The sequence below is a fragment of the Papilio xuthus genome, unplaced genomic scaffold (assembly GCF_000836235.2).
Source record: "Papilio xuthus unplaced genomic scaffold, Pxut_1.1 DF826776.1, whole genome shotgun sequence".
Classification (NCBI taxonomy): domain Eukaryota; kingdom Metazoa; phylum Arthropoda; class Insecta; order Lepidoptera; family Papilionidae; genus Papilio; species Papilio xuthus.
In genome coordinates, this window is record NW_013531873.1 from 1,349,302 (window position 1) to 1,419,102 (window position 69,801).

A 69,801-nucleotide genomic window follows, 5' to 3' on the forward strand; every position below is an offset into this window, starting at 1 on the left:
CACTCAAAAGAAAATGAAGGTTAGATTAAGTTGTAAAAACATTAAAATAATAATTAATGAATATCCCTTACCTTACAGATGTGGTAAACAGCTGATATGTGAGAGTTTTAATAATTTCAGTGAAAAAAATGTTACATAAGCTTTAGTCTCATGACAGATTCGATTCAGCCGTATTAGTTGAAAATCGAGTCTTAATCGATTTTGTAAGTTACAGCATAGCCGGTGCGACACGTACAATTGATACTTCACTTTATTTTGGACGCTGCTGGTTATTTTTGATGTAGCCCAAGTCCTACATTTATCGTAACCTGGTAAATCCTCGCCTTCTATTGAACACCATTAAAATCCAGTTGGTGGCACCTGTCAAGATGGTTGAGTTGAGAACATTGTGACTACGTTCGGAAATTGGCTATGGTATTCACATTCAGATTACATCAAAATAAAATTACATTTTGTAATATACTTTTAGTAAAAAAATAGCAATTTAGTTGTAATTAAATTATTTTGTTTTATACATAAGTAACAGTAAATTTGAATTTTTAATAGTAAAACACTCATTTCTTTACGTGATTCTAGGTAAAAAGTATAAATAATGGATACCAAGCTTTATTTTGTTCAAAAATGGGTATCACTGTATTTCTGGATGAACAAATTAACATAATGGAAATGGTTGTAGTTCTTCTTAAATTGTCTTTGAAGGAAGCAGATAGAAGTGGATTAAAGTTTTGACTGTTTTCAGACGACATCTCACCCTCTAGCTGTTTATACTCTGTGGCTGCTCGCTTCAAGAGAATTTGTCAACGGAATTATTGGCATGTATGAAATTCGCATTTCCGAAAACATTTACGTAAAAACATGATATCAGCTTTATCTAAAAAAAGAGACCACAACAAAAAGAGAACTCAGTTACCAAGAAAAAAAGTCGTCGACATTATTTAATAAGTAAATAGAGCCGAGAAAAAAGTCTACGCCGATGTTTACATAGAAAGAAACCCAAGTCGTGTTTATAATTTTATTGCGATAAAAAACAAGCCACAAAATTGCACAAATCAATCACAAATCACGCGCACATCAAATATATAAGAAAAAATTGCCACCTAGTTCCGTTACGACAATGTATAAAATGTTTGAATTCTCCTGAAACTGACAAAGACCAGACAGTCTAAAAAAAGCACAATCTGCTTCTTTGTTTTCTTCCTAATTTCTATTTTGGACAAAGCTTTCTTAGACTTTTCAAACTTCGATATAAGTGCAAATATTAACAACAATTCATATATAAATCAAAATAAATATAAGCAGTGCTATCATAAAAACTAAATTGCATTGTGCAAAAAATATATACACATTTTTGGTGAAAATAATACTTTGAAATACTTAACTTTAAATATACGCCTTAATTAAAACAGCTGGCGTTTTGATATCATTTTTAGTTTTTAAAGCGTATAATTTTTAAAAAGAAAATATATCAAGGTCAATAAACATCTCAAACAATTACAAATAATAAATTCTGCCAAATTTACAAATGTATTCGTTCAATGGAAAAAATATACTCGCGATTTTACTAATTAAAGTATGTGGAGATTTCATTGTAATTTACTTAACAATAATCGACGTTCCGAGGTGTAATGTAACATGTTACAAAACGAGATTTCATGCCGTAACATTACCGTAATAAGTACCCCGTAACACTTATTCAGGGTGTGTGTAACATTACACCTCGTAACGTCGGTCAGTATCTAGTTTTAGAATGTCAGAGAAAAATTTGTTTGAATTTTTCTATTTTGTCAAGAATTAAAACTAAAAATTTAAAACAATTGTAAATATTTTTTTTTATAAATAAACAATTTAAAACATTGTAAACAAAAAATATTAAATATAGCCTCATATATTAAAAACATTTTTAAAACTAAATCACTTGTGTAAATTGGTGAAAGTCGAAAATGTTCGTTTTTGTCGTTCAATAAGTCGTTTATACATATTTGTACTCATATTCGAAATTTATAAATATTTTTTTACGTGAATTGTTTAATAAATAAATATTTAAAACTTATTTTTGTTCGACTAAATTAAGGAATGTATACAAAAATTAACTTCGAATATTTTAACAACAACCTTACAACAGAAATCAAATCCCTGCCGACACTTAAGTTGCAAGCGTGAATAGCTGCAGCAATTTAAAAACTGGAAAATATCACCCGCCAAGTCAAATGTCAAAGTGAAGTTACAAAAAAATGAAACCATTTTAAAAGTCATAGATTATACTTTGTCAGACTAGACTCGATTTAAAAAAAAATAGGAAACTTCGACAAAACAAATAATTTTCTTTAAAATTATTGCACAAACTTGTACTGCATAACGAACACACCAAATCTTTTTTAAAAAACAATTCAAATACAATTTGAATTTAGAATCTTATTCGACCTCTTTAACGGCTCGCTTTTCGACACGCCTTTGGTCATCTACCTGAAAAAAATATACTATTATCTTACGAATATTATAAATGTGAATGTTTAGATGGATGTTTGTTAAAGGTATCTCCAGAACTGCTACGTGGATCTTGATGAAATTTGTTACATACATAGAAAATACTCTGAAAGAACGCATACGCTAATTAAGCTTTTTTCACAATTCCGCAAAAACTGAAAAGTGCTTCTCTAAGATATTACTAAAAACACCTGTAGAGAAAACATTTTTTTTTAGTTTAGTAGTGAATTTTCTATAAAGTGGTTACATAAAAACTATCACTGATATTTTAAAAGGTTTGGTTTTCTTATGCTTGTGTTACCAATAGGTATCAGGTCTACTCTGACAGGTCCACATGTCAAACCTGATTTGTTCGTAATACAAGTCATAGTATTACTAGTTCTGATTGTACACTACTGCCAATTTATTTACCGACTAGTAAGTTCTAATGGTACTACTAACTATAGTGGTAATACCAATTCTATTGGTAATACTTATTCTATTGGTAATACCAGTACTAGTGGTAATACTATTCATAGCGTCACCACTAGTAGTATACTTACATCGGGCTCTCCCAGCAGTGTACTAGCGAGGTACGGGGCGCGCAGCACACCGCGCCAATACAGCTTTTCGAGCGGCCGGTTGACAGACCAGCCGGCGCAGCGCACGCCGCGCGACCTCCAGTACTGCACCTCGCTACTGTAATGCATTTAATAAAAATATATAATATAAAATATCATATAATATACACATAGAGCACATAATAAATTATACATCTAGATATAAAAGTTGTCCCCAAGTTATTAATGTGTGTACTACAGTTATCATAGTTTGTAACATGTGTTAAATAGTTACTAAAGTGTATACAATAACATCGTGCACCTCCTTATAACGGATATAACTTAGTTACTATCACGTGTACAGTCACTATAGTTACTAACGAGTGTACAACAAAATCATGTACCTGGTCATAACAGTTATAGTTACTAACGCGTATGGAATACTTACTGACTGGTGTACAATAACTTCGTTCACGTGTCACATACATCAGATATACCATAGTTACTAAAATGTGTACTACAGTTACTAACGGGTGTACAATATCCTTGTGCAGTAACACCGCGCTGACACCGCACCAGCGCGCGCAAAGTCGCCAAGCGCGCGCGTGTACCCAATCCGCCAACCGCAGCGCACCCTGTACCAGCATGTTACCACCGAACCTGCCCCATAAACATTGTTATAATACAAGAATAATCAACCATAGACATTTTTTTTATTTTTATCTTCATACCTAGGATTGCTAGGTCCATTCTCAGCGTCATAGTCCTGCGCGCTAAAACAATAAGGACGGTAGCTCATCGCGCCTACAATCTTAGGATTTTTGTGCCTAATCTGTAAAAAGGAATAAAGTACTAAACATTATTTTTTTAAACATTAGATACAGGTCGTTTTACTAATATTATAAATGCGAATGTTTTGATGAATGGATGTTTGTTTGAAATTCTCTTCAGAACGTTGATTGGATCTCGATGAAATTAAGCATGCATATAGAACATAGTCTGGACGAACACATATTTTTTACTCCCCCGCAGACGGAGTCGCGGCCCACATGTAGTAAAATATAAAAAAATAGGAATTTCCCAAAAAACATACCCTATATAAAACAAAAGGATTGAAGCTTGTAACCACAGCACGTTGGTGCAATGTCGGCTGGTCAGAAAACGCCTTCACAATACCTTCCACCACCTAAAGATATTTAAAATGTAACATTTAAAGATAAAAAACGAGCAAACGGACAGCGAGGTTAGACAAACTGCATTCGCTACGATTCCATAACGAACTTCAATAATGTATAGAACGGACAATAACTTTGGATAAGTCACGTGTTTGTCGCGCCTCAGTTCCATACAATTTTGAAGTTGAAAAGCCAACCTTTGAATTGAAACGCACTTTGTCTAACCTCTCTGAATTCACCGTAATAGCGAAGCGAGTCCATAGACATCCGCAATTGCAGATACGTTGTCTACATCTAATCGACGATGGATGGGACACACAGAAAGAAAACCCTTTCTTATGAATTTTCTCTTTCGTAAAATCCAATGCCCCTTCCCATCCTTTTCTTACAAGAGTGGGAAGGGAAAGAGGCCTTAAATTAGGCCACAGACAGACTTATCACTGTACTTGGATGAATTCCCACTTGAGGTATGTGTTGTGTGGTCGCGTTATTGCAATGGACGAGGCACTGAATGGAACAGATGTTAATGTCTACCACTGTAATTAGCTGAAATAGCGAGGCGACCGCTGCCCACAGACATACGCAATAATTGTATATGCGTTGCCTACCTTTAATCGCCGGAGGAGAGGATACACAGAAAGAAAATATTTTCCCTTCCTATGCATCCTCTCATCCGGAAAGTCCACTTCCACTTCCTATCCTTTCCTTATAAAAAAAAGTGTGGGAAGGGAAAGAGGACTAAATGAGGCCTCCGGGACGCACACTCATCAGATTGTACTTGGAATTGCTTCCACTTGACGCCTGTCTTCTGTGAGATGGTGGTATTTCACCGGGAGAGCCGGGCTAATTCGTGCGAAGATGTTAAAGCGGGCTCTACCACTGTTAAAGCATATTCTATGTCTATTATTATACATATGTTATGACAGAACTGCAACATGTTCCGCCTCAGTTTTAATATACTGTTATCTCACTAATATTATAAATGTGAATGTTTAGATGGATGTCTGTTACAAGGTATCTCTAGAACTGCGGCATAGATGTAGAACATAGTCTGGAAGTACACATAAGTAAGTTTTTTTTTTATTTGAGCAGACGGAGTCATATACAGTCAGAGTCGAATAAATCACCTCTTTGTCTTCACCCTTGACATCAATTATGACTCTAACATCATTAGCCAGGAGGTATTTGAGTGCGTCATCCAACAAACATAGGTGCACCTCTTTAAACTGTTGCCTGAAAACAAAGTTATATAAATCTTTATTTCATGCCAATCCTGAAACTTCACTTTAGAGAATTTCTGGTAAAATATTTTATCTAGCATAAAATTAGTTACAATATTACTATAATTCATAAAATAACTGAAAAAGTGAAATTATGTAATGGCCGCAGAGTTGCATTCAGAGCCTAAGTTAAGTGACTACGCCATAGTTGATGCTGGGATTTTGAAGGTTGACTTCACACATATCTTTCAATTTTTTCAGAGAAACATATATCTGCATAGAACAGCTCTATGTTTTCCTTCATCATAAAAACGTCGGATAAAATGTACATATGTAAATAACAAATTGAGACAAATTGGTATGTACATGGCAGGATTTAAACCCAGGATCTGCAGATTACAGGTCAAGTGTTTAACCACTGCGCCATCCACACTCGGTGGGATAGAAGGAGGTATAATTATTTCCGTACCTGTTTGGATGATTAGCTCCAATATCAATATTCTTGATCTCATCCCAATCCATAACATGGACATTGTTTATCTCCGTACCGGTTAATCGACCCAATCCCTCATCATGCAGGAGCACCAAATGACCATCCCGAGACGACCTGACATCCAGCTCCACAAAGTTACAATCTCTATCTACGCACTGGAATAATATTAAAAATTGTATTTATTATGATGTCCTTTTCTTGGCTATAATACAGTAAAAAAAAACTTAACAGTAGTCTGTAGCAGTATTAGCTAATGCTCAAATGGAGACCACATAGAAACAGGCGAAAATGGAAGTATTTACGCGTTACGTCTGCCTAAAGCCAAATTTTAGTTCTTTTGCTTATCCAACTACTTTTTATAAAGAAAAGAAGGCAATTAGATTTTGTGCACATAATATAGTCAGAGTATTTATAAATTAATGGTTTAAAAAGAAAACTTACGTATTTAAAAGCCTGCATAGTGTTTTCTGGAGCATCTAAGCTCGCCCCTCTATGGGCGATACATTTTACCACTTTTTCTGGATGTAATTCACTTTCCTTACTCCACGGATCAGGTCCAAATATCTGTGCGACATTAGTAGGGTCTGCCTTTTTTAATCTTGTTATAAAATACGCCGTGATTCCAAGTATCCCAACATCAAGACCGATCGGTAGCACTGTGTGTAATACCAAAATAAATGTATAAATAAATGAAATAACATAATAAACACTGTGGTATATAAATTTTAGGACGACGATGAACATATTTCTATTCCTATTTACTACATTTAATGAAAATCTATGTTATGATTTTCAAAAATAAATAAATACAATCCAGGACCGGGAAGGTGGGGCTCAAACTGACAGTTGCGTTCCAATTTTCACTAAGTAACCTTAATTGATTTCCTAATTTCGTAAAACGATGACGACATCTTAACTAAACAATGAATACAGAGAATTACATTAAAAAAATAATATAATCTTACTCTTAATAAACATGTTTTATAAGGAATTGTTTTGAGAACAAATAAAATAAGAAATCTTTCAAAAAACCTATCGTTGATTATACTTCTTAATATTCAAGATGCTTATGCAATACTACAATACGAACGAAAAATTATTTACAAAGATAAATGAGAGAGCCATAATTATTTGTTGCAATAGAGTTTGTTGGTTAAAACTTTTTTACGTGTGTAGCGTTAGACGCTAAGCATAGCAACGAAGTCGCTTTTTAAAGTAACAATGATCGTTTTCAGGAGCAGAAAAAAATATAATAATTGAATGAATATAGGAAGTATCGTCGGATAAAATAAAACTCGATTATAGGCTCAATACATTAATTATTTTAAGATCTTTTAAAATGCAACCTAGATTTAAAATCAACCACAAACCACATAAGTATAACATCAACAATATATCGAATTATGAAAAGCGCCGTCTCAACAACTGTGAGAACGCTGGCTCCAACAAATAATGCCGTTGTCCCACCGAGTGAAGCTGTGAATTAAAAACGAAATACATCTTCAATCTGGCTGCATGTCCTCTAAGCTTTTGTCTTTACTGTAAAATTTATATAAAAAGCAACCCATTTTTTTACAAAGCCAGTGCTCTTTTAAAATCAAATTAAAATTTTCGCTCAGACATCGACGTTACAAAACAATCAACGAACCGAACAAATCTTCCAGACTAAAGATGACGTCTCTATGCAGCCTGAATCTGGGCGACATTAGATTATATCTCGCTATTGCCTTTGGATCCTCTTCTTCGGTCTCATTACTAATTCCATGACAAAAAATAAATAAAACCTTATTTTATGACACTAACAATGATTTCCACCAACATCACATTAAAATAGAAACCTCTTTGGACGAATACCAATACGTAATATCATACTTGGTCTTGGTGATACGAGTCCAATCAATCTTAGGAAAACCTCGTCAATTTCTCCTTGGCCTTTACACCTGCGTATTATCTATATTATTCAGTTACAATTAAGTGCATCCATATGCCTTTTTTTTATTTTTACAAAGCAAAAACGCCAATATGACGTCATCAGAGAAGGAAGAAAGGTTGTCTTTTTCAGTAATGCCTGGTTTACATTATGCCAGTACAGTAGGATAGTAGCGCACAAAACCAGCGCTGGCATACAACTGGCATAATGTTAACATTACCGGGCACTGTGCGGAAACAGACCATGTGAGGCCAGCGCTACTGTCCTATTGTACGGGCATAATGTAAACTAGGCATAATAATACCGCGTACGTGACGTCTAACCTACAAAATAAATTTTAAAAAAATCTTACCGAACAAGGACCTTTTTTGTGTGAGAATAGTAGTTGAGTTCGGAACATTGGGGTAGACAAGAGCACTTTGCAAGATTTTTGGGCAAATTGATGAGTATTTCGACGTTCCTGCCGATGCAAGCCATCCCGTGCGCATCGCACACGTCGCCATCTTGTTTTATCACAAAATGGTCGTTCAACGAAATTTATATTTTAAAAGTTTTAAATTTTAATAATAAAAAATAACACTATTGCTATATATTTTTTTACAGATGAAATTTAGCTTTGGTTAATAATTTAAATTCATAAAATATGTGCGACAGTTTGACAAAATGACGTTTGATTGTTTGGTATTTTTTTTTCAAGTGTCAACTTTTATTGGTTCAAAATTAAAGAAGGTTAAGGAACGAAATAGTTTAACTATCGTTGTAACACAACTATCAGCGGACTTTTACGTATGGATGTTTGTTTGAAGGTATCTCCAGAATGTCTTCATGTATCTGCATGAAATTTGGCAATGATGTAGAACATAGTCTAGAAGAGCATATAGGCTACTAATTAAGTTTTTTAATCCTGCGCGGACGGAGTTGCGACAGCTATTAAACTTAAAGTGAACATTTAATGGAGAGTTATATTCAGAATTAGCTTTCGATTCATAAATAGCTGTCCGATTCTCAGAGCTACTCAATATGCTCACAAAATTTCATGAGAATCGGTGAAGCCGTTTCGGAGGAGTATGGGAACGAAAATTGTGATACGAGAATTTTATATATAAGATTAAGCATCTATATCACCTCCTTTAATATGGAAATAAGGGCGACATCCGCAAAACATGATCGCCATACGATTGCGACAATGCATCTGACATAGACCAAAACTGTATGCCTGTAAAAGAAAACGTGAATTACTTATTTTAAAAAAAAGTTATAAATTTGCAATTTTACACAGCTACATTCCCTGAACTCTATAAATGGATTGGCTAAAAGACGTCGTATTTTGTGCCTATATGATTTTCACCATTTTGGCACTGATGGTAGCGATTTGTAGTGGCGAGAATTCGAACTAATAATCGGAACGAAACAAGAGCTGTCATTTCCAAGCAATGGGCTATCCATTTATCTTGATAAATGTTATATAAGAGATGGCACACTATAGATGCGGCGTATATTTTATTTTCGATTTAATTTTTTAAATTCTCACTTCATATTTAATCTCGTATACCTTTATAGAGTTGCTAAGCCATTCATCGGGGTAACGACATCGTCTCTGTTCAGGAGTTAAGGTCTTCACACGTGATGCAGCTTGAATTTCCACGACCTGACGATAATGGCATAATTTATAATTCCTTTTTTTAATACTCTATTTCAATACTACGTTGTTAAGTAGTCAGGAATCAAAGCTAACTAATTAATATAGATTAATACTGTTATTTCGTTTCGTAAATAACTTTAATGAGACATTATAATAAATTAATTAGAAGCGACTAAACTCATGTAAGATCAGGTGACGGCATCCACTAGTTTCGGATCCGTCGGGAGTCCATCTTCAGGACGAATCGTTACTTAGGATTCTTCGCGGTCGGGCCTGCCTCTCTCGTAGCCGCAATGCGAAACCGACGGGTTCGAACCGGTTATACGTTTTTTTTTTATAATAGAAGCGGGCAAACGAGCAGCGGGAACACCGAGGTGTTCAACGACGCCCATGGACATCAGCAATACCAGAGGAACCGCAGATGCGTTGCCCCGGCCTTTTAGGTGGTGATAAGCTCGCTTCTTGAAGAACCCTAAGTGATAGCGGTTTGGAAATACCGCCGAGGACAGACCGTTCCACAATGCTGCTGTGCGAGGCAAGAAGTTTCGCGCAAACCGCACGGTTGTGGATTGAGAGCCATCGAGATGGTGTGGATGGAACGTGAGTTAAGATGTTCTTAATTAATTTATAAATCGATTTTAAATCTATTTTGTGACTTTTAATACATTAAAATGATTATATTTTTTACTATTATCATGTACTTGTCTAAAAAGTAACAATATTTACTTTATAATCTATGTGTAACTCTTCATTTGGCATAACTTCTCCTGTCGGATTAGATATCGCTGTAGCTATATCGAAGGGCGAATGCACGAAGTACTGTAAATTCAAAAGTAATTATAATTTCTAATGATATTTAAAAAACGAACTCGCGACTCCGTTTACGTTGAATTAAAAACAAACTTAATAAGTACCTTATGTGTTCTTCCAGACTATGTTCTATATGTATGACAAATTTCATTAAAATCCGTTGAGCCGTTCCGGAGATACCTTCAAACAAACATCAAAAACATCCATCTATCTAAACAATCGCATTTATAATATTAGTAAGACGTAAGATTTGGTCAGGCTGGATCAATTTTGATTAGTCTTTGGCGTATAATTCGTTACATGTACCTTGAAACCTCCTTTTTAATCTGTTCTATCATCAGCAATGTGACTTCATAGTCGTAGACAAAAGCCAGTAATGTTACTAATATTATAAATGCGAATGTTTGTATGGATGTTTGTTAGAAGATATCTCCAGAACGGCTGCATGGATCACACTGAAATTTGACATAGATGTAGAACATTGTCTAGACGAACACATAGACATTTTTTTTATTTTTAATTCGGCGAGGACGGAGTTTCTTCAGTTAGCAACAATTTATAACTTACTCTTGCAACATTAGACGCTGTATTTATCATGAGGTAACACTGTCCACTATGGTAATGACATTTAAGTAATTCTTGCTGTATCCATTCATCTTCCTGTCGCAGAAATTGATATTCCGCGTACACAGAATTCAGTGTGTGACAGAGACCTTCTTCTGTCATGACCTGTATCCATTGGACCTAAGAATAAATACTGTTAGGTAGAAAATCCGATGCCGGTATATCGGCGCAACACTTGCCTTATTAAAACGTCAACGTTTATGTCCCCTCACTAATCATTCTGACACTTGACTTGGTAATGAAAACGCGCCATTCGCGACAAAGAATTCCAACTAGTAATGTCTAATATTATCCATTAAACGTTATCCAAAGTTTATCGATGAGAACTAAGTTACAAGTTGCTGATTAATCCGATCCAAAAGTGTAGCTTATTAGCTCACTATACATCCCCACTGAGGGTCTCGGAGTCTACCCTAAGTTATCTAGTTAATAGTCAATGCTTGCCCGGTTAATGACTTCACACATATCTTTGAATTTCTTCACAGATATGTGCATCATGATGTTTTCCTTCACCGTAACGTCAGATAAACGTACATATATAACGTACATAGATTTAACCAAGACTAACTCCTTAAGTAGCCATGCTATAAATAGTATTTATGGCTTAATATATTCCTAAATATTTATCAACGCAAAACAATAACCAAACAAGTACAAGGGAGCCGACACATAATATAATGACAATTGCAACACCTGGTCCTTACGCGGCACTCATCTGTGGTAAATAAACAATGCCCATTTATGGCATAGTCAGTATGTAAAAGATAAGAGAAATGGTGTTTAGACATTTAAAATGATTAATAGATTACACTGGTGTTCATATTGTTATGTTATTATACGCAGATTTAAAATATTTAAGCGTGTTAAGCGTCAATAGCCTAATGGTTAAGGGTACGGATTTCCGATCACGAGGTCGGGGGTTCGAATCCCGACATTTATTTATTTATTTATTTATTTTAATTGGTACACAAAACAGCTTAACACCATTTACATATTAAAATAAATGATTGACATTCGACTATTGTAAACCATATCCTAGCATAAGCATAGAGCTTAGTTGGAATGGTACAAGAAATATTAGTAAATTTACACAAAAAATCTGCTAATATTTAAAAAAAAAAATTTTTGCAAATTATGACCTGTGTATAAAGTGGTCTCAAACTTTTGGCCGACAGTGTAACTAGGACCTGTATATTACAAGTCAAACCCTGAGCGACTGATACGACGCTTCATTTTTTTTTAATGGCGACAGCTGTTATACCTTTTTGTTAATCTGTGATACGTTGACATCAAGTGTCACGTTGGGATATACCGCGCGCGCCAATTTCAATAAATCCACATCCTTCACGGTATCATCGCTTTGGTATTTCCAAAAGTTTTGTAAATTAGTTCTAAATGATACATCAGCCACTTGCTCGATAAAACCGTAATAGTATTGGAAGAGGTCTAAATTTGTATATTCAGTTATGTTCCAAATTCTGAAAAAAAATATTATTTTTTTATATTTTTTTTTTATATCATAAGGTGGCAAACGAGCGAGCGGCCACCCGTAATCGCTGAAATAGCGAAGTGACCGTTGCCCATAGACGTACGCAATTGCATATGCGTTGCCTACCTTTAATCGACGGAGGAGAGGATGCAGAAAGAAAATATCTTCCCTTTCCTTGCATCCTCTCATCCGGAAAGTCCACTTCCACTTCTTTCTTTAAAAAGAAAAGGATGGGAAGGAAAGAGGACTAAATTAGGCCTCCGGGACGCACACTCATCAGACGAAACGCGGAATTGCTTCCACTTCACGCGTGTCTTCTGTGTGGTCGTGGTATTTCACCGGGCGAGCCGGGCCGATTCGTGCGAAGATTTTAAAGCGGGCTCTACCACTGTTAAAATTTTTTGTTTGCATGAAAAAGACTTTCGTTGACTAAATTCGATCCTAACAGTAAACTTTATGATCACTTTCGCGGTTAGCGCGAATTCGTAGCACAGGAAAAAGAACATGCCGGTACACATCAGCTATCTTCCCGCCAAAGTTCTATCAAAATCGGTACAGCCGGAGATTACACGGAACAATCGCTGCCTTGCAAACAGTATATGTATGTCTGACAAAAATTAAAAAAAAATCTATTTCTGTGCAATTGCGGCTGTATATGGGCGGCGATCACCATTTCGATTCAATTTGAACGTCCGTTTCCTCGTTTGCCGCCTTATAATATAAAAAAAAACTATCCAACTGGCCTGACTTGTCAAATTTATCGTATTCGTATTCGTATTTTACCTCTCTATCTCATTTCGCGCGAGTTCTGGATTCACCCGCTCCTGGAAGCAGACAGTGATTGCGGGGAAAGTGGACCACCAGCCGCGGTAGTCGCGTTGCAGGGAAACCACGACTGGCTCCGAACTGTACCTTGAAAACTGATTTAAACCGCAATAGACCGCGCCGGCGAATGCGCTCAACGTTAGCACGAACCAGAGTAACCTGGAATAGTTAGTAATTTAAAACTCAATAATTGAATGAACAGAATTAGTTATTTAAAATCTAGTCAAAACTTATAGTCGCCAAGCCATCGTCAAGAAATAAATCTACATTAGGCTAGGTTGTATGTAAGCGCCGATTTCGAGCTCCACTGGCCTACTGAGTTGGCCTGGTCTAAACGGGGCATAAAGTAATGACCTACGATTGTATTAAAAAAAAGTAAACGATAAAAACATTTCACTAAAAACAAAAGAGTATTTACTAATCATCCAATTAAGAATAATACTGGCCACTAATCATTGTGAGAAAAAATAAATAAAAAAAATAAGCTTCAAAATATTAGGAAGACGTCAAAAATTTATTGTTAAAATTATGTGAATGTAATAAAAAAGATTATTGCTTTGAAAAAAATACCTTTCTAAAGGGTGTAAATTCCGTGTGACAGTATGCTTGAGGCCGTGTAAAGTCGTCTCCTTGCTGAATCTCGCGTAGACCGCATAGGCCGGCGCTATGGATGACTTAGTTGACTCGATATACGAGTTCATTAAAGTTCGCCAGCTCAATATTGTGGTAATCGTCTTTCTGTCCATCTGACATTTATTAAAAAAAATGATAAAACTAGATATTAGCGAATGTATATTAAATTATCATAAAAATTACTTTTAAACTGAAAATGTCTTTATTTGCATTTTCAAAGGTTTTGGAAGGGTAGTAATTTCAAAGAAAAAGATAAAATTGTTTCACACTTTATAAAAGTACCAGGTATATACTATTAGTATATAGTTACATTTAAAAAAAAAGACCCAGTTTATTTTATTCAAATGAACATAAATTTCACTTTTTAATTTATTTTTTAAATATAAAATGTTCTTAACCTAATGTAATCTATGAGATCATTTCCTATCGGTAGAATTTTTTTTTTTACATCAGTGTCGATTTGAAAAAGTACAGGTTCGTTCACCCGTAATATAAGGTAGGCGCCGAGCCCCTCAGTGGGGACGTATAGTGCGCTGATGATATATATATATACAGGTGCGTTACCTTTAACAAATATCTTTGTAACATTAAAAAGAAAATGCAACGGATATAATATTTGTTATGAAATGTTGTACTTTGGATGGATACATTTTTTAACGATAGAATTAATCGTATTTTAATAACAGATTGCTTTTAAATATAATGACAATACGATGAAAAAGTTATGCTTGTCATAAACATTTATCTTACTAATAAATGAGAATGTATGGATGGATGGATGTTTTATTAATTATCCAAACAGCTGCATAGATCTGTTTGAAAGGTTGGCCGTACTGATGTAGAACACAGTCTGGAAGAACACATAGGCTACTAATTAAGTTTTTTATTTAATCCCGTGTAGATGGAGTCGCAGGCGACAGTTAGTGGCCATTAAGGTTATTTAAAAGCATTTTACGTTTGATTATTATTGTTTCATTTAACTTTGGTCTAATGGAGAACAATTTAGGGAATAATGCATTTTATTGTAACGTCTAATGGCTTCTTAATTGGAGTTTAACACGTTGACCGCCACGTCAGCCATCGGTGGCTGACACTAGATTTTCTATTTATGATGTTTGACGCTCAGTGACATTTGAACTGTAATTAACTGATTTGTCGCAAAAAGAATAACGGCCACGAACACATTTCGAAGAAATTTTATCTGAGCGGGCTAAGCGGTAAGAAAAGCGAAATAGACTTTGCCGCGTAACGTGTTGAAAAGCCTATAGGTATGACGTTAAAAGTGTAAACTATTTTGTACTGCGATCGGAAACACAGGCCCTTTAATACCAGTATAAGCGGCGCTCTTGGCCTAAACGGTATTGTCTTAGAAATACGCGTGGCGCTCAACGTGTTTAGTATTTTTTTTTAACTCCACGCGGACGGAGTGGCGCGCGACAGCTAGCTAATGTTCTCGTATTTTTGATTCCTCAGATTGTCGCACTTCTTAGTATTGTGTACGTGATGTACCAGTACAGAAGATTAATCTTCAAATGTTATTACGACGGCTTTGATGATGATGATTACGGGGACTACAGACCACGGCTTTCAAGATCTCGCTCTAGGTTGACTTTTTTAATATAAGGCAAACGAGCAGGCGACCTATTCACCGCAATAGCGAACGCTTCCCATAGATATCTGTAATTGCCGATGCCTACCTTTGATCGGAGAAAGGGACGTACTGAAAGAGAATATTTCGCCTTCCTATGCATCCATCAAATCTTTATACGAAAAGGAAGGGAATGGAAAGTGGACTAAAACTAGGTCTCCAGCACTTATCAGATGAAACGTGGATTTACTTCCTTTTGACGCCTTCTTTTTGATTCTTTTTCTTTTAAATCATCCAAGACGGTTATAAATAGCAGCGGGAATACCAAGGTGTTGCCACCTTCTGTTATGAAAAAAAAAAGTTTTATATCAGTGACAAGTCATATTTGTGACAATCAAATAAGGAACTACGCTCCTAAATTTTCATATTATTTCGCAAATCAATTTATGGTTTTATATTTTTTTTATTTTCTTTTTTAGATCTTACTCAAGATCAAGGTCCAGGCCGAGGTCGACAAGTAGTTATAGAAACTATAAGTTGGATGATTCAAAAAATACCCGCCGCGGCAGAAAGTCTCAGAGACGCGGCCATAATTATAATGATTAATTCGTTTTGTTATTTCTCTTTAAATTAATAGTCTATAAATAATGTTTCGAATAAATAAAATCGATATCCATCAAATTTGTGTTTTAATAAAGGAGATGAATTTCTAACAATATAATGAAATTAGACTACCGTGATACTTTTTAAAAGGGCAAAGGGCCAGGGCTTCTTATAATAATTGAACACGCCCATTAACATTCACGTAGTGACCGTCGGTGGCTCAAGTCTTGGGTTCGAATCCCGCCAGGTACTAATGTGTATTTCGATTTCCGATTTACATATGTACATTTATCCGACGTTCTTATGGTTAAGGAAAACATCGTGATGCTGCACATATTTGAGAAATTCAAAGATATGTGTGAAGTCAACCAACCCGCACTTGGCCAGCGTGGTTGACTATGGCCTAATCACCCTTAACTTAGGGTAGGCTCTGAGCCCCTCGGTGGGGACGTATAGTGAGCTGATGGATTAATATTCACAATACATTAAAAAAAGCACAATGAAAGAATGACATGAATATTTTGGTATATTTAAAATGTTTAAAGGAAAAATTCAACGTCAAATCAAACGTCAACCGTCACGTCTTTGACATATGTCATGAATCTTAATCCTTCTAAATGAAGAAGTTGCCTCTTTTTGTTTCTTTTTATATGTTTACTTTCAGTATTTTAGTTAACTTCATTAGTTAGTATAACCACAATTAGTATTACCGTATTTTGAAAACAAATAATCAATATAATTCAAGTTCTATTAAGGTTTTTCAAATAATGGGCGACGAGTCTTCGTGTGATGTTATTTATGTTGCACCTGATGGATCTCAATCATTTGTAGAAAACCCTGGTATGTAAAATTTAGTAATATTAAAAAAAAAAGATACCGCATAACCTATAATTAAAGATAATTACTGTGATGATTGTAAGTTTTACGCATCTCGTCTGATAAATGCGTGCTTTAGACAAAATTTAGTCTTTTACCTCTTCCCATCCTTTGGCAAAGGTAGGGAATCATCTTTTTTGTCCATTTTAGGTTAACAATGCATCTGCAACTTTCTATCATTATTCAGATGTATATATATTCAGGGCAAGGGTTACTTCACTATTTTAGTGATCTCAAATAGCTGTTCACTTGTTTGTATTACAAACATAAAAGAAAGATTGTCTAATGGTTGCTTTTAAATCATTATATCAGTGGTAGAGCCCGCTTTAACATCTTTACATGAATTGGCCAGCTTGCTAGGTGCAATACCACAACCACACCAATGACATGCCTCAAGTGGAAGCAATTACAACTATAATCTGATGAGTGTGCATCCCGGAGGCCCAATTTTAGTCCTTTTTCCTTATAATAGAAAGGCTGGAAAATGGAAGTGGATTTTCCAGATGAGTTGGTGCATGGGTAGGGAAATATTATTTTTCTGTACATCATCTGTTATTCAAAGGTAGGCAATGAATTTGTAATTGTGTATGTCTATGGGCAATGGTCGCTTTATTATTTCACCTATTTCAGGCTTGCAGGTTTGCCGCCTTGTGATATAAAAAAAAATCTCTTTATTTTCAGACAGACCAATAATGAAACTATTTGAAAAACTTATAGGTAACGATACAAAACAAAATACAGTATTAACAAACGCGGAAATTGTAAATATATTAAGCAAGGAGTTTGACGTGGACGTGGAGAAAGTGAATTTATTTGAAATAGAGATATTTATAAACATAATAAAGAAATATCTGAAAGATTGGCCTGAATGGGATAAATTTGAAAAGGATATTATGATATTGGAATCGCAACAGAATAAGGAAGATATAGAAAATATTAAATTTAAAAATTATTTAACATTAAAAAACTATTTACATAGAAAATTGGATGTTGTTAAATTTTTATTACCACCATATCTAAATGAATTGCCACAGATGAAAAAAGTTAAAAATAACTCGGACAATAAAGATTCGGATGATGAGATAATTGTGATGGAAGTTTGCGCTACAAAAGCCCAATTAAATAATCTTATATTAAGACATCCTATACATAATAATTATATTTTCAATTTGGAAGAACCGCAGGATGATAATTCCCTTTTAATACCATTAAAAGCTATTTTACATTGGAATGGTATTAACGTAATAGCAAAATTAAAATGGTCATCGTCAGAAATGTTGTTACTCAAATATAAAAATATTCACAAAACGAAATACACTTTAGTTAATAAAAAATTACCGATTCAACCGAATAACATTGAAAATATAACAAAATGGCAAATAAAATGTAAAAATCATAATAAAATTAATATATTAATAAAAGATTTACTACAAAAGTTTTTTGATTATTCAATACAAGGTATTTCTACACCCCATAGTACTATATACCAAATTATATATGAAGATTTGAAAATATTAACGAAAGATATGCCATCATATTTAAACATGCCAGTTGAATTGAGAAAAAACTTATGTAAATATAATTATATAAGATATATGTATAAAGATGTGTCAGAATCGATAGCGGAAAATGGAGAAAATTACGATTTACAATTGCAAGAGACGGCAACACCAATGTGTTACTTGAATATAGATTTACATAAGACAAAAAATACAAAAGACTATGTTAAATTGGAATGTAATATATGCAAGATGGAATTCAAAGGGAAGGATATACAATATGTCATTGAACAACACTTTAGTGCGTACCATATTGTAGAACCAGATTGGCAGTGTCTTAACTGTAATACAAGAATGTCTGCTAGAGATCTTGCACTAATTAACTGGGAACACACATGTACGGTAAAACGTAATAATATATTGCAAAATGTATATAAATAAACTAGCTGTCACCCGCGACTCCGTCTGTGCGGGATTAAAAATAGATGTTGGGCGATTCTCAGAGCTACTCAATATGCTCACAATTCTCATGAGAATCGGTCAAGCCGTTTCGGAGGAGTATGGGAACGAAAATTGTGACACGAGAATTTTATATATAGGATAAAGAATTAAGAAAACAATTGATAGTTATAAAAGTGCATTGTAGGTACAGAGGTTAAGCACTTTCAAGTCCTGGGTTTGTATCCCAATGTGTTTTTACATGTGTACATTTATCTGATGTTACGGTGAAGGGAAACATTGTGATGCTGCATTTTAAGTAATTCAAAGATATGTGTGAAGTCATGCACTGGGTCAGTATTGACTATGGCTTAGTTAACTTAGGGTAGGCTTCGAACCCTTCAGTAGGGACGTATAATAAGCTGGTAAATTATGAAATTATCTGAATGAAGTGGTTATCGAGCGAGCGTCGGTGTCTCAGTGGTCAAGCACTTGACTTGCAATCTGCAGGTCCTGGGTTCGAATCCGGGCATGTACCAATGTGTATTTCGATTTCCGATTTACATATGTACATTTATCCGACGTTCTTACGGTGAAGGAAAACATCGTGATGCTGCACATATCTGAGAAGAAATTCAAAGATATGTGTGAAGTCAACCCGCACTTGGCCAGCGTGGTTGACCTTATCACCCTTAAATTAGGGTAGGCTCCGAGACCTTCGGTGGGGACGTATAGTGAGCTGATGATGATGATGACGTGGTTATATCTGTTATAGATCAACAAGGATATTTAATCTAGTGGACATAAGTTAAACTATACTGTCAAAGCTCACTTGCGCCCTCATGTCAATGTCAAAAAGTCTCACAGCGACCTTTTCGTACTGTTGTCATGTGTTTTAACGGATATTTTGGTCTCAGAAACTCACAGTGAATCTGTTGTCTATGTTTAGATGGATGGATGTTTGTTTGATTTCTGGAACGGCTTAACGGATTTTGATGAAATATGGCATAGATTTAGGACATGGCCTGACAGACCATATAGGTTACTGATAAAGTTTTATTTAATTCCGGAAGGAGTCGGAGGCGACAGCTAGTATTTAATGTACAAATGGTATTGACAAATATTTAGAAAAATAAGTATTGTTAACTGTATATTGTATTTTTTCTAAATTGTTTTAAAATTAATATGCAATAAGTGTGAAATGGAATATTTTGTGTGAAAACCTTGATGTTATGTTTATTTTTAAATAAAGAAAGTAACAATTATTTGAATATTTTTATAACACCTCTCCCTTCTTTTTCTCTTTTTTATTTAAGGAAAAACTAGCTAATAGCTATGTCTAGTGGTTATTACAAGTAACTTTGATTTAGGCAGTGTTCAGTCTGTAATGAGGCTGACATTTTAAAAATTTTCATTATATAAGTAGTCAAAAAAATACTATGTATTTAAACCTTGGCGAAAATATATAAAGAAAATCAAAAAGCTACGATTGCAACAATAATCGGATTACCAATGTCCATATTTTTTTTAATATCGTAAGGTGGCAAACGAGCGAGCGGCCACTTGAAATAGCGAAGTGACTGTTGCCTATAGACATACACAATTGCATATGCGTTACCTACCTTTAATCGACGGAGGAGAGGCTGCACAGGAAGAATATATTTTCCCTTTCCATGCATCCTCTCATCCGGAAAGTCCACTTTCCATCCTTTCCTTATAAGAAAAAGGGTGGGAAGGAAAAGAGGATTAAATTAGGCCTCCGGGACGCACACTCTTCAGACGAAACGCGGAATTACTTCCAATTTACGCCTGGCTTCTGTGTGGTCGTGGTATTTCACCGGGCGAGCAGGGACAATTCGTAATGTCGTAGTCGTATTGTGTAATTAAAAATATTTAAATTGTTTGTGGTTCTTTGTTTTGATCATTTGTGTTATCTTAACTGTCAATGTCAATATTATCTCTTGAAAACTGATAAACGTGACGTTCGTAAATAACGAAAAATACGTTATTTACGAACGTCGTAATCCACATAAATTAAAACATAAATTAATAAATAAAAAATTAGGTTTAAATACACATAAAAATATAAAATTAAATCAAAATATATTTATCAGAGAATTCCAAAAAAAATATCAAAATCAGAAATACTGCAATATTTTGAGGATTTGAATTTTGATAATTCAAAATTTAAAACTGCGTATTACGGTATTATAGAGGATGATTTAAAAAAATACCAAATATTTTAGAAATTCCTTGTAGTTATAAAAGATATTTAAGCAAATATAATTTTGTAAGATATTTATATAGTTATGTTCCATTAGAAAATGATACAAGTGAATATGACAATTAGAAGAGATAATTTCTCCTATGTGCGAATTTAATATAAATATTACAGATACAAACACATCCTGTACATTTGAAAATTCTAACCAAATAGTTTGTACTGAATGTCATTTGACATTTAGAGGTTATGAACTTATTTTACAAATAAAGCATTTTAATGAAATGCATTATGAAGATCGTGATTGGATCTGTATGAATTGTAACAAGTCATTAATAAGTTGTGATTGGAATCATGAATGTAATTAATTGTAGCAATTATCGGAAAGTACCTGTCGCCCGCGACTCCATCCGCGTGGATATATAAAAAAAAACTTAATTAGTGTAGCCTATGTGTTCTCTCAGACTATGTTTTATATGTATGCCAAATTTAATCGAGATCCGTTCAGCCGTTCTAGAGATATCTTCAAACACCCATCCATCCATATCACATCCATCTAAACATTCGCTTTTATAATGTTAGTAAGTTAAATAAAAAGCAGCTCTTCAAGGCATAAATTCGAAAAAATGAATAAATAGTATGCTATGTCCGTCTCCTGGCTCTAAGCTACCTTCTCACCAATTTTCAGGCATATCGGTAAAGTCGTTCTTGAGTTATAAATAGTGTAACTAACACGACTTTCTTTTATATATATATATATAGATTCTGCTATAATTAGCATTGCCAGGTGATCAGATAAAGCCAATATGTAGGCTTTTTGTTAGGATTCTTACATTTGGTACCTATTTTTAAACATCATTATTTGGAATCTTATGGCGCGAATGGCTCGCTTTCGTTACCACGTCAAGTGTCAGATTAATTAGTGAGGGGACATTTTAGTACGGCTAGTGTTGCGCCAATAAATCGGCACATTGTCAGATTTTCTTCCTAACACTATTAATACTGAGAAAAAAATCCTCAATAATGTAGTTTGTCTTTCTACCCAAATGTCAGGCTAAACTGGCTATTGGTTTGGTGACGTGGCAACCGTAAGCTATACTGATATTATAAATGCGAATGTTTAGATTGATGGATGTTTGTTTGAACGTATCTCCAAAACGGCTGAACAAATGTGTGTGAAATTTGGCATACATATAGATTATAGATTGCATTTTTACCCTTGATTAAGGGTTGAAGGCTGTTGAATAATAATTAGAACAAAGTCTAGGCTCACATAGGCTACTAATAATGTTTTTTTTTTAATTCCGCGCGAACGGAGTTGTCGTTGACAGCTCCTAATTCATAACCAAAGACTTATGTAAGTATCAAAACCGTGTGATTTTTCTTGATTAATGGTTTTTAGTACTTTTTATTTGACTGAAATATTATTCTAGGATTTATTTACTACATTATCAAAATGATTTAAGACTGAAATGGTTTCATGATATAAACTTAGCCATAAACAAAATTGAAATTTTTTATGATTTGTTTTCTTTCTGTGTATACAGAGTATAAATTATAGTTGCCATTTTTTGAATTTATAATTTGTTTTGTCTATTTTATGATATTGTTGAATTTATTAATAAATGTTTTTAATCAATAGTATTAAGTCTAAAATGAAAAGGATTAAATGTTTTTCAATTTGTTTTATTTTTTATTCCCTTAATGTATTAGATCTCTTATATGTAATTAATATTTGTACTTTTAAAAAAAATATACGTCTTACTAAGTTGTGTGAAGTTAGCAACGAAATGTTTCTGGAATTAAGTTCATCATTCGTAAAGTCATAGAACTGCTTTGGTGATTGTATTAATCACTAGAATGCATTCCAGCTCCAGTGCGGGTTTTTATAGCCAGTTGGAATCATGCGCTGGACTGGAATAATGCAAACAAGACATAATACATATTGCTATCATTCTCTTTGACTGCAGTCGAAAATGAGTTTGTAATTTATGGCCAGTATTCACCGACCTCTATACATAGATAAATCTTGGTATTTTGTGCCTGTTTCATCATCGTCATTTTGACAGTTGCAGTTTGAGGTGGATATTGAACAATGCAAACGCTGTCATTTGCAAGCAATGTCTTATCCATTTGCAAAGATCAGTGCGTGTTATACTATTTTTTTTAATTAATCATCATCATCAAAATCGTAATCATCAGTAGGTTTAAATAATTGCTCAGGTTCGGGTGTCACGAATTTAGGCGGACAGCACACTTGGTCTTCGAAACATTGTCTGAAAAAAACATAAGTATGGATTTACTCACTTGAAAAGCTTGTACAGTCAGCTGCATTAATGTATCTTACTAATGTTACTAATATTATAAATGCGAAAGTTTAGATGGATGGATGGATGTTTGTTTGAAGGTATCTCCGGAACGGCTCAACGGATATTGATGAAATTAGGCACAGATGTGGAATATAGTCTAGAAGAACATATAAGCTACTTATTTTTGATTTTTTTCCGTGCGGACGGAGTCGTGGGCGACAGCTAGTATATTTCTAAAACTTTAGAAACTTGTATACGATTAAAAATACATAGGAAAGTATGCGTCAATTGCATTGAACCCATGGTCAGAAATATACGGACAGATGTATAGAAGTTTTGAAAATATATACATCTATGCAGCTGATTGTACTTTGTCATACTAAATATTCTCCTTGAATAAACTAACCGTGATTTTGTTAATAAATAGAAATTATTATATAACATTCGCTTTTTCCATTTTAATATCAGATTTTACTTTGAAATTTAATCTTTTTGACCAGAGCGAGGACATTTTGGGCCACATGGCAGCAAGATTGAATAATTTTAATGTATTATGTTTATTTATTTAATTGCAGGCGCATTGATCGCCTATGCTTGATTGAGGAATTGCTATGAAAAAGTAGTAGGCGCATTTTCGTGAACATTCACACATTAATATTTTTAATTCAATCTTATTACCTTAAAGCAAATTTCGAACTTTAATAGTTCATTGATATTTTACGTTAGTAAAATTAATCGTTTATAATGCCATTTGTTTACATTTTTATATTACGTAATGGGCTTTGTCAGAACAGAATTTGTAGTTAAATCCAAGAAGGAAATACGACTTAATCTATATTTAAAAGTCTGTATCATACATTTTAATATTTAAATCATGTAATTTATGTAACATCCTTATTTTTTTCTCTTGGAAATATCCTTGCTTAAAATGTAAATAAAACTATCCACCATGAAGGTTTTAAACAACAATTAAAATACTGGCTTCTATGTCAGCGAATATTTTGAACTTAATCAGTTTCCAATTAGTCTAGGCGACAAACAGTAAACTTACTGGAATCTTTACAGATTATTATAATTAGTCTTACTTGATGTAACCATGTGGTACATAGAGAGTAAAATCTATGTACTGAGTTCCGTAGTCACATCGGTTCCGTCCAACACAACTGCCGCTGTCTCCTCTAGACGTAACACACCTTTTTGATGTCGTTTCTACGAAATTAAAAATAACATTTTTAAATTAAAATAATATTTTTAGGTTAGTTTCATAAACCAAAGTTTTGACGTGTATTCGAACGGACTGGCGTTGTCTCGTCCAATCAGAATCGTAAGCGAGTAATGGCGCTAAAAGTGTAAAATTATAGCATAATGTTGAATTTTTTTTTAAATATAAAACCTACCGGTTCTTGTTGTTGATTGTTCCGCAAGAATTGTTTTTGGATTTTGAGCTGATATTGCTATAACCAAGGTAGTCGTCAGAAAACAACTGGAAGTAAAAATATGAATAAGGTAAACATGATAAAAAATATGTTTTTTTTTTAAATTAAAAGATAATGCACCTTTTCTGCTTGCTTTTTAAGTCACGTTCCGTAAACTACTCCATGGTAATCATAAAAACTTAACTTCATAAAATTAATTCTTGTGGATTGTTTTTTTATTCAAATTAACATTTTCGTAATATACTGCCAGTCGTTTTTGTTCTTTTTATTTTTATTCTTTGTGAATATAATTTTGCATATTAATGTTATGATATACTTTAGCCTTCATTCAGACTGGCAGTTATTTATCACGCGTTAAAAAGCATTGAAATAAAGAAAGAATTTTAACGTTTCTGTTTAAAATATAACGATTTTAAAACGCAACGCATTTTTGATCGCAGCATTGCATTTTGAGCTCTGAGTGATTAAAATAAGAGTGATTTTAAAGCAATCGTCGCTTGAAAAAGCGCCTGTGCGAAAGAAAAATAGACAGACATCGAGTCTTCGATTCGTTTAAAAAAAACAAATCACTAATTATTTTTTTTTACAACAAAAATATTCTTATATTAAACACTAATGGTCTTTCTAAATGTAAATTTAATATGAAAAACTTACTTTTTACATTTCAAACTAATAAAATACGCCTATAATAATAAACATAAATAAATAAAGAAGTTGATTTGACTTACAGAACGATGTTTACGCGCATCTTGTGCGAAGTCGTACGTCCATTTGATTACGATTAACGTTACATTGCAGTTTAACGCATCAATTTAATATACGTTATACATTAATTAACAGCTTACTCACAATATGATAACATCCTTTTTAATTACAAGTCACATATGTCTACTTATTTTAACGGTAAGTACATCTTTATACCAGATTCCAATCGAAATTGTAATCCATAAACATCGTACGTACGTAGTAGGTGAGGCTAAGCGGGGATTTTTGGATTCACTCGACCGTGGCAATTAAACATAAGGGAATCTTGCATCCAGTCGAATACTACTACCACAAATAAAATGTTCCATATAGAACCGGCGAACCATGGGAGCGTCGGTGGCTCAGTGGTCAAGCACTTGACTTGCAATCTGCAGGTCCTGGGTTCGAATCCCGCCATGTACCAATGTGTTTTTCCATTTCCGATTTACATATGTACATTTATCCGACGTTCTTACGGTGAAGGTAAACATCGTGATGCAACCTGCACATATCTGAGAAGAAATTCAAAGATATGTGTGAAGTCAACCAACCCGCACTTGGCCAGCGTGGTTGACTATGGCCTAGTCACTCTTAACTTAGGGTAGGCTCCGAGCCCCTCGGTGGGGACGTGAGCTGATGTTGATGATGATGATGATATAGAACCACGCTTTTAAGATAGTCGGTCAAAATATTAAATAAAAAAATCGGTTGTAATATTTACTCAAGCGAAATGCCGACATTTAAAATTATAGATAAATAGCAGTCCCCCGTGACTCCGTCCGCGTGGGATTGTAAAACAACTTAATAAGTAGCCTGTGTTCTTTCAGACTATATTCTACATGTGTGCTTAATTTCAGCGAGATCCATGCTGTTCTAATGAAACCTTCTCACAAACATCCATCCATCTATCTAAACATTCATATTTATAATATTAGTAAGATATCAAGGTTTCATTTAGTTCATAAAACTTGATCGCTCTCTCATTTCCTCTATATATAGTATCCTAATCGGCTTTTCCAAACGCGTGGTTATAGAGAGTTGTATTTGTGGTGAGGTACTGAATTAGATGTAAAGTCCTTAAGTTTAATAGCCACGCTCGAGTAAATCCCATAATTCCCGCTTCGCCTCCCCTAAATCTAAAATTGCGGTATCTTAGTCATATTATGTTCCAAATATGCTGTTTGGTGTGGGAAGGTATGGCGTGGGTATGTAAACAATATAAATGTATATATTTTTATAGGAGAAGTGGGCAAACAAGCAACGAAACGCCTAAAATTATTTGATTCGATGGACATCCGCAACGCCAGAGGAACCGCCGATGCGTTGCTGGCCTTTAATGAAGGTACGCTCTTTTCTTGATGGCCGCTAAGTCGTAAATTAATACGTAGTTTTCTACTAAACGTAAACATGTAAGGTTAAGATAAATCTAGATTAGAAAGGTTAATTCTTGTTTATAAATTTCCCAGTGTCAAGAACACAGTGTAGTATTATAACACGAGTTTTCGCCCGTGACTTCGTTCGCACGGTACTGAAAAAACTTAGTAAGCCCATGTTCCACATCTGTGCCAAATTTCAAAAAGATCCGTTGAGTCGTTCTAAAAAAAAACAACCAACTAAACTTTCGCATTTATATTATTAAGATGGAGTTGTATTTTGATTTACAAACAGAAAGATGTTCAAGGTCAGACTTTTTGTAGACGTTGCTGATGATAGATGGCGCGAATAGTGTTTTGACGTTGATTGTACTGTCAAAATGTTTTTCATAAAACCGCGAAAACGTCAAAAGTGGGTAACTAATTTATTTTAGTAGTTATTATATTGCCACTGGTAAAGTATAAAGTTTTTATTATGCATCGTTTAAACTAATGCGTTTTCCTTGTTAATTGATATGTGCATTAAAACCTTCACAAATCCATTAAAAATTGTGAGTAGGTATAAAAAATTGGAACAGAACTAAAATTTCCGTATATTTGCATAATCAATGTGTGTTTCCAATGATTCCGTCGGCGCAGAATTGAAAAAAAAACTTAATTTGTAGCCTACGTGTTCTTCCAAAATGTTCTATCTGTATCCCAAATTTCATGAAGATCCGTTCAGCCGTTCTGGAGATACCTACAAACATCCATTCATCTAAACATTCCCATTTATAATATTAGTAAGATGATACGATTACTTACCTTGCAAATAAAACAATATTTACTCTGTGAAACACAAATCTGTCACAATTGACGTCATACGTCAAGTCACTGTCATTCTCGGTGTCAGATATCAGCTGTTTATAAAAATAAAGAAATAGGTTATACATAAATAAGGAATTAATAATATTTACTAATAACAATAGAGATAATAAAAGTAAGGAACCTATTTTATGTACATAATAATTACATACTAAAATTTATATCACTAAAACAGTGGTAGAGTCCGCTTTACAACTTCGCTCGAATTGGCCGGTTCACCCGGTGCGACCACGACCACACAGAAGACATAAAGTGGAAGCTATTCCAACTACAGTCTGATGAGTGTGTGAGCCGGAGGTTTCATTTTAGTCCTCTTTCCTTCCCACTTATTTCTTATAAGGTAAAGATTGGATGTTGAAGTAGATTTTCAGGATGAGAGGATGCATGGGAAGGGAAAATAATCTCTTTCAATAGGCAATGCATCTGCATTTGCATATGTCTATGGGCATTATTCGCTTCGCTATTTCAGCGATTTCAGGTTACCACTTGCTCATTTGCTGCCTTATAATATAAAAAGAAACATGAAAGTTATTGACTGACCTCAAATAACTTAGTTTATGCCCATAATTACCGGTATTTGGGCTGGAGACTATTAATAATTACGGCTATTATTTTTATTATTTTCAGATGGCACTATTTATGAAACAAGACTTCAATCCGCCTATGCTTTCTAGGAAATGGATTGCTATAAAGTTAAGACCGAATATGGTAATTTCTTTTACTATTATACTAATGTTGCCCGCATGGAATTTAAAAAAAATCTTAATTAGTAGGTTACATGTTCATCCAGACTATGTTCTATGACAAATTTCAGAGAGATCCATTGAGTGATTCTGGAGATAGCTTCTAAACATGCATTTATATTAGATAGATTGATTTTGCCTGAGACATTTTGTGAAATAAGTGCATAATGAACTTTAGGATCCCAAATAATATGCCATTGGCTTGTCACCACTGTCATAGTGTCATATAATTCTTGTTTTGTGTGTGTTTTAATTGTCATCTTCCTTACATATCTATCAGTTGTCTTATTTATTTACATTCATATTATATACATACTTTTTTGGTCTTTATCCTTGTAGCCATCATTTTACTAATATTATAAATGTGAATGTTTACATGGATGGATGTTTGAAGGTATCTACAGAACTGTTGCATGAATCTCGCTTGGCACAGATGTAAAACATATTCTGGAAGAACACATAGGTTACTATTTTTTTTATTTCCATGCGGAGTTATGGGCGATAGCTAATTATAAATTAATAACATAATTCCAGTTACTCTACAGTCGTGATAACATAATATATATTTTGGAGAGTGGGTTATTGTTCAGAGAGGATTGTGCGGAGGTTGAACAGGAGACACCAGTAGTGATGCGGCAAGCTGGTGGCTGGTTGACAACTGGAGAGCAGGTTACAGCTGCTGCGTTGGTAGCAGCTTGTATGATTGTATGTCCACCTCGGAAGTGAGTTGTGTCTTTATTATTTTTTTTGTATAATAATATAAAAGACTTACTCTACATGTTTTTTGGTTGAAAGATAGTATAGCAAGTATATTAAGTGCCCATTTACAAAGAAATATATATTACTAGCTGTGGCCCGCGACTCTGACCGCGCGGGATTAAAACTAGATGTTGTCCAATTCTCAGAGCTACTCAATATGCTCACAAAATTTCATGAGAATCGGTCAAGCCGTTTCGGAGGATTATGGGAACGAAAATTGTGACACGAGAATTTTATATATAAGATGATTATAATTAAATAGACTTAACAAAATTGGGAATCATCATCATCAGCTCACTATACGTCACCACCGAGGGGCTCGGAGCCTACCCTAAGTTAGGGTTGACTAGGCCATAGTCAACCACGCTGGCACACTGCGGGTTGGTTGACTTCACACATATCTTTGAATTTCTTCTTAGATATGTGCAGCATCACGATGTTTTCCTTCACCGGATCGTCGGATAAATGTACATATGTAAATCGGAAATCGAAAGACACATTGGTACATGGTGGGATTCGAACCCAGGACCTGCAGATTGCAAGTTAAGGGCTTGATTCCTGAGCCACCGACGCTCTTTGGGAATAAGTCCTCCTGTCAAATAAAAGATTTGACAGGGGGATAGAAGGGTCATATTGTGTGCACTAAAAGTAGGTGCCTATTTAGAAAAGCTATATAAGGTTAACACTCCAGTTATAGGTCACTTATTAAGGTAAACAATTATTAAATGGCCACCAAACATTTAGTTTACAGAGGTCCACGTTACTCCGTACAGCGACGTATTTGTTGCTACCGGTTTGTGTGAGGTGGGCACACAGGAGACAATGTCGGGGTCGTTTACCCGCGCTATTGTCTCTCATGCGCGACTATCTCGCTCTCGCGCGCCGCGCTGCCGCCCTCTGCAGGGAATATACAGCACTACATGCAAAACTGTAAGTACTTTTCTAACCAAAGATTATAATATTTTTACCATAGACAAACATTTAAAAAAAATGTGATCGTCAAGTCGAGTAAAAAAGAAAATTTCGCGTTTATGAAGTGTTTCATTTTAAAAAAAACTAAGCAGATTTTCAAGATTAAAGTGATTATTTTTTTTTAATTAAAAAATGTCTTTTTATGCAATTTAGTGTAATTTGTCGTATTAGGGAATCGTTATCATCAATTATCGAGTCGACACACATAATGCTGTGTCGTCAGCAAAGCAGCCTGTCAGTGCTACTTGCGCGCGCCTCCTCTGCTGTGCTGGGTAACGCGCCATGGCTCAGAGATGACTTAGCCTGGGACGCGGTCACTAACCAAGATACTGATAATTTATTAGTAAGTATCAGGAAATCAATTTGCACTTATACAAAAAACTGTAGTGGACTGTATACGGTAAATGAAAGCACTTCTTGGTCGGACAAACTGTCGCCTTTATTACTCCCAAACGAATGCAATAGTTACAAAAATAATACGATATTTATAGGAGTTCGCTGCGGCTCTAAAAAAATACCTTGTCCCGTATGTGTTGTTGTTTATAGGGTGTATTGGGACGACGCTGCGTCTTAAGATTCTCAAGTATGTGAAAATATTCAGAGAAGTGTGTCAAGCTTAATGTGTGGTTGACTATGGCCTAGTCACCTTAAACTTGGGTAGGCTCCGGGACGCTTTGTATGGTTTATTTGAGCTGATGACCACTCTATCATCTCTTTGTCCTTGTATCACTTAGGTAGGGTTGGCGCACCAGGTTTCCGCCCTCCAAAACAATCTATCTATCGTCATTTTAGTTGTCACTCCCTAAATCACCTTTCACCTGTCACCTTTCATACAATCCATCCATCTCTTCCTAGGCCTCTACACTCACTCTTAACAACAACTCTCTATAACGTCGGAAAATGCTTTAGCGATGTTATTCTTGCTTTTCGTTGCTGCAAAATTTTACCAAGAATATCAAATTGCCAATATTTTTAGAAAAAAAAAACATATTTTATCAAAATTATAAATGTGAATGTTTAGATGGATGGATTGATAGATGGATGGATGGGTGTTTGTTTGAAGGTATCTCCGGAACGTCTCAACGGATTTAGATGAAATTTGGCACACACGTAGAACATAGTCTGCAAGAACACATAGGCTACTTATTAAACTTTTGCGGCTGGAGTCCAGGGCGACATGTAGTTTGATAATAAAAGTAAAATGTTTTATATTACAGAAAATTCATCACGCATTCTTAGTAGTACAATCTACATTGCTTAGACATATCGCTTTGGCGCACTTTATACCGCCAACACACGCCAGAAAAATGTGCAAGAATCATAACGAACTTATTTACTGGATTCACACAACTCTCATAGAATATCTAATAGACGAATTCAGAGAGAATTATAGTTCTCTAGAAAGAATGTATCGATTACTTAAAAACTATGGTGTTAAAGATGAACCGAAGACAGGTAGAGTCGTCAAAGATAGTTGGATGTACTCTGATGTACATGCAGACATAGCAAGAGCTTCTTTGGAACTCAAATTAGCTTTAACTAAATGTAATAGCGTAGATATGTTCCTAGATGCATGCGCGATGAATAAACAAGAACTAAATGTTGTATTACTTAATAAAGATATTGACGATCTTATTGACAATTTAACAAAATGTCTGGCGACTACACAGAATTCACAAATAAGATTAAAAAAATTGCATAGAAAATTAGACGACGATAATCTAAAAGTTGACAGTACTGTTATAAACGATGAGGAAGAAAAGATTTTGAAAATAGAAGACAAAGAACCAGAGACAAAAGATGAAGTTTTTTATTTTGTTAAAACAGAAGACGATAGTGTCACACAAACAGCTGAAGATGTCACAACAGGGCCGGGGAAAAAAGAGAAGGAAGCTTCCAAATTTGTTTTAAATGAATTGAAAAGGAAATTAGTGAAAAGAGAAGATGTGATGAGGGAAAGAGAAAGACAGGCGCTGGCAAAAACGATGCCAGAACTCAAAGTGGTTCCCGAATTCCCTCGACAAATAAAACTTGAAGAAGTTTTAGACCGAAAAGGTTTTATATCAAAAATATTACGAAAACAAAAGAAAAAAACGAAACTGAAACCAATAAATAAGCAACATTTATTAATAAAACGAAATAAAAAATCATGCGGTGTTTTTAATAAGAAATACATATTGAAAAATAAATTTTATATGACGGAGAAAGACATTCCGGGATATATTTATATAGCAAATGCTAATTTAAAATTGAAGTCCAAAATAATCACATTTACTGCATGTAAACAATTTATTATTATAATGAGATGGTGTAGAAAATCAAAACCGATAAAACATAAAGAACACCATATCGGCGAACCAACAAACAATAATTCACCGGTTAATTTCAAAGTTTCAAAGAAAGATTTAGAATTGTCTTCATCAGAAAGTGAATGTGACTTCGATCAAATAGAACGAGGGGATATTTTGAAAGACATTCGACGGCACAGAGTGAAAAAGAACGCGACCATAGACACAGCAGACGAAAGTTTACAGCCCATAGAGTATAGTTTGGGTACTGGATTGGCTATGGCGTCAGTGTTACAGATAAATAGCTTCGCTAATAGACCCAATATGGCGGAAGAAGAGTTTATTGGTGATGGTGAAGTCTCAGATGACAGTGGAAATGATGATTAAATCAAAAGTTTCCAAGATATAAAAAATATTACGCTTTGAACATTTGATCTTCGACGCTTTTTTTAATCTTACTAAAATTATAAATGCGAATGTTTAGATGGAAGAACTCATGGGCTACTAAGTTTTTTTTTATTTCCGTGCAGACAGAGTCGCGGGCAATAGCTAGTAATATAATAAATGCGAATGTTTTGATAGACGGATGTTTGTTTGAAGGTATCTCCGGAACAGCTGCATGGATCTCGCTGATATTTGGCATAGATGTAGAAAATAATCTGGAAGAACACATAGACTATTCATTTCTCTTTTAATATCGCGCGGACGTAGTCACGGGCGACAGCTAGCATCGTATATGTTGATTTTATAATCTTAAAGCGAATAATTCGTTGCATTTGATTCTTTTAAGGTTTTGACTAATATTCATAAAGGTTTATGAACAAAAATAAAAATTAGGCTCACCAAAGAAATAAATCGTTAATGATAAATGAGTATTATTAATAAAATAATATACAGTAGCAATCTAAGTAATAAAAATTTGATTAATTTTAATTAAAATAATATGCGTATTTTAATAAAAAAAAAATTGTCAAACAAAAGACGTTTTTATTCACCTATGCCTCGTACAATGTTTATAAAAAAAAATTGTGAATTTTTTGTCATCATGATATAAACGTAACATAAATAAAACAAAATATTTATATGTCCCATATTTATTTATACCAAAAAAAAATGTTATTTTTTTACAAAAAAAAAAATATATATAATCTGGTAATATAGCATATTTCTGCAATCGTAATTATTCATACCAATTGTATATAAGAAAAAAACATTATTAATTTAAATTTATTACCATCGAGAATTTTCTATGAGTATAGTCAGCGTCATATAGATCGTCACAGACAAAATATGCAAATATATAGGTACACCAAAAGTAATCAAATATATCGGTACAACAAAAGTCCTCAAAATAATAGATACATTCACCCTGCTCAAATACATCGGTACATACACAGCGTCAAATATATGAGTACATGCAAGATGCCCATAAATATCGTAGCAGCCACAGCGTCATAAGTAACGAAGCAGTCAAGGTGCGCAAAAATATCGGTACATTTGACAAAATTGAACTCTATCTCTATATACTTGTGATACAATTTGGAATAAACTACTTCTGTTACATTCATTTGACACTTTGTATTATAATTGATTACTTTTGGTGTACCTATATATTTGCATATCATGTCTGTGACGATCTATATGACGCTGACTGTACATTATTTACTTGATTTCATAAAATGAATACTTAATTGGTAACTTAATATACATTTAAACTAATCCTGTCCAAAAGTGGCATTGTCACTGGCACAAAACTGGTTATAATTATAAAAAATGACATCCGATTGATATGACGTCAAAACGACTTATTCCATTTTGACGATGTCGTAGAAGTATATTTTTTTCCTTAAATGTCATAATCGGTTTTTTTTTAATTAAAAATAAAAGCATTATTCAATTTGGATAGTGGATACTGACAATATCTAAAGTAAAAAAAATATAGATTTTTTACTTAAAGCCCATTTTAGTCGATGTTACCCTTACCTTAAATACCTTACATTAAGTACATTAAACAAACATTTGTTTGTATTTAAATGGATGGATAATATGGACCAATATCACTGAAAAAAATTTCACTCGATTTTTTTTAAATACCTCTTAATTTGATTATTAATTATAACATTGAAATTCGAGCGTCGGTGGCTCAGTGGTCAAGCACTTGACTTGCAATCTGCAGGTCCTGGGTTCTGATCCCGCCATGTACCAATGTGTTTTTCCATTTCCGATTTACATATGTACATTTATCCGACATTCTTACGGTGAAGGAAAACATGGTGATGCAACCTGCACATATCTGAGAAGAAATTCAAAGATATGTGTGAAGTCAACCAACCCGCACTTGGCCAGCGTGGTTGACTATGGCCTAATCACCCTTAACTTAGGGTAGGCTCCGAGCCCCTCGGTGGGGATGTATAGTGAGCTGATGATGATGATGACATTGAAATTCAGGTGGCCGTTCGCTCGTTTGTCACTATACGATTGTTAGAGTTCTCTAATATTATGGTTCGCTAAATGTACGGGCAACATTTTGAGCTGTCAGGAAGAGGGACGGAATATTATCGAGAGCTGATAGATAGAAGGAGGTCGGTTGGACATTCGGTATCGAGCTGTTGAAGTGGAAGGTTGTGGCGAAGAGGAAATAAATTAGTAAATATACTATCTGATTTTGCTTAAGTTAGACATCCTGAAACCTAGATATAGTTCCTTATATCAGTGTTTCTTATACGATATAAAAAAAGAAACAGAGAATGGGTATTTTTTGAAGCTGGTAATATTTTTTATAAATGCATATTAAAAAAAATAAGTAAAAGCCAGTGTGACTGGAACTAAGAGCATCACAAATTAATTACAATAATCGTATGATTGCAAGTTACATTTTATAAATTAATATAAAATCAACACTAACAATATATTTTTTTTCAAATAATAATAAACTGATATAAAAACGGCTAAACACTCGCGTATGCCGTCCGTCGCTCACGCGTCCACGAAATAATACCAGTACCACTCACCCTGATGAAGGGCCCCCGATAGGCTTGAAACTAGTCGGTGCCACCGGACAAATATACGTCAGTGTTTAGCCGTTTTTATATAAGTTTATTATAATGTCTCACAAAAGTTTGAAAAATCAAATAAAAATGTTTTGTACCCCTGAAAGTTTGTACCTTATCTGACACAATTTTATAACAACTGCCTTTTCTCTATGACTTTGAAAAAGGTTGAAAACCACTGTTCAACACAACCTCTATAAATGGACTGGCTATAACACATAATATTTTGTGCTTATTTGATTTTCGACATTTTAGCGCTGATTGTACCGGTTTTAAGCGTTGGTGTGAATTCGAATTAACTGTCAGGAAATATCAACAAGCGCGTTTAACTGTGGGTTTCCGAGACAAAAACCTCTGTATAAAAACTGTATAAACATATCGTCATCCTTGTTTTTCATCTTTGAAAAAACAGGGATAACGATATGTGTGAACGGAGATTTTAGTCTTAGAAACCAACGGTAATTCGGTACAAAGCAATCATTTCCAAGCAATAGCCTATCCATTTATAGATTTTCTTTTCAAATTTCAATTACAACTTTGAAGTATTATCAAGACCCTGAAGCCCGTATAATAAAAAGTTAGTAATATAAGGTGCTAGAATTTCTGGTTTAACAACATGAACATCATGGTAACCAGAGACAAATCTAACTCTATAATTACCGGCAGGATATGATTTCTCGTCTAAGAAAAATGGCGTCGTTTTATACAAGCCCCTGTCAATAGATACGTCAGTGACGAAAGCTAATGTCGGTATATTAATATTTGTGTACAATTCTTTTGCTAATTTCTCTGATATTTGATAATGAACGAATATCTTTAAACGCTGATCGAATGTGAACCTGAGAAGAGAAAAAATAATCAAAATTTTTTAGACATCGAAAAAAAAATTTTTTTTTTTTGCAAAATTTTTTCTTGCAAAATAAAATCTGTCATAGTCTGTCAAACACTATTTTTGTAGTAACAGGACTTTTTTTTTTACTTTTCACGATTTTTCTTTAAACTCCCCGCATTCGCGGTCTGAAAACTCACCGTATATGGCCATCTCCAGTTGGTTCTGACCATCTGTCAAGCGTGGCTTCCGCGGTCTCTTTTGTTAACTGTCTATTTTTTACTAATTTAGCTATAGCCTGAAATTATATGCAATTTTTTATAACAAACCTTTGAACCTTAGCTAGAATTTTAAATTCAAATAACCTAGCGTTTGAATAATCTTACCTCTTCCTTTTTATATTTCGGTCCGAACTCTTTTGGAAGATTATATTTGTCATAGTTTTTGCAATATTCGTGGTAAGATCTTTGATACCTAGAAAATGAACAAGGCAGGTAAAAGAATTGCTAACTCTTTAATCATCTAGATCAGTGGTTCCCAAACTTATTTTGTCTACTGCCCACTTTGAGAATAAATATTTTTTTTATCGCCCCCATATTTTCACATATTTAAAAACCACTATAACTTCAAATTAAATTAATTATTGTGACCTATATATGTATATTAACGGAGAATTCTAAACGAAACTTTTACTATAACCCGCAACTTGAGGCCTGCAGCGTCCACAAGGGGGCGTTATCGCCCATTTTGGGAATGACTGATCTAGATAAAGTCGTTCTACCTACACAGCTATTTTGACTATAGACAATAATCTATATTTATTAATAAACTAGCGGTCACCCGCAACTTTGTCAGCGGGCGGTTTGTCATAAAAAAGGGTCTTGACAGACGGACGGATAACAAAGTGATCCTATAAGGGTTCCGTTTTTTTTCCTTTTGAGGTACGGAACCCTAAAAAAGTAACCTGTATTATACCCGGGTGGATCAGCTACCTTCCCGTCAGAGTCCCGTCAAAATCGGTCTAACTGTTCCAGAGATTAGACGGAATAAACGTAGCCTGTGGCCATAAAGATAGACAAGTTTTTTTTAATTAATCTTTCCTCATCGCGAATGTTTAGATGGATGGATGGATGGATATTTTTTAGAAGGTATCTCCAGAACGGCTGCATGGATCTCGTTAAAATTTAGCACACATGTAGAACATCTGGAAGAACACATAGGCGACTAATTATGTTTTTTTTTTAATTCGGCGTGCGAAGTCGGGAGACTGTCGCCATCTTATGTACGAAATATAACAATCCAGACTCGAATAGTAATAAAAATTAATCACCATATTGAATAGTTTTGGTGATCCATTACACCGTTAACCGTAATTGGATCCAATTCAATTATTTTTGATAACTTATTTGGGTACGCCATTGCGTACATTTTGCCTGAAAACATAAAAACTTTGTAAGCGCTTATTCCATATAAGGTCGAAGGTCAAGTAACATTTGAAACGTGACAATTGGTTACATGAAAGAGAAGGAAGATAGAACTCAAATAGAGCAGGAGACGTACAGTCAGAGAATTTCGCGGTATTCCAGTAACAGAGACAAACTCAGCCCCTTACGAATAACCCAATTAGGTAGAAGTAAGTTACGCAAACGATTATATAGTAGTAAAAAGCAATTCGTGTACTTTTAAATTACAGAAACATTTAATAGCTACGTCCTGTTCTTGAAATTATAAAACGTTGACACAGCTGTTGCTTTTTAAAGTGGAATACCGCCAGATTCCTTGATAGTACATACAGAATCCAGCCATAGAAACAGTCAAAGTAAGAATCTTTTAGATTCATCTCCTCCTTTTTATTTGACAGTTATATTAGCCCGGCTCGCCAGGTGATATACCACGACAACACAGAAGACAGGCGTCCAGTGGAAGCAAATCCGCGTTTCGTCTGATAAGTGTGCGTCCCGGAGGCCTAATTTAGTCCTCTTTCCCTTCCCACCCTTTTTCTTAAAAGGAAAGCATGGGAAGTGGACTTTCCGGATGAGAGGATGCATGGAAAGGGAAAATATTGTCTTTCTGTTCTCCTCCTGTGATTAAAGGTAGGCAACGCTGCAATTGCGTATGTCTATGGGCAACGGTCACATCGCTATTTCAGTGTTTTCATGTGGCCGCTCGCTCGCTTGCCACCTTATGATATATAAAAAAAGTTACAAATAAATTTAATCTTGAACGTACCCAAGCTACTGCCGAAGGAATGAGCCAGATAGATAAATTTCTCCCATCGGAAATGTCTCACAACCACTACAATGGAATATAAAAAGTCATGTGAACTGAATAACACACCAGGAGGAAACGGATCCGATTTACCGTTCCCTGGTAACTCCATACCTGAAGAGATTTACAAGAATACTGTTAAATAAAAGACCAAACATTTTGACAGAAATGTTTTTCTCAGAAATAACTGACAGTCTACGAATATTTGGAACGTCATCGACAAATTGTAGCGACATTACGTTGGGGACATTCTCAAGGACAGATATAAAGGGCGCCTCCACTAATCTGCCGTGTATTTGAAAGTTTTCCACCGACACCAAAAAAAAGTACCACGAAAATCTCGTCTCTGGCGCTGAAAATACTAATACCGACCTTGTCTTTAAAATATATCATGTGTATGAGATTTGGCGTTCAGGTACAAATCTATACAAATGTCGATGTTACGAATGTCGCAAATTTTCGTGGTAGGCCCTCTGAACTAATTTTGAGTAGCGTAATTTGAGTCTTACCCCAAATGTCATAGGGATAGTTTTGTGAAATTACTAGCTGTCGTCCGCGACTCTGTCCGCGCGAGATTAAAAATAGATGTCCGATTCTCAGACCTACTTAATATGCTCACAAAATTTCATGAGAATCGGTCAAACCATTTCGGAGGAGTATGGGAACGAAAATTGTGACACGAGAATTTTATTAAGAAAATTTGATCACACAATCATTTTAATGTTACATCAAATTGTCTCTTGAATTTTATTATTTTATCTTAGAATATTGTTTATTATCTCTGATAACTTTGATACGAACATTATCAATATTTTAAAGTCCAAATTATAAAACAAAATAATATATGACATCCATACTTATATTAAACTGATATAAAAACGGCTAAACACTACCCGGACCACCGGACGAATATACGTGAGTGTTTATCCATTTTAACATCTGTTTAGTAGAGCGTCGGTGGCTCAGGGGTCAAGCACTTGACTTGCAATCTGCAGGTCCTGGGTTCGAATCCCGCCATGTACCAATGTGGTTTTCGATTTCCGATTTACATTTATCCTATGTTCTTACGGTGAAGGTAAACATCGTGATGCTGCACATATCTGAGAAGTAATTCAAAGATATGTGTGAAGTCAACCCGCACTTGGCCAGCGTGGTTGACTATGGCCTAGTCACCCTTAACTTAGGGAAGGCTCCGAGCTTCTTAGTGGGGACGTATAGTCAGCTGATGACGATGAAGCCCACTTTAACATGTTTGCACTAATTGATTCGCCCGGTGCAATACCATGACCACACAGAAGACACACCTCAAGTGGAAGCAATTCCAACTATAGTCTGATGAGTGTGGTACAGAGGGCCTAATTTTAGTCCTCTTTCATTTCCCACTTTTTTTCTTATAACTAAAGGATGGAAAGGGAAAACATTATCTTTCTGTGCGTTCCGTCCTCTTTCGATTACGATAGGGAACGCATGTGTAATTTCGTATATCGATGGGCAACAATCGCTTCGCTATTTCAGCGATTTCAGGTGGCCGCTTGGTTCTTTGCCACCTTATAATATAAAACCTTATAAGGTCTTATAATATAAAACCTACTTTTTAGTAACTCTTTTTTCATAAGTTTAAAAAAACAACATTAGAACCATATACAAACTTTCTTTGTATGTAAAATCGACCAGTATATATCAAAGACAATATGTAGATATAGGTAGATATTTTTAAATATTATGAGGTGGCAAACAAGCAAGCGGCCACATGATTTCAACATAGCTAACAACAGCCCATAGTCATCTACAATTGCAGATGAATAACCTTAGTCATATGAAAGGAAACACAGAAATATAATATTTCCCCTATACATCCCCTCTTCCATCAAATTCCCTTCCCTTACCATCATTTCCTTATAAGGGTGGGAAGAAAAAGAGGACTAAAATTAGTTCTCCGGATGCACACTCATCAAACTGTAGTTGGAATTACTTCCACTTGAAGCCTGTCTTCAGTATGGCCATGGTATTGCAGTGGTCTAGACGTCCCATTCATAGAATCTCTGGTCATCAATAGGAATTGTGAATACTGACCTACATAATAGAACTTCTTTGGCAATAATGATATAAGAGGTCTGAAGCTGGCAGCGGAATCTATATTCCCATGGCATACAAGAACAGGTGGATCCAAACAGTCACCCCATGCTACAACTGAAATAATACAGTCAGTTATTAAACCTCTTTTCAACCAGAAAATACTGGCAACTTATAAAATTGGATATTGCTTGGAAAAGGTTATGCTATTTAATTTATAGTAAATGTGTCATACAGTAGTTTTATACATAAAAGTAGTTTTAAAAAGGTTATGTCTCTCTATATAAAAATACAGATATCCCTGTCACTATCTTTGATAAAACAGAGATAACAATATATTTCAAACGGAGAATTTGCTTTCAAAAACCCACTGATAGTTTACTTAAAATAATGTAGACAGTCAATTGTTTAAATTTGTTTTTCTTTGTACTGATAAGTTCTAAATTTGAATTTAATATTTTATTATTATATAAGATTTTTTTATTAGATGTACTATTGTTTTCGTGTATCTGTACTTTGAACCTAACCATGACTTGATATTTAAGTTTCAAGCTAGTTTTTAACGTGTATTAAATTTTAATATACTTACTGCATATTCTACCCCACGGTGCTTGTATAAACCATTCCTTCTCTAATAAAGACATTTTGTTAATTTTCCGTTTTCTGTATTTAATAAAACAAACTGTAAAAATAATTAAAACATTTGATAGTTTGGCGTAAACACATATGTTATGTTTTTATTGACTATCGAACTATTACAACTTAAGCAATTATTATGCTTATTTTCCGCGAATTAACACACTATTCTCTTAATACGATAATTATTAACCAATAACCAAAAAGTGTTCACTAATTGACTATAAAGTTAATACTGATAAGTGATAACGTCCATGACATTTTTATTTGACAAATTACTAACAATTTGTCTGTCAAAAAGGTGTCATAATGACGTATGATATATTCCGTTATCCCAAATCATGTTGTAAATTCTTTTTAACGGACTTCAAAAGGTTATCAAATCGTCTCTAAGTTTTTTTTTGTATTCGAAAACTCCGCCTTTAGTTATTTTATTTCCTTTAGTCTTATTATTCGAAAGGTGTTGCGTGTTATTTAGTCCCATTTTTTATATATTGAAACATTAAAAACTATCCAGTTTTTTTTGAGTTATTTTCATTCTATATTGCATTCAGAGACTCTAATTTTATTACATTAGCTTAGTGGTCGCCCGAGACTTCGTCAATACGCGAATCGCGTCGGACAGGCAAGTAAAAAAAAGTTATAAATTTTCTGATCATAGAAATACTCTAGTTTCATTACTCGTCTAGATTTTAATTTAGCGTCAAATTTCGTCTAATTGTACTTTTGACTACATTCAACGTGACAATTAGTTCACGATGACAATAAAGATTAAAATTTGATATGATTACGTTTTATTATCTCACAGAATAGATACTCGTACCATATTCACACATATTCTAGATAAAAGATAAGAAAAAGTGCTGTACAATGTTCAATACATATTTTCCAGTCATTTCGCAGGACCGAAGTACTAATCTTTCATGTATCTATGCTGTCGCCCACGTCTCAGTCTACTCAGAATGAAAAAAAAATAGTAGCCTATACCGTCTTAACTAGGTTTTACATCCATGCCTTTGTCCATCAATCCATACATCTAAACATTTGCATTTATAATATTAGTAAGCCTTTCTTACTTTGAATATTACTGGCAAATTTTTAACGCTGCCCATTGAATATTTATATATTTATTAGCGGACCCGATAGACGTTGTCCTGTCTACACGTCTTTAATTTGAAAATTCGAATATTATTTAAAATTTGACACTGCGATGGTAGCGCCGTCTGTCGGATCCAATGTAAAACATTCCAAAATAAACTAATAAATTAAAAATTAATTAAAAAAAACATTGTCCAGCTGACAAAATTGTGAATCTAAACCATTCCCAGATCCCCTTGAACACACACAAAAAATTTCATCAAAATCGCTCCAGTCGTTTGAGAGAAGTTCAGTGACATACACACTCACAGAAGAATTATATATAGGTACTCGTTTAAAGATATCCTTTAGCAAATCGTGAATAAATATTTCATATCACACGATTTAAAAACTGACGTTTTATATTTCAATTATCATAATTCTTTGGACTTTGGATATCTCGTAACATAAAAAGAATGAAATCGTAAAGTCAAAAATATTTTAAAAATTTTGCAAGTCATGTTTTTATAACGTAAGTATTAAACGCGTCGAGCAGTGACATATATCGCCATCTCTTTCATTCTCTTTGGAAAAAATAGAGACAATAATATATTAAAACAAGAGTTTCATTGTAGTCGATCGTCATATGTACTATACAAATATTTAGCTAAATGGTTACCTCCATTATCATAGCAAAAATACTCGTATACTAGCGGTCGCCCACCTGAAATCGCTGAAATAGCGAAGTGACCGCTGCCCATAGACATACGCAATTGCATATGCGTTGCCTACCTTTAATCGACGGAGGAGAGGATGCACAGAAAGAAAATATCTTCCCTTTCCATGCATCCTTTCATCCGGAAAGTCCACTTCTACTTCCCATCCTTTCCTTATAAAAAAAAGGATGGGAAGGGAAAGAGGACTAAATTGGGTCTCCGGGACGCACACTCATCAGACGAAACACAGAATTGCTTCCACTTGACGCCTGTCTTCTGTGTGGTCGTGGTATTTCACCGGGCGAGCCGGGCCAAATCGTGCGAAGATGTTAAAGCGGGCTCTACCACTGTTTTTTTTGTCTATCCTCATTTGTTCCTGGTATTCTCCGGTAAATTCATATAGGAATAATTTATAATATTTTTTTTTCGCGCTGACAAAGTCGCGGGCGAACGCTAGTTCATTGAAATGAAATTTTTTATTCACGTTATTTATCATTGAATCAATCATCTTTAAAGAAAAAACTACTTTATGTCTTTGCATTTTAATATCAAATTAGATAAATGTCAGATCGCGACAGAAACGGTCGTGTGTAACGCACTTTATCATTTTAAGATAAGAAATATTTTGTCGATTTTTCTATAGAATTTGTTAGTTTACGGATATTAATTGGATATAGGTATGTTTATTAAGTGTATTTTGTGTTTTGTTTTCTTAAATTTAAATTATAGTGTGTCTATTTAAAATACATTAGTTTGACAATTGACGTCTATAAAATATGGAATTACATTTTGTATGAGGATTAATGTTGTACTTAATAGACGATTGTCATAGTGTCGAACCGTCGAGCACAACGAAAAACTGTGTACTATCGAAAAATCGGTCTTGTGTCATTAATCCAACAAATGAGTACTATAATTTACGTACTTTATTACAGATATTTACCTATTCTCGCGCAATTAACTAAAAGAAAACATTAAAAACTATTATTTTTGTTTCTCAAACTCAATTTTTAGTTTAATATTTTAAGTTTTCTTTGTAGTTTTGAACAATAAAGTGGGATAGAAAGAAATAATTTAATTTATATTATAAATCATAAACAATAATCACAAAATTTTCGATTGCAAGTTCTATGAGAATAACCATCGAAAAAAGAAAAAATTAATCGATTTTAATCAACCCATATCTAGTGAATTGTCAAACTAATCTATCTTAAATAGACACACTATAAATATTTACATCGCGATATTTATAACCTAAAAACATATGAAGCAGTGTTTTATTGTATTTTGTTAAATGTGATTGTCATGAAGTTAACAAGATTATTGCAAATGTAAGTTACCAATATTTCTATTAAACTAATTAATTAATACTTAAATCGTCATTTCTAGAAGAGTTAAAAGATAACAAATTAATAATTGACATTTGTTTATAGTTTATGGTTATTAATATTAAAACAGATAATAAAATATTCGTGCTATGTTCTATTCATAGACAAATGTTTTTTTTAAGCAACTCTATAAAAGGTAACTATATGGAGGCTTTTTGGTTATCCTACATACGGTATGTTATGACAGCCGAAGCCAAAGTGCTTTTCAGCTACAAGATCTCGGCGGCATCTTTTTTTGGCGCAATTTATTCAAAATCCAAACAAAACAAATGCACTGGCCTCCAGACAAACAATGACAGGCCAGTGACAAAAAACAAAAAGATTCGGAAACACGACACGCATGAAAAAAAAATTATGTACCCCATTTTAAATTTTTTGTGTCATAAAAATTATTTGTATGTGTAATTGAAGCACATATTTATCAAAATAATCAAATTTATAAAAGCAACAATTTGTTTCATATTTACGTAATACGATAATAAAATTAACATATTCCACAAGCGCGTCATAAATTACCAATATTCAGTTTCCAGACGTTAGGTAAAAAACCTAACCTTGTAATGAATTAATAAAGTTGTTTTTTTTTTATTATATTTTTAATTCGGTGTATAAATAAGGTGGCCAGTGTTCAGTTTCGCAACAACGACGCTTATGAATAAAATCATAAAATATTTTTTTTCTAATTTTAGTGCAATGAAATCACTCGAGAAAACGGAAAAGGCTGTAAATATAAAAGCGACATGGGGAAATCTAACTGGTATTATATTATTATATTAACAGATTTTAATTATTTTACTTCTATTATTATTAAAAGCAGGCTATAGGTTTGTGCCAAATAGTGAGATTCGAAACCACGACGGGATCAGTCCGGACTAGTAACCTTAAGGTTATTGGCACTTTATCTTCTACATTTATCTTCAGAACTACTGAAAAATTACAACTCGTATGAAGTCATGTGCAACTGCTAGTGTAAATATAAAAGTCAATACAAATCAACATTGATAAAATGCCATCTTAGTATACTTAAGTATATCAATTGGTCAAATTGACCATTTAAATTAATGTAGGCTTAAAAATAAATTTCTTTCAGCAATAACATGGGGAGATCCATTACATCCACCAGTATTACTCTGTCCTGGTAGAATGGAACCTAGTACAGCATTCAGACCACTAGTGTTAAGGCTACCGAATAGCTTTTTCTACGTGGCTTTGGATTTGCCCGGGAACGGATCATCGGACACTCTCCCTCTTGGTGTGAGATTTTCTGTCCAAGATTTAGTCCCGTCAGTTCTAACAGTTGTCGAATATTACGAGTGGAAAAAATTCATTTATATCGGCCATTCTTTGGGAGCAGCTATTGGTAAGTAATTTTTTTTATCTAGCAACATTTTTTTTTAAAAATTGATTACTATTTTTTATTACCCGATTGTAAGAGATAATCTTCTCTTGTTTGTTACTTTAAATGTTGTTATATTTGTGGGTACGTAAGATCCATTGTGATCTCCAGTAGCCTTTTTCTTATGTCGGCGGGAAAATCGTGCATTTTGAGCGAAGAATCGTGCTATATAAGACTCTCACTAAAACCGCCTTGTTTGTTAACCTTGAGTGCGACTATATGGGTACCTGGGACATCTAATGGAACGCAACTCCAAGAGGGTCCCTGTAACTGAGTTGCACGACTATAGGAAAACCTCCAGTAGCTAGACTAACCAATTTTGAGGAATGATTCTACTAACGTCTATACATGGACAGGTTTTGAATCGCCATATTTTGTGCCTACTTGATTTTCGTTGATAACGTAGGTTAGATTCGAACTGAGAATAAAGCTTTAATGAACTGTCAGTAACATCAACAGGGCGTAGGGTGCTGGTGGCTCATGGGTTAAGCACTTGACTTGTGTGCAAGTCCTGGGTTCGTATCCGACGTTGATCCGTGTTCGACGTTGTTACGGTGAAGGAAAACATCGTGATGTTGCACATATCTGCAAATTAAAAGATATGTGTGAAGTCAACCTACTTTAGGTCAGCGTTGTTGACTATGGCCTAGTCACTTAAGGTAGACTTCGAGTTCCTCAGTAAGGATGTATAGTGGGCTGATGATGACAGGCTTGATTTATCAGTGTTCACCTATCATAGGGGTATAGTCAGTCTTGTATTTTGGTTCAATTAATAATGTTTTTTTTATAGGTAAATATTTCAACATCGCGTACCCTGGACTTGTGACTAAAATGGTGGAATTAGATCCTATACCAGCTTACAATACGGACGCAGCTATGCCTATAGGCGATTGGTATCATTATTATTATGGAAATTATTACAATGAGGATAGTTATAAGAAACACAATGCTGGCGTTGAAACTGCACCAAAATATACATTGGAAAAGGTATTTTATTTTTTATTTAAAACATCATTTATACACAGTTAGAGTGTTTGCTTTTATTATCAAGTAGCTGTCACGCGACTCCTTACGCGCGGAATTATGAAACTTAATTAGTAGCCTATGTGTTCATCCAGACTATGTTCTACAACTATTGCAAATTTCATCGAGATCAGCAGCCGTTCTGGAGATACCTTGTAACAAACATCTACCATCTAAACCAGTGGTTCCCAAACTTATTTTGTCTACTGTCCACTTTGAGAATACATATTTTTTTAGCGCCCCCATATTTTCACATATTTAAAAACCACTATAACTTCAAATTAAATTTATTAATTATTGTGACCTATATATGTATATTAACGGAGAATTGTAAAGGAAACTTTTACTATAACCCGCAACTTGAGACCTGCAGCGCCCACAAGGGGGCGTTATCGCACACTTTGGGAAAGACTGATCTAAACTTTCGCATTTATAATATTAGTAAGAATAAAAATGTTCAAATTACATGCAAATGATGCATTTGTTTCCATATAACAAAAAAAACACAAACAAACGCATTTGTTCCAAGTAATCTTCAAAACGGCTGGACTAATTTTAACGCGACTTTTAACAATATTATAAACAGACAACAGCATGGTTGATTGGTATCAAGCCGAGGTTCGGCCCTCTCGGGCATCCTTGAATCGGAATAAACGCATATTGAGTGACAGCCCAAGCAGTGATCCCCTCTCGGGGGCCCTTGAGTCGCGTCACTCCATGGAGCGTCCACCGAAGCGACCTTAGAGCTCGGCGGCCTCCCAATCCAGTAATAATAACGAAGTAACGGCCCGAGTCGAGGTTCCTGAGGGAGCCCTCGAGCTTAGTTACTCTTAAACGAGGTTTAGACTAAGTCTGCTGATGGACACGAGGGAGTCCATCACCGGCGACTGAGGGCTGCCTCCCCCCGAGAGGGAGCTGCCTCGGTAGCTGGCGCAGACGGGGACCGCGGACGAGAGCGAAAGCGAGCCCGTGGTCCCGTCCCGATGCGTTGGAGGAACAGAGAGGTTTAGTGGGTATGCCTCCGCTATGGAGGAGAATCCCAAATAACTACCGCGTCCCCACCCCCGGGGCGCGGAGTATGCGTAAAGCATTCCTTTCTGGAAAAAAGGTATAGACTAAGTGCCATCTGCGCTCGGCCACCTCAAGCCCGGTGAAGCTATAAATACCTCCTCAAGGCAAACATTGGCTGCAGTCATAAAAAAAATAACAAAAAGCGTTAGACAAAATATGTTTATTACAAAGTTAAGCGTGCAATTATTATAAGACATTTAGTAGTAATTCAAGGTCATATTATTTTAAGAGTATTAATTTAACTAATATGTAAATTAACTGTATATATTTCCGTTAAAGATAAGATTAAGACTATATTTGGTTGAAATAGGATTTTTTTAACTAGCTTGTTGTAAAAACAAACTGTTGCTGCTATTTACGTTTAGTTAAAATTAAAATTAAGTACGTGGATGAGCTTTGCTCGGTATTTTTTTTTAATTGTGTTTTTTGGAAATTATATTTAAGTATGAATTACTAATAAAATGATGAAATATGAATAATATTTTTCGATGTTACCGATAGAAAAAAGTTAAGTTTATGTTTAAGTTGATTATCGATAAAACACGAATAAAATGACATTTTCTAAAAATGATTCCTAGCTAGATCGATTTATCGCCCCCGAAACCCTCTATATACTAAATTTTATGAAAATCGTTGGAGCCGAGCCGATTCCGAGATTCCAATTATATATATACAAGAATTGCTCATTTAAAGATATAAGATAAACCATTGAAACTTTCAAAATAAATCCTTAAATGGCCGTAATGGTTATCATAGACAAAATGCATATGACTGTAGCTATTATATTCCATAATATTTCCGGCAAAACACATTTTCACACATAACCTTAAATTATCATGTAATTTTACACAATAGTGAAATAAAATTTAATGAGACCTTAGTCTACTATGCGTTAAATTAATTGAAATGCAAAGAATTAACTGTCCGTTCACGCGAAATTAAACTTAATTAGTAGTCTATGTGTTCTTTTGGAATTGTAAACATTAACTTTTTCAAAAACACCGTTCTTACATTGTCTTCACGATTACTCGATTGTCAGAAAAAACATGGCCGTCATTCAGACGAACAATTACATAATGTGTGTGTTAGAGGGAGTTTGAAATTAGCGCCGGTGATCGAGAAATTGAGGAGTAAAAGATTAGCGTGGTTTGGACATGTTGTACAAAAAGTAATGAGATTGAATGTGGATGGCTACAAAGGTAGAGGAAGACCAAAAAAAGTATGGAATGACTGTGTGAAAGAGGATATGCGTAAGAAGGGGGTAGACTCGGATATGACGGCTGATAGAGATGTATGGAGGAGTAGTACATACTGTGCCGACCCTCGATAGGGATAAGGGCAGGTTGATGATGATGATGAATTACAATACTAATTATGTTCAACATCTATGCCAAATATCAGCGAGATCCATGCAGCCGTTCTGGATATACCTTCTAACAAACATCCATCTAAATATTTATAATACAAAAGATTAATAAAAGCCAGGAACGTTGTTACAGTAAATGTTATTCCAAAGTTTTTTTTAACATTACAGATAAAAGAATTGGTGCAAAATGTTCAAGGTTTGACTGACGAAGCACTGAAACACCAACTAGAGAGAATGATTGAACCAGCTGGAGATGGCTTGTATAGGTATTGCGTATTTTTAAAGCTTTAAATATTAATTAGTAGCCTATGTTTTCTTCCCGACTATGTTCTACATCTATGACAAATTTCAGCGAGATTCGTTGAGTCGTTCTTGTGATAGCTTAACATACATCTAAACATTCGCATTTATAATATTAGTAAGAGCAAAAATTTCTAGTAGCAAACGCTAAGACACTAACCACATAGCAATTCTAACCTTAGTTCTCAGATTTAATTGACATTTAAAATAGAGTACCTGTTAGAAACACTTTTTTTTAATATAACAAAGCGGCAAACAAGCAAGCGGACGCGGGAATCGCTGAAATAGCGAAGCGATCGTTGTCCATAGACATCAGCAATTGTAGAGCTTTAATCGAAGGAGGGGATGCACAGAAAGAGAATATTTTCCCTTCCTAAGTATTCCCTTCATCTGTTTTTTTTTATTTTATCTGTAATTAATATAATAAACCCATTAATTTCAGATTCACTTACGATCAACGTATGAAGCATGTGACCCTCTTACCATTTCCAAGTGAATTTTTAAAGAAAATCTACACAGCGCCGACTACGCCGACCTTCGCCATATTAGCTGAGAACATGATCAAATTGGGCATATACGATGATGTACCGTTTTTAAGAGATCCTTCCGCATGGCCTAATAAAAATTTCAAATATAAAACCGTACCCGGAGGCCATGATGTACATTTAAATGACCCCGGATGTATGGCGGATGACATTTCTAAATTCCTATTGGAGAATAAATCGAAACTTTGACATTTGTGGCAGAAAGTTTTCGATAACCTTTGCCTTATTTTAAATTGGATAAAAAATGAATAATTTAAAGCATAAGTTTATGTACGAACTACAAAAAAAGTTTAAATATTTATTGGTATGGTTATTTGGATTATTTTAGTGTTTATTACATTCCAAGTGGATTTGAATACTTTCGTATATTCATTGGTATTATTTAATTCAGGTAAATAAAAGCCGTTTGTTACTTTTGTAAATTAAGCTGTATTTTTCGTAATAAAATTAATTTACAAAATCTCATGGTGCCTATGATTTTCTTCCAATTATGATATTTCTAAACGTCTAAACTTTATGTAAGTACTATATTTAAATTTAAAAATCCAAACTAATCCAATTAATCTTTACATTTTTTTAAAAAATAAAAAGTAAATACGCATCTAAATAACTATTTTAATCGCCTGTACAAAATAAAATTATAACTCCATATTATATATGTTATGAATTTAAATATTCATCGCATGGTTATTCCATGTGTTTGTCCAGACTATGCCCTATATCAGTCTTTTCCAAAGTGGGCGATAACGTCCGCTTGTGGGCGCTGCAGGTGTCAAGATGCGGGTTATAGTAAAAGTTTCGTTCAGAATTCTCCGTTAATATACATATATAGGTCACAATAATTAATTCATTTAATTTGATAGTGGTTTTTAAATATAGGAAAATGTGGAAGCGCTAAAAATATTTTTCTCAAAGTGGGCAGTAGACAAAATAAGTTTGGGAACCACTGCTCTATATGTATGTCAAATTGCATCAAGATCCATTCAGCCGTTCTGGAGATACCTTCAAACAAACATCCATCTAATCCAAACATTCGCATTTATAATATTAGTAAAATTTATTATCTTCAACTAAATCGACATGGCATTATTTTTTATATCATAAGGTGGCAAACGAGCGAGCGGCGAAGTGACCGTTGCCCATAGACATACGCAATCGCATATGCGTTGCCTACCTTTAATCGACGGAGGAGAGGATGCACAGAAAGAAAATATTTTTCCTTCCCATGCATCCTTTCATCCGGAAAGTCCACTTCCCATCATTTCCTTATAAGAAAAAGGGTGGGAAGGGAAAAAGGACTAAATTAGGCCTCCGGACGCACACTCATCAGACGAAACGCGGAATTACTTCCACTTGACGCCTGTCTTCTGTGGTGGTGGTATTTCACCGGACGAGCCGGGACAATTCGTGCGAAGATGTTAAAGCTCGCTCTACCACTGTTAAACATTTTAATAGGTAAAAAAAAAAACAACCTAAAAATTGTCATTTTTATTCAGTCTTATACAATGAATGCAAGTTGTGTCTTTTCATATTTCGGATTATCATCTTTTTCTTCAATCTTTTCATTTAGTTTGAGTAAATCTGTACTCAAACTAACTTTAGTATGTTTGGTCATAACATGGCGACGAAGTCCACTTTGTCTGGTATACGCAGCACCACACTGACCGCAGGTGTGGTTTTGTGAACGCTCGTGTGCTGATGCCACGTGGTCGTCCAAACTTATCTTGTAACCAAACTTCTTACTGCATATTTTACACTGAGTACATAAAAAAAGTAAAATTAACCAGGGTAGAGTTCCGCCGCCCAGGGCGACATTTTTGACACCTTTGGGCCCACTTATGGTCGACGCCCTGGGCGGTCGCCCCACCTCACCCTACACTCACGCTGCTAGTGCAATATAGGGGGCAAACTTTAGGAATAACACTGAATTTTATTACAGTATATTTTGTGACTAGGAGCGTCGGTGGCTCAGTGGTCAAGCACTTGACTTGCAATCTGCAGGTCCTGGGTTCGAATCCCGCCATGTACCAATGTGTTTTTTGGTTTCCGATTTACATATGTACATTTATCCGACGTTCTTACGGTGAAGGAAAACATCGTGATGCAACCTTCACATATCTGAGAAGAAATTCAAAGATTTGTGTGAAGTCAACCAACCCGCACTTGGCCAGCGTGGTTGACTATGGCCTAATCACCCTTAACTAGGGTAGGCTCCGAGCCCCTCGATGGGGACATATAGTGAGCTGATGATGATTATATTTTGTGACAGTTCATCATCAAAACTCAACTTGTAAATATGAAAATATTTACTCAAAAATACTATTTCTCTGACATCAAATTATCTTATAATTTTTAAAAAATAACTAATAAAGTGAAATAGCACAGCCATCACAGAATTTAATATTTGTTTACTTAATTTGGCGTAGGCTCTATGGTTCGTTTATCTATGGTTGGTTAATCACCTCGTAGTTCTTGAGACCAAGATGTCGGCGGCGGTGGGCTCGTAGATTAGAACTGGAAACGCAGCGTTGAGGGCACACATCACATACATATGGGCGCTCGCCAGTATGCTTCCTAAATCACAATAAGCTAGTGGTAAGAGGGTAAGCTGAGATTATAGATTTCCATGCCGCCATAGTATGGCACACCTTATTTCCTCTATGCCGCTAAAAGACATACAGTTGACACAATGCTTTTAGCTGGTGGCATATTTGGTGGCGGGAAGCTTAGTCCTCTTTCCCTTCCCATTCTTATAAGGACAGGAAGGGTTATAAGGCTACACATAATAAGGGCACTTATTCTCTTTCTGTGTCTCCTCCTCTGGCAAAAAAATCTATTTATCTTAGTATTTTTAATTCTTAAAGGTTGAATTTGACTTATAAATTAATTTGTTTAGTTTAAACACTTTCATACCTTATATGTACTGTAAGGGCAGACTTCTGTGTAGTCCGGAAGCCGCAGTGAGAACAAACATGTTGTTTGACTCCTGTGTGTGTCAGATTGTGTTTGTTTAGATAGTCCCGTCGAGTAAAGATACGACCACAACTCTGGAAGTTATTAGTAAAATTTGCACTATTAAATAATTGGGTTATACCAACCCGCACAGCATTGACTATGGACTAGTTACCTCACTTCGACCTATAGTGACCTGATGATTACAAATTGTGTTTAATTTAGATGGATGGATATGTATTGGATTGGATTGATGGATCTTGATGAAATTTGGTACAGATGCAAAACATAGCCTGGAATACACATAGGCTACTCTTTAAGTTTTCTTTTTATTCCGCGCGGAAGAAGTCGCGGGCGACAGCTAGATTTGTAATAAAATAGAAGTATTTACCCTTGTTACTACCTCATGTTAATTGGTGATCTGGTTGAAAAATGGTACATAAGTTTTCAGATATCTTGGTGGCTCTTAACTTTGTGACGCTGCGCAGAATTCTATATTAGGTGTAGAGGGAGAGGGCGGGGAGTTGCTTGTTTTTGATTTTGAGCTGCAGACTTATTTGAATAGGACTATATGAAGATTAGTACTTACTTAATTTCTACTTACTCTCTCTACTCTTGAAAAAGATATACTTGGGGTTGAAACTAATGGCTAATTGTTGGATGCTTATACTGCTTTTTAAAATGGATTGTGCAAAAATGTGCTTAAAAACTTAACTTACCTCACAAACAAAATTCTTTTTCTCTGTGTTATGCACTTCCATATGTTTCTTCAAACTTGTTTTTGTGTTAAACAATTTGTAACATTTGAAACACTTAAATATATCATCAGATATCTCCATTTCAATGTTGTCTCGATGTGCCCGCATATGGTTTTCATATGTTCTACGATTTGGTAGATATTTATTACAAATATTACATTGATAGCCATCTTTTAAACCTTTACAGAAGTGTATCTCATGGCTTAATCTAGAATTTCTATTTTTAAATTTCTTCTCACAGCCAAAACACTTGTAAAAACCATTTTCAATACCATGATATGTTGAATTATGTTCCATAATACTTTCTTTACTGTTATATTCAATTCTACAGATATTACAGTAAGTTAATGTACGTACAGGCTTGTAACTAGATTTTTTTTTCGTTTTTTTATCTTTCACGTGTTTTGGTAATGTGTCTGTTTCCAAATCAGTGTTCTTCAAATCATTAAAATTTGTGTTTAAATATTCAGAGTTTTCAAATTCAATTGTATTGTTCTCTAATTTAACGGTACAAGTTTCTTCTGTTTTATCAATATTTGATTTGTCTGCTAAAATCGTACGTAGCTTTCTATCAGCTTCGCTACAAAAGATTTTATATTCGTAAAATTCATCTAATAAATCGATACAGTTTTCACACACTCTATTCGGATAGTTTAGTTCTGTTATATCTATATTTAAACAATAAAGTATTTTATCTATTAACTGATTCTTAATAATAGATATATCTTCTAAATTGTTTGTAATAATTTCTCTTTTGGCTTGTTTACTCCAGCATAGCCTACAGACATCTTCTTGTTGGAAATATTCGTTAGTATATAAATTTGAATCATTTAACGTGGAATGTAAAGACATTTTAGTGTTATTTATTTAGATTTTATTACATAAAGCGTTAAAATTATAATCATAACAAAACTTTTAGCTTATTGACATTTTAGCGATACTTTGACGTTTGAATAGGGTTACCAGCTTCTAAGATTTGATTTGTAAAAAAAAAAAACATTTTCAAAATTAAATAATGCAAGTAATTATAATAATATTAAAAATATCGATTTTTACATTTTCGCGCCATTTATCTTATTGTGCAAATATTTAGTCATCGCCATAGAAAAAAGCCATCCTTCACCGTTATATGAAGAACTTTATTTTATATAGGAAATTATGTGAGAAATCAAACAATTGTTATTTTTTCATGAAATTATAATGTTTATAAACATTTCCTTACAATTATTTCACATTTATATATCTATAAAAAATTCTCTTATAACCTAATTTATATTTAATTTTATAAACAAAAAATGGGCTGATTCTTCGCATTTAAAAACTAAACTTATCAATTGAAAGTGGCTGAATGTAAGAACCCGTAACATTTAAAAATTAGGGCAGATTAATAAAAAAATACTTAAACATACTGGACAAGTGACACCAAATATTTGGTTATCAAAATGCACATTTATCTTAAAACATAAAGCAACCATAGACCTTGGTAATGGCTGGAAATAACTGGATAATTGAAGAACAGAGAATTGTTATGTGTTGAAGGCATATCTAGCAATATTTAGCTATTTATTGTTTAACTGAGAAATACATAGCAATTTTAATGTAGTTACTTTAAAATTTTAGTGGGAACATTTAAAAATATTTGTTGAACATTAGTATTTGAAAATAAACATTAATAATGGCAGTAATGCTCTTCCAGTTTTAAGCTATCAATGTTCTTAACACCTAAAAAAAAACTAGTATGTTCCAAATTCAAAAACTGTTCATGTCACTTATTTATTCTTCTTGTCTTTCATTGTCTTTATCCTTCTTCTTTTTCTTCTTCTTCTCTTTACGTACAGAATCATCAGCTGTTTGTTCTTCTGCCGCTGCCTCTACTGTTGTATCAGCCTCATTCTCTTCTTGATCACGCTTTTTCTTTTTCTTCTTCTTCTCCGCCTTTGCTTCTACTGAATTATCAGGATCATCAGCATTCGCTGTACTAGCTGTACGTTTCCTGCTGTCCACTTCCATATCATTGTCACCATTTTCTTCTTTATCTTCTGCTTTCTTGCCTTTGAAGTCTACGTAACTGTTGAGCCATTCCGATGGTGTGTTCTCATTTGGTTTACCGTATTTATCCAATTTGCCCAGCTGGATTAACTGCTTCTTCTGAGAAGCTTTTGGTCCTAATCCCCATTTTCTCGGATACGTATCTCTTTCCATGATTACCCGTTTTAATTTGGCAACTACACCATGGTCACAGGAGGCCATAGTCGCTGTGGTCATAAGAGCAACAGCTAATGCCACCGCTTCACCTTTGGTAGTTACGATAACAATCTCTTGATCAATTTCTATACCATCTTCATATCTTAATACACCAGGTAAGAGGACTTTAGCACCATAGCACACAGCGTTCACCGCACTGTCTTTTATGAATATTCTCTTATGTGCGACTAACAAACCTTCCAGAGGTTTGATAACTCGACGTAGATAACTTTCATCTTTATGATTTTCATATGCCCATTGTGCGTCTAATATATCATGCATTGTTACCATGCCTTCTTTCTCACCTTGAATACCGGAACGTACTCTACGTAATTCTATCATTTGTCCACCAACACCAAGCATAAGACCCAAGTGTACACACATTGTACGAATATAAGAGCCAGCTTCACAACTAACCCAGAATACACCAATGTTCTTCTCCTCATCGAAGTCTAGTAGTTTACTGTCATACACAGATCTGACACGGAGTTGACGTTTAACTGCTGATATAAGGGGAGGACGCTGGAATAAAGCACCGCGGAGTTTCTCAAGGCCTTGTGTTACTTTTTTTATGCTTTCCACCGCGGAATGCAGGCTGAACACGGCTACATACTCCTTACCGGCGTTTTGTTGAGATTTAACCAACCTCGTGGCTCTATCAACACATACGATCAAGCAACCAGTTACTTTGGGATCGAGTGTGCCGCTGTGTCCAGTCTTCTCAACTTTAAGAATACGTTTAATCCATGACACAACTTCATGAGAACTCGGGTTACTCGGCTTGTCCACGTTAATAAATCCAGACTTAACATAATCAGCAATAGGACGCTTCAATGGGGAATGACCGAAAGGCAAAGGCGTGTAATGATTAGTACGTACGTTAAGTCTATCGAAGTTCTTCAGTAATAAAGGCCAATACGCCGTATCTAATTTGGTTACACATTCCGAAGGTTCAATTTTAAAATCGCCTAACTTTTGAAACGCGCCCAGCGTCACTTGCTCCTTGCTTTTCTTCTTTTTCTTCTCAGAAAACACTTCGGTACCCGGTTGCAGAACTTCCGTCATTGTTGATTATTTTCAAATAACACAATATGTGATGTGAAACTAAAATAATAACTTTTTAATACACATTTATCGTTCCAATATAACACACGTGCCGATTAAATAGGTTAGATTCACGATGTCGTTCGTTTGCGTTTTGCTGAAGGGATGTGCTGACATCACTTTGTTGAAAAATCGAGTTTTGTTTATGGTTGTGAATCGAAATCGAAGCGATCAAAAAATCTTGAAAACTTCAAACTTCGTAATTATAATGATACCGAGAGTTTTTTACGATATCACTGGATACTTTTATAATTTAGCTATGCGGTAAAAACACTGTACAATGCATTGATGTTTCTGGAAATCGTGAAAATCGATTCACGTTTTATTCCACCATAGATTTTCGTTAACGCCAAAACGTGCGTCCCTTATCCATCACTGTCATTGTCAATGTCAAAAGGAAAAAGAGCGGCGTGGTGTTGTTTAATTGTTATTAATAATTATAATATTAGTAAGATCCAATATTTTAAGTTAAACGAACAGAATACATAAATTTAATCAAAAATTATGGCAGGCGTATTATTTGAAGATATATTTAATGTGAAAGACATGGATCCAGAGGGAAAGAAATTCGATCGAGTTAGCCGATTACATTGCGAATCTGAATCATTTAAAATGGATTTAATATTGGATATAAATTCATGGATTTATCCCATGGAATTGGGAGATAAGTTTAGATTAGTATTAGCCACGACACTAAGGGAGAACGGTTATCCTGATGGAGGAGAATGGAATCCTTTAGAAACGGAGGGGAACAGGGCTGACAGTTTTGAGTACGTTATGTCAGGAAAAGTTTATAGGTTAGTTGTTTATTATTTTTATTTGTTATATAGACCCAATTTAATTGTAATATTTGCTTTAAACTTGTATAAGAAATGCTTCGCAAAAAACATGAAACAGAAACCAACTCAAACTTAAATAAGGACATAATTCTGACTTTACAAACCATACATAAATGTTGCATTAATATTATAATAGCAAAAGTTTGGATAGATGGATGTTTATTAAGAGATACCTCTAGAATGGCTGAACTGATGCACATGGGCTACAATTTTTTGTTAATTTTGCATGACTGGATTTGCTGGCAACTTGTACTGTACTGTAAATTAACATTTAACGTTCAGGATAGAAGGTGACGAAGCAGCAATGGAGCCAGCATCAAGGTTAGCTGCATATGTCTCATTTGGAGGTCTACTGATGCGTTTGCAAGGAGATGCTAACAATTTGCACGGCTTTGAAGTTGATCAACACATGTACCTACTTATGAAGAGATTGGCGTTCTAATATTAAAAAATTGTCTTAAGGTTTTAGAGTTAAGAGTATAAATATATATATTTAAGATATTTTAATTGGTTTTATTCCCTTAGTTATGTTATAACCAAATTTTGAATAATCCTGACGTATGTATGTCGGATGATATAATAATTGTTCCGAGCAAATTTGTAATTTTTGAGATTTGAAAAATATCTTAAAGTTTAATTAAAAGCCATCTATTGGACAAAAAACGAAATGTATGGCGCCATCTGATGACAGGAAGTATATAAGTTAAGAAAACTCCTGCTTGTTCTATTAGACAAAAGATGGCAGTAAAATTAACGACATCTACTATTGAACAGAATAAAAAAAATAGTTCCGTCAGATGACGCTGAAGGTGAATTTTCATGTTTAACTTTGTAAATTTTAAGTTTTGCCTTGAGTTTCAAATCGTTCAACCTTTTCGACACTTGATTCATACGCATGGGTACAAAAAACTGTCTTATTTACCATTTATTCAAATGTTTTTACATTTAACGTACAAAATACAGCACTAATTGTATATTTTGGGGATGTGTGTGATCGCCGCGGTGGTCCTGTGCACATCATACGCCCTTTATAACACACAATATGTCACGCGGCATTATTATAATTCACCCCGCGGCTTGGGAAAGTAGTTTCGCCTTTTATTTTATACTAGCTGTCGCCCGCGACTCTGCCCGCGCTGAATACAACAATTAGTAGCCTATGTATTCTTCCAGACTATGTTCTATATGTATGCCAAATTTCATCAAGATCTGTTTAGCCGTTCAGGATATATTTTCAAACAAATATCCATCCATCCATCTCAATATTCGCATTTATAATATTAGTAAGAAAATCTTAATTTGGCATAAATGTAGAACATAGTCTGGAAGAACACATACTTAAGTTTACTTAAGGCTACTAATTAAGTTTTTTTTAATCCGCGCAGAAACTTTTGAACAATGGCGAGTAAAATGCTAAAAATTACTTTCAATAGAGACGATTGGATTGAAGAAGTTATATAGATTTTATAAAGTAAAGTTTGGTGAAAAGGTTCCAACATTTAATTTAAGAAAAACAAAACTAAAGCAGTCAACTCGAATACGAAATAATAATAAATGAATTTCCTAATAACATCGCGTCAACGCGCTGCCACCAGGAGGCGCCACGTGTCGCGCTAACGAGCCCGCGTCTGCAACGACGCGGCGATAATTGCCTTTGTTTATATAATTTAAAAACTAAAGACTATAGTAGATATTATTATTACGAGATAATGTATTTCTAGATTATTTATTAATATAAAATAAATAGCTATTTGAAATATTAGATTTTTTTAATCTGTAAAATTTTTAATAAAAATATTGTCATAATATCGATTTTTTAATCTGTCTTAAACAAATACATCTTGAAATAAAAACGTAAATATTACATCTTACTTAAAAAAGAGTAACCTTAAAAGATTAAAAAGAAATATATTTTATATTCACTTACCTTTTTGTTGGCGCGAGGGCGAATCGTAATTAGTCAAATTTGTTCGGAAATGTCTGCAGTAGAGCAACTTTGATGCACAATTATTTGTTTGTAGAAAATTAATATTGCACAAAGTATTTAAATTAATATCACTGATTTTAATCACTTTACAGCACATAATAAATGTATAACTAAATTAAACAATAAAACTTACTAATTAAAATGGCTAAACTGACTACTATCCAATTCATCGTGAGTTTTTCAGGGTAAGTAATTAATGGATTATTATTGTTGTCGCGTCACATCTAACACTGAGCTAAATTTAATAAGTTAAAAACTGAATATTTATGAATACAAAACATTACAGAGTCTTTTCAAATAACTTTGGAATTGATTTATAAAACCGATAGAAGCTAGACGGCTTCCAAACGTGACGAAATCGCGACACGACTGACGTCACGGGATACCCACTTAGTACTTTTAATTCTAGAAAGTACGAAATCCTTTTCAGCCACGTTCCAAATTCAAATTTCAAAATCACTAATGTTCGCGTTAGTAATTGTGGAAAGTATGCTAGTATTGCCAGTGTAGAATTTTTTTTCTATATTTTTTATTCTATAGCAACTAACAGACTTAGAAATTTATAATAAGTCGCCCGCGTCTATGTACGCGCGTAATTAAAAAACTTAATTTGTAGCCTTTTTTATAACAGAAGGGGGCAAACGGACAGTGGAAACACCGAGGTGTTCAACGATGCCCATGGACATCAGCAATACCATAGGAACCGCAGATGCGTTGCCGGCCTTTAAGATGGTGATAAGCTCGCTTCTTAAAGGACCCTAAATGATAGCGGTTTGGAAATACCGCCGAGGATGGACCATTCCACAACGCGGCTGTGCGAGGCAGGAAATTTGCTAACCGCACGGTTGCTAGCCAGCCTGTGTTCTTATAGACTATGTTCTAGCGAGATCAGTGCTATTCTGTAAATAAGTACCTTCAAACAACTTTTTACTTATCTAGATATATTAACAAAATTGGACTGTATCTGTGTAGTAATATCGAAAAAAATATATATTTCGCTCTGTTTTAACTTTTGGTCTGTCTATCTGACAGAAATTTTAATTGGATAGATGGATGGGTTTCTTTACAGACAACTACAAGACTGATCTAAACTACATTCCCAATTAGGCACAGCCACTATAGATTACTTATTGAGTTTTTTTTTTAATCCGCGCGAACGAAGTCGCGGTCAAAAGCTAGTTTTTCATAAATAACTTGGCAACAATCGAAGCGTATCAATTAGAATTTTATTGAATTTTTGAAAAGGGAATCATATCATTTGTAAAGCCGGTCGCGCTGAAGTCGATTGGTCGTCACTCAGCCAATAGCGTCCTCTCGCTCGTCGGAGGCGGGAAGAGGCAAACGTCATATGCAAATGACGTTTGTACTTAACTTTTTTTTTTATAGAAAACTCGTTTCTCTGCGCTTTGTTTGTTTACGGCCAGTTCTTCGTAGTAATTTTATTACGATGGTTTGACGTTATATTTTCATATTCCTTTAATCAGATATATTAACATTAAGCTTATCTAGTAGGCCTGGAATTTAAATTTTGAATGATTTCTATGATAGGTTCATAGCAATGTAAATACATACATAACCTTACCTTATGGGATCACTTTGTGGTCCGTCCGTCTGTCTGTCACCTTTTTTATACTAGGAATATTGTTGGTGCAACCCAAATATATCCCATGTAGTAAAATATTCGACCTAATTAAGTTGACGTTAAAATAATTCTGCTTTTCGTCTGATGAGTGTGACCATAGAACTAATTTTACTTCTCTTTTTATGGTCTTCCCATTTCTTATGAGTATGGTAAGGAGAAGTGGATTTGTCGAAGGAGGGTACTCAGGAATGGGAAAATTTTCTTTTTCTGTCAGTTTTCTGCGTTGAGTAAAGGTTAATTAAAGGTAATCTGTAATTGTGGATGTCCATGGGCGGCGGTAGCTTCGATATTTCCGCGAGATTATGCGGTAGATTACTAATATTATAAATGTAAATGTTAAGATGGATGGATGGATGTTTATTGAACGTATGTCTAAAACGGCTGCATAGATCTGGATGAAATTTGATATAGAACATAGTCTGAAAGAATGCATAGGCTACAATTTTTTTTTAATTCCACGCGGGCGTAGTCGCAGACGATAGCTAGTCAGTAATAAATGACATATTAATTACATTAAAATAGTAAACTTAGTAATTCGCCTTAATTAGAGGATAATTCTGTGTATAAAGTTATTTTAGGTTAGCTTTTAGAACCCGTAAGTAAAATTTTGACATGTCAAAATAATCGCAAATAACAATAATTTTGTCTATCTTTAATAATTTTAATTTTGCGACTATAAAATCGTTAAAAGCTTTCTCAATAAAAATATATTATTACCTTGAAAAATAGACGTGTCATTTTGGTGTTATCACGCGCTTTACCAGTTGGGATAATCCTCGTGCCCCCATCCCTCCCTGTTCCCTCCGGCGGGATACTGAGGGAACGGGACAAAAGCTCGTTGGTTGTCAGTCAAGCGCCGACGTTCGCGACGCTATAACGCATATTAAAAAAAACAAATTTGTCAATAATAGATTAATTTTTAAATCATATCGAAATGTGATTAAACAATTCTATCTTTAGAAAGTGTTATTAAGTGTAATTTTATTGTTTAAATTATAAAATTATTGCATCTTTTTATGTTTATTTAATTGCAAGAATGAGTGATAAAAGTTATAAATAAATATTTTTTTAATCTTTTTTTTTTAAATTTTACGTAATAAGTGATTCTTAGTTGCCAGTGTGAGTTAACAATAATGAAACCTTCTTTGTTTTATTGCGTGAATCATGTTGGATGAAAAAGAAATTTTATTACGATTTATGCTTATTGGATTCTTATAAGGTACGTTATATCTAATATTAATATTATAAATTATATCAAAATTAAGCTTAAAATAAAAGTTTTATTGATCGTTATTGAAATTCTTTACGCATTTCTTCATATTAAATTAAAATGATCTGTTGTTTAGTGCAATGCATTTAGTGCAAATTCTTTACCCTACAAAGATTTCTCTTTTTTTTTATAAGAGAAGAGGGCAAACAAGCGGCGGGAACATCGAAGTGGTCAACGACACCCATAGACAACTTCTCTTCTCGGTTTAATTCAATGATTTTACTTATATTATAAATGCGAAAGTTTAGATGGATGTTTATTAGAAGGTAACACTAGAACTGCATGGATCATGCTGAAAGTTGGCACAGATTATTTTTTTTAATTTCGCGTGGACGGAGTCGATCGCTAATGCTAGACTTAATTTCACTTATTAAACTTAACGTAAAGATATTATGGAATTAATTGGGTATTAAATCACTAGTAACCCTAGATTTAATTTAAATTTTATTCCAAGAAAGTCGTCTAGTAAAAAAAACAATAACAAACCGACCTTCAATACTCTTTGATAAGATATTATTCGTAGTAATCATTGGTCAGCTAGAAAAATATCGACGTATGAGTGCCAGTATTTGTTAAAATCATCATCATCAGCTCACTATACGTTCCCACCGAGGGGCTCGGAGCCTACACTAAGTTACGGGTGATTAGGCCATAGTCAACCACGCTGGCCAAGTGCAGTGACTTCATACGTATCTTTGAATTTCTTCTCAGATATGTGTAGCATCACGATGTTTTCCTTCAACGTAACGTCGGATAAATGTACATATGTAAATCGGAAATGGAAAAACATATTGGTACATGGCGGGATTCGAACCCAGGACTTACAGTACTTGCCGCGGACGAGAGCGAAAGCGTGCCCGTGGTCCCGTCCCGATGCGTTGGAGGAACAGAGGGGTTTAGTGGGTATGCCTCCGCTATGGAGGAGAATCCCACATAACTACCGCGTCCCCCCCGGGGCGCGGAGTATGCATAAAGCATTCCCCTCTGAAAAAAAAAAAAAGGACTTACAGTACTTGACCCCAGAGCCACCGATGCTCTCTTTGTTAAAATAAATGCGTGAAATTTTAATAATAGTATGATTTTAAAAATTACTAATACGAAAAGAGTTTTAATGCATCAAAACAGGCCAGTTCCAATTTATCGATGGCCATTTAATATTTTTTTCTTCGTTTAAAAATATCGGCCGGCATCGATTTTTTTATTGCTACGTGACACATTTTTTTTAAAATACAGCACTGGCTGAATGGGGTCGACGTCAAAACAGTGTCGAATTTCGACAGTTTTAAAAACAAAAAGCTTTGTTCTTCAGCTTTCGCGCCTCCTGCGCTTGCCGTGACCAGTTTGACGTATTGCTTTTGTTCTTTGTTTAACAAAATATGACCGTTAATAAAGTTTATTTTTTATTATCGAAGGATCGTGAAGGATTTATGTTATTTAAAACGTATTTACTGTACTAGCATATTGAGTTGACATTCACTGAAATATAAGTAAAAAATGACATAACCTAGATTTGATAATATATCCTTAATTCATCTATCTGTCACTTGCGACTTTGTCTGCGCGGAATTAAAAAAAAATAGTAGCCTGTGTTCTTCCAGGCTGTGTTCAACAACTGTCAAAATTCAGCAAGATATCTTCAAACATCCATCCATCTAAACATTCGCATTTATACTCGTAATGTTAGTGACATACGTCGTTGAAACGTAGTATTATATCTGTTGCAGTTTGTTACGTCTACGTGCAGCTCAACTTATTTATAGCAAGACGTAAAGTAGCCATAACAACCGAGCGAATGAAACCTTAACACTTGATTCCTTTGTTAGTGTACACTAAAAACTCGACCCTAAAACCCTCCCTACCCCTCGAGTAGCACCTTTGAAAAAACGAGCATCAATTAAATCGACAAACAACTAAAATGCAACGTAAACATAACCCTAGGGGTGGTATAGAGAGATAGGGCACGTACAGGGGTTGATTCTGATTGGACGGGGTTGTTCCGCATCCCCCCTATCCACCAATCAGGGCGCAGCTTGCCCACCTCTTAGCTATAACGAGCGAGCCCACTTCAAAAGATTTTTCGACGTTTTTATACCTTAAAAGTACAATCGCTTGGATCCTTGTTATTTTTTTATGTTGAATCTGGTTTAATATAGTTTACAAAACAACGCCTTTTAGTAATTTAGTAAATATTTATAGATAGACAAGGATATCTGTACTGGTAAGAGGGGCGCTACTATCGCATTGTCGATACTCCGTCCGCGCTAATTAAAAACAAACGTAATTAGTAGCTTATGTGTTCTTCCAGACTATGTTCTACATCTATGACAAATTTCAATGAGATCTATGCAGCCGTTTTGGAGATACCTTCTAACAAATATGCATATAATAAGATAAATGCCGATGCAAGTATGGACGCAGCGCTATTTAAAATCATACAAAACAAACTATAATCTATAGATATATATATAAAAGAAAGCCGTGTTAGTTACACTATTTATAACTTAAGAACGGCGTTACCGGTTTGGCCGAAAATTGGAGAGGAGGTAGCTTAGAGCCAGGAGACGGACATAGGATACTATTTATTCATTTGAAGAGCTGCTTTTTATTTAACTTACTAATATTATAAATGCGAATGTTTAGATGGATGTGATGTGGATAGATGGATGGGTGGGCGCTACACTACTCGTAATTAAGTTTTTTTATATATCCACGCGGACGTAGTCGTGGGCGACAGCTAGTTTAAAATGAAGCGTCTGACGCGCGCCTATAGGCCTTTAAAATCGATTATAATCATATTCGAATGTTCTAACAATGTGGGATTGCTTGTGTAGTTTATCTTTGTTAAACGAAAGCGAAAATCCTTGCCACTTCACACGGCGCGTGCCTTACGCAAATATGATCCACGCGCTCTGACGGCGACGGTTGATAGAATTTCGTGGTTATAAAATTGAATAACTGATAACACGCAAATATATTTTAACAAGACTTATCAGTACCTCTGGAATTAATCTATTCAATATTAAAGTGGGAGGATAAGATTTAATGTTTGTTTTGACAAATATATTTCAACAGTGGTAGAGCGAGCTTTAACATGTTCGCACGACTTGGCCCGACTCGCCCGGTGAAATACCACGACCACACAGAAGATAGGCGTGAAGTGGAAGAAATTCCGCGTTTCGTCTGATGAGTGTGCGTCCCGGAGGCCTAATTTAGTCCGCTTTCCCTTATAAGGAAAGGATGGGAAGTGGAAGTGAACTTACCGGATGAGAGGATGCGTGGAAATATTTTCTTTCTGTACATCATCTCCTCCGTCGATTAGTAGGCAACGCATATGCAATTGCGTGTGTCTATGGGCAACCGTCACTTCGCTATTTCAGCGATTTCAGGTGACCGCTCGCTCGTTTGCCACCTTATGATATAAAAAGTCGAAAAAAAAAATCGTCACCTTTATGTCTCAAGTTAGGGGAGGAGGTGAAAGTTTCTATCTTGATAAATAACATAAATATTTCTTTTAGTAATAACTATACGTGTATATTTTTCAACCAAGTTTTTTTAAAATATTATAGACACGGAGAAAGTCAGGGGTAACATCTAGTCAATGATAAAATGGTTCATGAATTCTGCATTGAATTTATTTATATTATTGGTTTAATTTAGTAAAATGGCGGGAGATATTTATAGGCGGGAACGCGGGGCGTCGCGACGCGCACCACGCCCCGATAATTTACACAGATTATAAATATGACGGCGCGATCATCGATTGAGTACGATTGGAATCGATTCTTTATTAAGAGTGAGCTGTCAATGTCACTCTGGCTGAACGTCAAACGGATAGCCATCTTGTGAGGCAATTCCTATTGGAGAGCGTCACGGAGGTTGCACGTTACCGACGGATCGCCATTATAATGTCGTTTGACATAAATAAAAAAAACTATGCCGGTAATTGATTATTTTACTACACTAGCTGTTGCCCGCAACTACGTCCGTACGGAATTTAAAAAAAAAACATTTTTAGTATTAATTAAGTATTATGAAGCGACGGAACCAATCACGGCATGTAGTTTCGCTTAGAGCAGCGTTTCCGTACACTTCTTGAAGCTTTCGATGCGCTTGAGCTGCCGTTTTTTTCGAATGAAAAAAGAAAATCAACACTTCCCGCAAATGACGATTGTTTGGCAAGAAATTCGACATTTTTACTTGAACAGAAGTAAATAATGAGAAAACAAAATCACTCATGTGTCGCAACGGTTTGTTTACCATATGTCTAGGCTTGGTTCATGACGTTTTGGATATGTCAAAATCGACCAGCTCTTATTGCTAGAGCCATCTACTGACAAACAGCGAGAACTTAGTTGCGCACCTAATAGTATATGTGTTCTTCAGGAGTATGTTCTATATGTATGCCAAATTTCAGCGAGATCTGTTCAGCTGTTCTGGAGATACCTTCAAACAAACATCTATCCATCCATCCATCTAAACATTCGCATTTATAATATTAGTAAGATACGTAGGCTACGTGTAATCAATAAAATAATATTACAGTATTAAAATTGAAGACACTGGCTACTTTTATTTCCTGATGCCGTATAATATAAAAATAAAATACATAGACAAGACGAATAGCTGTCACTTTCATTGTCATAAGTCGGGACACATAAGATAAGTTAAACTCGATTCTTTTAATTCAAACTTAATCGAATATATTTTTTTTCTTAAAACACAGACAGCAACAAGGCATCTAATTATATTTTTTTTATAATAATACATATAGGTATTGAGTTTGTCACATATCTTAGTGGCTCGGAACATCGTACGAGTCGACACACCGAATAGTGTCAGGGAATTGAGCCGCAGATGACCTTGAGCTCACAAGATATTTGAAATGATGTATACTATAGGTAGGCATTAGAAGAATATAGTTTTGTTGTACGTATGAAAACAATAACGATACATTGATTGTCACTTTGCTGTTGGATATCCTGGTATTAGGGTGACCATAAATTTCGGGGATATTAAATTCAATTTAAAAACCTAACATGTATAACAAAAAAGTTCTATTTTAAAAAAATAATAGAACGAAATAGATAATAATATTTCTAATTAATATTATAAATGCGAAAGTTTAGATTGATGGATAAATGTTTGTTACACGGTTTCTCCAGAACGGCTGAATGGATCTCGATGAAATTTGACATAGATGTAAAACATAGTCTGGAAGACATAACCTACTTATTTATTTTTTAATTCCGCGTAGATGGAGTCCAAGGCGACAGCTAGTATTATTTTAATTGTTATAATATACTAATTGGAGCGTCTGTGGATCAGTGGTCATGCACTTGACTTGCAATCTGCAGGTCCTGGGTTCGAATCCCGCCATGTACCAATGTGTTTTTCCATTTCCAATTTACATATGTACATTTATCCGACGTTCTTACAGTGAAGGAAAACATCGTGATGCAACCTGCACATATCTGAGAAGTAATTCAAAGATATGTGTGAAGTCAACCAACCCGCACTTGGCCAGCGTGTTTGACTATGGCCTGATCACTCTTAACTTGGCGTAGGCGCCGCGCCCCTCGGTGGGGACGTATAGTGGGCTGATGATGATGAATAATATACTAATATAATATGTTTATTAAGTGTTTCAACTAGACGCACAGTTATACTTTGAAAATTTTAGGACTGTCCTAAAGTTATGTAAAATCATAGTGTTCATAGTATAGGTCCTTTCCCATGGGTCGTGAATTCATTGCTGCTAATGAATTTGCAGACAATCGGAGTTTCGCTTCGGGTGGGCGTTGTACGCTTACAACTGTACAACATTGTGGGAAAATTTAAATCAGTCAACTAGCTGTCGCCAGCGACTCCGTCCGCTCTGAATAAAAAAAGTTAATAGCCTACATGTTCTTCCAGATTATGTTATACATCTATGCCAAACTTCGTCGAGATACATGCAGTCATTCTGGAGATGACTTGTAACAAACATCCACACATTCGCATTTATAATATTAGTAACATATTAGCAATTTGTTATATTCATAAAATAATGACGATAAAGCAAAGAAAGTCGTATATGGAGGAACATATCTTATTAATGTACAGTGGTAGAGCGAGCTTTCACATCTTCCCACGAATAGTCCCGACTCGCCCGGTGAAATACCACGACCACACAGAAGACAGGCTTCAAGTGGAAGTAATTCCGCGTACAGTCTGATTAGTGTGCGTCCCGGAGGCCTAATTTAGTCCTCTTTCCCTTCCCATCCTTTTTCTTATACGGAAAGGATGGGAAGTGTTAGTGGACTTTCCGGATGAGAGGATGCATGGAAAGGGAAGATATTTCATTTCTGTGCATCCTCTTCTCCGTCGATTAAAGGTAGTCAACGCATATGCAATTGCGTATGTCTATGGGCAACGGTCACTTCGCTATTTCAGCGATTTCAGGTGGCCGCTCGCTCGTTTGCCACCTTATAATATAAGAAAAAAATTTGGATATATAGATTAATGTTAGAATCTCAACCTTTATTTAAAAGAGACATGAAACTGAAAAATAAAAAAGTTAATTAAAAAAAACTTAATGTTGCTATCGATTCAGCCTACTCACCTATTTTTGTAAAAAAAAAAAACAACAAATTATAATAATCTGTGAGGGCTCGCATTGGTATTGGCGCGTAATGCGGGCGTCGCTTTCCT

The 69,801-nt window shown here is 34.7% G+C and overlaps 10 protein-coding genes across 20 annotated transcripts in view; 4 read left to right on the forward strand and 6 right to left on the reverse strand.

The window, feature by feature from the left end:
• Positions 1 to 357, reverse strand: part of LOC106122833 (dihydrolipoyllysine-residue succinyltransferase component of 2-oxoglutarate dehydrogenase complex, mitochondrial) — a 5,216-nt gene extending 4,859 nt beyond the window's left edge. Inside the window, exon 1 of one of the 3 annotated variants that reach the window (XM_013318952.1) lies at positions 250 to 357. The gene's annotated coding sequence lies outside the window, so the exon portion shown is untranslated. Of the gene's footprint in view, positions 1 to 71 lie in introns of all 3 variants that reach the window. The other 2 variants (XM_013318950.1, XM_013318951.1) reach the window with 2 other exon arrangements.
• Positions 358 to 2,110: 1,753 nt separating this feature from the next.
• Positions 2,111 to 8,523, reverse strand: LOC106122834 (glycerophosphodiester phosphodiesterase 1). 2 transcript variants are annotated; one of them, XM_013318954.1, is made up of 9 exons: positions 8,194 to 8,523; positions 6,353 to 6,567; positions 5,888 to 6,066; positions 5,326 to 5,431; positions 4,117 to 4,209; positions 3,755 to 3,855; positions 3,555 to 3,683; positions 3,027 to 3,162; positions 2,111 to 2,459 (listed from the first exon to the last, which is right to left on the reverse strand). In XM_013318954.1, the coding sequence occupies exons 1-9, from the start codon at positions 8,342 to 8,344 to the stop codon at positions 2,388 to 2,390; spliced, it is 1,182 nt and encodes a 393-aa protein (XP_013174408.1). In that variant the 5' UTR covers positions 8,345 to 8,523; the 3' UTR covers positions 2,111 to 2,387. The 2 variants fall into 2 exon arrangements, with proteins under 2 accessions (XP_013174408.1, XP_013174409.1); XM_013318955.1 differs by having other exon boundaries at positions 2,111 to 2,463; positions 8,194 to 8,522.
• An 8,121-nt stretch (positions 8,524 to 16,644) lies between these two features.
• On the forward strand, positions 16,645 to 18,292 carry LOC106122756 (uncharacterized; the record flags this gene model as incomplete). The annotated part of the gene is made up of 2 exons (XM_013318843.1): positions 16,645 to 16,895; positions 17,613 to 18,292. Coding segments are annotated over exons 1-2 (753 nt in total), but the record flags the coding sequence as incomplete, so codon positions are not given.
• Positions 18,293 to 22,778: 4,486 nt separating this feature from the next.
• LOC106122877 (uncharacterized) lies at positions 22,779 to 25,670 on the reverse strand. The gene is made up of 4 exons (XM_013319012.1): positions 25,563 to 25,670; positions 24,796 to 24,881; positions 24,484 to 24,607; positions 22,779 to 23,365 (listed from the first exon to the last, which is right to left on the reverse strand). Exons 1-4 carry the CDS (start codon positions 25,580 to 25,582, stop codon positions 23,260 to 23,262), a joined length of 336 nt encoding a protein of 111 aa, XP_013174466.1. The 5' UTR covers positions 25,583 to 25,670; the 3' UTR covers positions 22,779 to 23,259.
• On the forward strand, positions 24,878 to 33,050 carry LOC106122876 (uncharacterized). 5 transcript variants are annotated; one of them, XM_013319008.1, is made up of 7 exons: positions 25,715 to 25,737; positions 26,819 to 26,920; positions 28,443 to 28,523; positions 29,093 to 29,280; positions 30,062 to 30,247; positions 30,461 to 30,632; positions 31,507 to 33,050. In XM_013319008.1, exons 2-7 carry the CDS (start codon positions 26,897 to 26,899, stop codon positions 32,962 to 32,964), a joined length of 2,109 nt encoding a protein of 702 aa, XP_013174462.1. In that variant the 5' UTR covers positions 25,715 to 25,737; positions 26,819 to 26,896; the 3' UTR covers positions 32,965 to 33,050. The 5 variants fall into 5 exon arrangements, with proteins under 5 accessions (XP_013174463.1, XP_013174461.1, XP_013174462.1 ...); XM_013319009.1 differs by lacking the exons at positions 25,715 to 25,737; positions 26,819 to 26,920 and adding an exon at positions 24,878 to 24,904; XM_013319007.1 differs by lacking the exon at positions 26,819 to 26,920 and having other exon boundaries at positions 25,605 to 25,737.
• A 3,035-nt stretch (positions 33,051 to 36,085) lies between these two features.
• LOC106122869 (serine hydrolase-like protein 2) lies at positions 36,086 to 41,679 on the reverse strand. The gene is made up of 7 exons (XM_013318999.1): positions 41,387 to 41,679; positions 40,798 to 40,914; positions 38,686 to 38,838; positions 37,787 to 37,889; positions 36,843 to 36,930; positions 36,657 to 36,754; positions 36,086 to 36,466 (listed from the first exon to the last, which is right to left on the reverse strand). The coding sequence occupies exons 1-7, from the start codon at positions 41,439 to 41,441 to the stop codon at positions 36,157 to 36,159; spliced, it is 924 nt and encodes a 307-aa protein (XP_013174453.1). The 5' UTR covers positions 41,442 to 41,679; the 3' UTR covers positions 36,086 to 36,156.
• Positions 40,844 to 50,738, forward strand: LOC106122868 (serine hydrolase-like protein). Of its 4 annotated transcripts, NM_001312265.1 has the most exon segments (7): positions 43,893 to 43,903; positions 44,415 to 44,557; positions 45,304 to 45,371; positions 45,705 to 45,974; positions 46,801 to 46,997; positions 49,639 to 49,736; positions 50,213 to 50,738. In NM_001312265.1, coding segments are annotated over 6 exon segments (951 nt in total). In that variant the 5' UTR covers positions 43,893 to 43,903; positions 44,415 to 44,531; the 3' UTR covers positions 50,505 to 50,738.
• A 1,056-nt stretch (positions 50,739 to 51,794) lies between these two features.
• On the reverse strand, positions 51,795 to 54,978 carry LOC106122772 (zinc finger protein OZF). The gene is made up of 4 exons (XM_013318860.1): positions 53,987 to 54,978; positions 53,229 to 53,362; positions 52,778 to 52,889; positions 51,795 to 52,071 (listed from the first exon to the last, which is right to left on the reverse strand). The coding sequence occupies exons 1-4, from the start codon at positions 54,875 to 54,877 to the stop codon at positions 51,814 to 51,816; spliced, it is 1,395 nt and encodes a 464-aa protein (XP_013174314.1). The 5' UTR covers positions 54,878 to 54,978; the 3' UTR covers positions 51,795 to 51,813.
• A 573-nt stretch (positions 54,979 to 55,551) lies between these two features.
• Positions 55,552 to 57,486, reverse strand: Nop60B (dyskerin pseudouridine synthase 1 Nop60B). Its single transcript, XM_013318981.1, has one exon. The coding sequence runs from the start codon at positions 57,332 to 57,334 to the stop codon at positions 55,799 to 55,801; it is 1,536 nt and encodes a 511-aa protein (XP_013174435.1). The 5' UTR covers positions 57,335 to 57,486; the 3' UTR covers positions 55,552 to 55,798.
• A 276-nt stretch (positions 57,487 to 57,762) lies between these two features.
• Positions 57,763 to 58,700, forward strand: Rpb8 (DNA-directed RNA polymerases I, II, and III subunit Rpb8). Its single transcript, XM_013318881.1, has 2 exons — positions 57,763 to 58,170; positions 58,495 to 58,700. Exons 1-2 carry the CDS (start codon positions 57,878 to 57,880, stop codon positions 58,652 to 58,654), a joined length of 453 nt encoding a protein of 150 aa, XP_013174335.1. The 5' UTR covers positions 57,763 to 57,877; the 3' UTR covers positions 58,655 to 58,700.
• The last annotated feature ends 11,101 nt before the right edge of the window (positions 58,701 to 69,801 follow it).

Bases quoted from the DNA above. Each gene is read 5' to 3' on its own strand.
- LOC106122834 (XM_013318954.1), bottom strand. From the start codon at position 8,344: ATGGCGACGTGTGCGATGCGCACGGGATGGCTTGCATCGGCAGGAACG. The intron at 6,568-8,193 runs GTAAGATTTTTT...TATTACACACAG, and splicing joins ACAAAAAAGGTCCTTGTTCG to TGCTACCGATCGGTCTTGAT. The intron at 3,163-3,554 runs GTTAGTAACTGT...AATGCATTACAG, and splicing joins CACAAGGATATTGTACACCC to TAGCGAGGTGCAGTACTGGA.
- LOC106122877 (XM_013319012.1), bottom strand. From the start codon at position 25,582: ATGCGCGTAAACATCGTTCT. The intron at 24,882-25,562 runs GTAAGTCAAATC...TTTTACTTCCAG, and splicing joins ATGCGCGTAAACATCGTTCT to TTGTTTTCTGACGACTACCT. The intron at 24,608-24,795 runs GTAGGTTTTATA...TTAATTTCGTAG, and splicing joins ACAATCAACAACAAGAACCG to AAACGACATCAAAAAGGTGT.
- LOC106122876 (XM_013319007.1), top strand. From the start codon at position 25,687: ATGATAACATCCTTTTTAATTACAAGTCACATATGTCTACTTATTTTA. The intron at 25,738-28,442 runs GTAAGTACATCT...TATTATTTTCAG, and splicing joins TATGTCTACTTATTTTAACG to ATGGCACTATTTATGAAACA. The intron at 29,281-30,061 runs GTGAGTTGTGTC...CCAAACATTTAG, and splicing joins ATTGTATGTCCACCTCGGAA to TTTACAGAGGTCCACGTTAC.
- LOC106122869 (XM_013318999.1), bottom strand. From the start codon at position 41,441: ATGTCTTTATTAGAGAAGGAATGGTTTATACAAGCACCGTGGGGTAGA. The intron at 36,931-37,786 runs GTGATTAATTTT...TTCATTTTCTAG, and splicing joins CACCAAAACTATTCAATATG to GTATCAAAGATCTTACCACG. The intron at 36,467-36,656 runs GTGAGTTTTCAG...TTCTCTTCTCAG, and splicing joins ACTGGAGATGGCCATATACG to GTTCACATTCGATCAGCGTT.
- LOC106122868 (XM_013318998.1), top strand. From the start codon at position 45,308: ATGAAATCACTCGAGAAAACGGAAAAGGCTGTAAATATAAAAGCGACA. The intron at 45,372-45,704 runs GTATTATATTAT...AATTTCTTTCAG, and splicing joins GACATGGGGAAATCTAACTG to CAATAACATGGGGAGATCCA. The intron at 46,998-49,638 runs GTATTTTATTTT...TTAACATTACAG, and splicing joins CAAAATATACATTGGAAAAG to ATAAAAGAATTGGTGCAAAA.
- LOC106122772 (XM_013318860.1), bottom strand. From the start codon at position 54,877: ATGTCTTTACATTCCACGTTAAATGATTCAAATTTATATACTAACGAA. The intron at 53,363-53,986 runs GTAAGTTAAGTT...AATAACTTCCAG, and splicing joins AAAAGAATTTTGTTTGTGAG to AGTTGTGGTCGTATCTTTAC. The intron at 52,890-53,228 runs GTATGAAAGTGT...ATTGTGATTTAG, and splicing joins GCCCTTACAGTACATATAAG to GAAGCATACTGGCGAGCGCC.
- Nop60B (XM_013318981.1), bottom strand. From the start codon at position 57,334: ATGACGGAAGTTCTGCAACCGGGTACCGAAGTGTTTTCTGAGAAGAAA.
- Rpb8 (XM_013318881.1), top strand. From the start codon at position 57,878: ATGGCAGGCGTATTATTTGAAGATATATTTAATGTGAAAGACATGGAT. The intron at 58,171-58,494 runs GTTAGTTGTTTA...TTTAACGTTCAG, and splicing joins ATGTCAGGAAAAGTTTATAG to GATAGAAGGTGACGAAGCAG.